This window comes from Gorilla gorilla, chromosome 9 (genome assembly GCF_029281585.2).
Source record: "Gorilla gorilla gorilla isolate KB3781 chromosome 9, NHGRI_mGorGor1-v2.1_pri, whole genome shotgun sequence".
Classification (NCBI taxonomy): Eukaryota; Metazoa; Chordata; class Mammalia; order Primates; family Hominidae; genus Gorilla; species Gorilla gorilla.
Window position 1 is genome coordinate 144,151,762 of NC_073233.2, and position 72,089 is coordinate 144,223,850.

The 72,089-nt window shown below is 38.3% G+C and overlaps 1 protein-coding gene and 1 non-coding gene across 2 annotated transcripts; one reads left to right on the plus strand and one right to left on the minus strand.

Moving 5' to 3' along the window:
* The first annotated feature begins 1,459 nt into the window (after positions 1–1,459).
* Positions 1,460–24,868, plus strand: LOC129525579 (solute carrier family 35 member F5-like). Its single transcript, XM_063693716.1, has 10 exons — positions 1,460–1,498; positions 2,898–2,979; positions 4,083–4,170; positions 7,103–7,167; positions 9,245–9,349; positions 13,244–13,400; positions 15,570–15,684; positions 19,490–19,644; positions 20,793–20,890; positions 23,448–24,868. The coding sequence occupies exons 1-9, from the start codon at positions 1,460–1,462 to the stop codon at positions 20,866–20,868; spliced, it is 882 nt and encodes a 293-aa protein (XP_063549786.1). The 3' UTR covers positions 20,869–20,890; positions 23,448–24,868.
* Positions 24,869–54,898: 30,030 nt separating this feature from the next.
* On the minus strand, positions 54,899–55,005 carry LOC129525626 (U6 spliceosomal RNA). Its single transcript, XR_008670035.1, has one exon. It is a non-coding gene; the product is annotated as a U6 spliceosomal RNA (small nuclear RNA).
* Positions 55,006–72,089: the final 17,084 nt, after the last annotated feature.

Consider the following 72,089-nt stretch of genomic DNA (forward strand, 5'->3'; position numbering starts at 1 on the left):
TACAGGTGTGTGCCACCACACCCGGCTAATTTTTGTATTTTTAGTAGAGATGGGGCTTTGTCATGTTGGACAGGCTGGTCTTGAACTCCTGACCTCTTAATCTGCCTGCCTCGGCCTCCCAAAGTGTTGTGATTACAGGCTTGAGCCACCACACCCAGCCTTATTTTCTCTTTTTTATTCTTTTTTTCTTTGTCCTCTGACTGGATAATTTCAGAAGATCTATATTGAAGTTTACAGATTCTCTCTCCAGTTGAAGTTTACTATTGTGTTATATCACCCAGTCTGGTCTTGAACTCCTGGGCTCAAGAGATCCTCCCACCTTGGCCTCCCAAAGTGCTGAGTTTACAAGCATGAGCCACTGCATCCAGTCAGTCCCAGCACTTTGGGAAGCTGAGGTGGGAGGATCACTTGAGCTTAGGAGTTTGAGACCAGCCTGGGCAATGTACTGAGAACTTGTCTCTATATTAAAAAAAAAAAAAAAGTCTTTGGGAGGCCAAAGCGGGAGGATCACCTGAGGTCAGGAGTTCGAGACCAGCCTGGCCAACATGGCAAAACCGCATCTCTACTAAAAATACAAAAATTAGCCAGGTGTGGTGGCACACGCCTGTAGTGGTGGTGCATGCCTGTAGTCCCAGCTACTCAAGAGGCTGAGGCAGGAGAATCACTTGAACTGGGAGATGGAGGTTGCAGTGAGCTGAGATCGCACCAGTGCACTCCAGCCTGGGCAACAGAGTGAGACTCCATCTTATAAAAGGAAAAAAGAAGAAAAGAAAAATTCCATATCTGAGTGTTTACTCCTGGGTTTTTGAGATTGTTATTAAGATCGTGCTCTACTGTGATGATTTGGGTTTGTTTGATAATCAGAAAAAAGCATATTCTTTTGGGTGTTCAGCCACACTGCTTTGGTGTCACAACTGCACATTGGTTTCACAGCTGCAGGACAAATTCGAGCATCTTAAAATGATTCAACAGGAGGAGATAAGGAAGCTCGAGGAAGAGAAAAACAACTGGAAGGAGAAATCATAGATTTTTATAAAATGAAAGCTGCCTCTGAAGCACTGCAGACTCAGCTGAGCACTGATACAAAGAAAGACAAACATCGTAAGAAGCAATAGTTTCTCCTACTATTCTGAGAGCCTTATCATTCTACATCCCATCTTCCTGTGAGATTGTCGTTGTAGCATTTAACTCTAATTGCAGTTCTCTTTTTAAAAATTGGCTTGCTTATTGTATATTTTCCCCAACTAAAGCGTGAACTCCTAGCAGGTCGTGGTGGCTCATGCCTGTAATCTCAGCACTGTGGGAGGCTGAGGTGGGTCGACTACCTGAGGTCAGGAGTTCGAGACCTATCTAGATAGGCATGTGAAATTATCTAGGAAATCAAAGGATTGCAGATGGAATCAGAACCATGTTGCCACAGTTTCATTCTGGCTTCAGCCTTGAGTACAGTATGGACTGAATGGAGACTACTAGGCTCTCAGCCATCTGCTGCGTTCTGGTAGTGCTCTACAATCATGTGTCTCTACTACTTCTTTTCAATGTAAATACTAGTGTAAAACTACTCAGCCACAAGCTCTGAGAGAGATCGAGAGATGTCCTTCTCTTAATAGAGATAAGTCATTTGGTGGAATAACTCTTCGAGTCAACCAGTGTAAGTAACAGAGACACCAAAAACCAGCCATTAGTTTAGTTTGCTTGACCCAGCAATCTACCTCTTAGTATATGCTTTGGTGACACTCATGTACTTATGCACCAGGTGGCAGGTGTGTACTAGAATTAAGATATTCATAGTAGCATTGTTTCAGATAGTAAAAAAGTGTTATCCACAAAAAAATGGATGAATTATCAGTGAAAATTACTGAACTTTGGACACACACACATCCTGCCAACCGTCATCAAAAAAAGTATTATTTCTTATTCTCCATCCTAACCTAGATAAGTGGAAGAGAAGAAAGAATTTTTTAAAAAAAGTCCTGATAGCTGGAAAACTTCCTTCACTGTATCCAAAGTTATGAGAACTCTTTGGGTTGTGTCTCCAAACTGAGATTCAGAAAAGCAATCACAATTAATCAATAAATTATCATTTTCATAGGACATTTCTAAATTTCCAAAGTGAATATAGCCTTTTATTTTTCAATCCAGCTAGCTAGCTAGGTCCATCCATATCCATGCACATCATCTGGTTTAATAGATTTCTCATTATGCTGTATTCATCTGTATATATTCTAATGTTGGAGAATTTTCTCAAATTTAAATATGATTTAGATAAACTTAACAGAGTGTCAGCAGTACTTAGATAAAGCAATTTTTTTTTTTTTTGAGAAATGGTCTCTCTGTCACCTAGGCTGAAGTGCAGTGAGGGAGTTATGCCTCACTGCAGCCTCAACCTCCCAGGCTCAAGTAATCCTCCCACCTCAGCCTCCTGAGTAGCTGGGATTACAGGTGTGCACTACCATGCCTGGCTAATTTTTGTATTTTTTTTTGTAGAAATGGGGTTTCACTGTGTTGCCCAGGCTGGTCTTTCTGGGCTCAAGCAATCCACCCACCTCAGCCTCCCAAAGTACTGGGATTACAGGCATGAGCCACTACATGCAGCCTAGATAAAGCAAATTTTTAAATTGATTTGATACTTGATTTTACTCATAAAAAAAAACCTGAATGCTAATTGTTAACCAACTATTGTTAAATTTTAAGGGCAATTGGGTAGCATGGTCTTAGGTCTGATTATAAATGTTTGTCTTTTTTGGGAGCCTGTGATTTTTTCAATACAAAGCAGCTTTTAAAACATCTTGTGAGAACGGTATTTAAGAGGAGAACAAAAAAGGGAATTCTGAATTGTAATGACAGATGTAAACATGTCTTTCATTAGGGTTCACTTTGGTTTTCTTTTTCTTTAGTGGTTTTTGGCAAATTTGTCATATCAAGAAGCACTTTCAGACACACAAGTTGCTATAGTTAATATTTTATCTTCAACTTCCAGTAAGAAATTTGTCTTTAAAAATCTGCATTATAAATCAGTGTATGTATTTCTGGTATATATATATGTACATGTACAACATTTTAATCTTGTTATAGCTTCTTACATTAGTTCTAATATACATTAGTCTATTATAACTGCCTTTTAATCTGTATACAGTCAGGTGCTGCATATGATGTTTCAGTCTACAACAGACTGCATATACGATGGTGGTCCCATAAGATTATAATACTGTATTTTTACTGTACCTTTTCTATGTTTAAATATGTTTGGATACACAAATACTTACCATTGTGCTACAGTTGCCTACAGTATTCAATACAGTAGCATGCCATACAAGTTGGTAGCCTACAAGCAATAGGCTTATAGCATATAGCCTATCTGTGTAGTAGGCTATACCATTTAGGTTTGTGTGAGTATGCTCTATGATGGTGGCACAAGGATGACATTGCCTAACGACACACATTTTCTCTATATTTATCCCTGTTGTTAAGCATGACTGTAGTTTCATGCCTTAGCCTGTGCTATTTATGTTCCTTCAAATACTTTACAATATTTTTTATATAACAACATATTACAGTTTTATAGGCTGGCCTTTTGTATTGTAGTTGCCTTTCCCTTCACACATCCTTTCCAGAGATCTTTTTCTAGACCCTTTGGCTAAAATTTAATTGCTTATTTCAGAACTATAATTTGCCCTATGATAGGTGTTTTATTTTTAAGATTGAATCACCTTTCAAATCTGGAAGACAAAAGTATTTTTAAAGCTATAAAAGTAACTTTAGGGACACAGGCTTGATTATGATGAAGTCAGCTTGTTACTCTGAATAAGATTTAAGTTTCCTATTAGTTTAAAATAAATAGGACTGTACTTGATCTGTACTGTTGAAATAAACATGGTTTAGTTTGGAGGCTATTTTATGCATGAACTTTAAACATTTCAGTCTAGTCATTACTTAACTGCAGTCATTTTCTTAGTTAAGAGTGACAAAAATAATTTGAAAGGTAGGTATATAATTTGCTTATTTAAACAATGAAGTTGGTAGTAAAAATGTTGACAGTATTTAAACTCATGTACCATTTTTAAATTCTTTTCTCCTCATAGGACTTTTTACCTTAATCCTTGCTGCAGTATTTCCAAGTAAGAGTGGAGATAGATTTACCCTTTCTAAACTATTAGCTGTAATTTTAAGGTAAGCATATAGTGTGATAGCTAGTTTACTCTGCTTAAAAATACAATATTACAATTTCTGATAGTGGCACCAGGGTAGTTTGTATTGTAAGAGCAAAGAAAGATGTGGATAAAAGAAGGCTTTAAGTGGACATGATGCTACTTAGCCCTGTCACATCCTGCACTAGGTTTCTAAACCTTCCTGGGTAGGGCAACCAGAGGGAAAACCCCAAGGCTGCTTTGGTTCCCATTCATGTGTCTGCAGACTCATCAAGTATTGGACTGACGTTCACACTTAATGTGGCAGCTTAATCCTCATAATCTCCCAAGTTTCTATTTCTTTTTCTTAAGGCAATTTCCCCTCTTTGTTTTGATTTTTATTTCTCCTTTTTCTACTTCTCTTAGAAAGCTAACATTCAGTTTTCTCTAATTGTCTAAGCCTCAGGTGATGTTTCAGTTATTTTCTGTATAATTCATTTGGCAGTTTTGCACTACTGCATAATATGAGTGTTGCTGATAACTATACTTAAATATTTTAATTTAACTTTGTGTATGTTTGTCTTGTCTTCCCTACTGGTTTGTAAACCCTTGAAGGCCATAGCCTTGTTTTATATTTGTGTCATCAAAGACCTAGCATAGGGCTTTGCCCATAGACAGTATTGAAAAAAGATGTGTTGGTTTAATAAAACTTATTTTATGAAACAAAATCAGAGAAGGTAGCAGGATGATTTGATGGAGAGTAGTGTTTCTTGGTTATCAAAGCTGAGATTGAATAAGAGCTCTGCTGTTTGCCCTGGGGCAGTTTCCTTAAACTCTGAAAGGGTTTCCTAGTTGAGAAAATGATATTATCTATTTTACCTTGCAGCCTTGTTTTAAAGTTTAGTGGTAATAGCTATGAAGTGTCTGGTATTGGGCAATCATAGAAGACTGGTAGCTCTTAATATTAAATGTTTTTCTTTTTTAGTTATAAGGGTAAATTAACCACGGTTGCTCCAATGGGCAGCTGGTTGATCCAACTAATTTATCATTTAGACTTTATGGCCACTAGGGATTTATTCTTTTACATGGTTTACTAATGTTTTAAGCCAAGCAAATTTTTGCATTAGGGAAATATGTTTGTATTGGAGAAGTAAATGAGGTTTTATTTAACTTTATTTAAAATATGTGCTAATTTATAACTTTTCTTCGTGGTATCTTAATAAAGACTTGATAAAGAAGGAAATGGATATAAAATATTGAACTTGTAAGTATTTTGACAGAGTACATTACTTCTTCTCATTAAAGTAGGTAGACGAACAGAGGTTGGCAAACTATGTTGGGTCAGCTGCTGGTTTTGTAAATCAGATTGTATTAGAACACAGCCACTCTCATCTATTTGCAAATTGTCTATGGCCATTTTAGCACTACAGAGGCAGAGCTGAATTGCAATACCATGTGGCCCAGAAGCCTAAAATATTTACTATCTGTACCTTTAAAAAAAAGTGTTACTTAGAAATTTTTTGAGTAAGTATATGTTCTTAAGAATTATGTATTAAACATTGTTTAATATTTTGTTTTGAATTGGCATTTTACTAAGAGATTCAATTTCTGAGGCTATAAAAAGAATTTTACATAGCAACAATCTTGAAGGGAATCTAAGCAAAGAAATCTCATTTCATCAATTGAGAGACAAGAGTGTGGCCTCAAGCCAAACAACTTGGAATCCAATCCCATCTCCATCATTACTAGTTTTGAGATCTTGAACAAGTTCCTTACATTTCTGTGCCAATTTTCTCATCTGTATATTGGGGATAATAATAGGATTTCTCTCATAGGATTATTATGAGGATTAAATGAGTAGAAGTTCTAAAGTGCTTGGAACAATGTCTGATACACAACAGGAGGTGCTCACTATATTTAGCCATTATCATAATCATCATCATTTAAATGGAAACAAAATCCCTGGTTTCTAATATATTGTGGATACTCAATAAATAATAGCTGAATCTGAATATGAACAGTGATTATTACAGAAAATTGTGATGATTTAATTGAAGGGTTTGCATATTTAATGTAAGGACTACACTTGAGTTCTGATGACATCTTTCCGTAAGGGAATACATATTTTCTTTCATCTTCCTCTCCCACTGCCACACTGGTCTTTCTCATCAGGGTGAGAGAATTAGGCTAATTTTTTTTTAATTAGCAATATCTCATCTACTTGAAAACGTGTTACAATTTATAAGATTCATAGAAATAGACAATGTAAAGAGTTCCCTGAGGACAGGAACCACATCTGTATTGTTCACTTCTGTAACCCAGTGCTTTGCCCATATTAGATACCCAGAAAATAACAGTTGAGTTTATGAATGACCTCTGATATCTCTACATCCTTAATTCAGTCTTATTTTTATCCGCTAAAATCATGAGATTAGTGAAATTGTTTAAGCACTTAAGGATAGTTTTACTGTTAATTTAGATTTTACCAATAAGCAAGAGTAGTACCATTGGTGGATTTATATGGGTTTGATATATTTGTATAATCCAAAAGAAAGATTGGAAAGGGATGACAAGTTGGTTAATTCATTCTTAACTGAAAGACAGTGGATAGCATAGCACATAAAAGCACTGGACTCTGGAGTAAAACTGCCTGTATTTCAGTCTCGGCTATGTGATCTTGGTCAAGTTACCTTACCTCTTTATGTATTAGCTTTCACATGTAAAATGGGAATGGCAGTAATAAGACTTCCTTATAAGGTATAATATTGTACATTTTGTGAGGATTAAATGAGTTAATACAAATATAACACTATATTATATTGATATTGTTAGATATTATTATTGAAATTGCTAAATTATTTGATAGTTTTACCCAAAGTTGAGATTAGTCTTGATCACTTATAAATAATTTTTATCTTTATGATTAGCCTTTTCAGAATTCTTTAGCTCATCATTAATGACTGTTATTCTCATAGCATTGGAGGTGTTGTACTGGTAAACCTGTCAGGGTCTGAAAAATCTGCTGGAAGAGGTACAATAGGTAAGTACTTGACTCTGGATTCTCTCTGTTAGAGTAAACAAGAAAGTTACATGTGCGTGCTCATGTGCACAGATGAACGTACGAAGGGTAGGCACTAGCAGGGTGTTTTTTTTTTGAACTTTTCCTTTGGAAATAACATAAAAAAATGCGTAAATAGTTTAGTGAATTCTCATAGCCTTCACCCAGATTTTTCAAATGTTAACAACTTACATAAATATTATACAGTTATAAAAATCAGAAATTAACGTTGATTATGATACTGTTATCTATAAAGCCTTTTCAAATTTTGCCATTTTTTCCACTAATGTTCTTTTTCTGATCCAGGATCATTTATTGCATTTAATTGTTGTGTTTCCTTAGTTTCCTTTAAATGCAGAAGTGTTCCTCAGTCTTCTTGTCTTTTATGACCTTGACACTTTTGTAGGGTACCACCTAGTTGGTTTGTAGAATGTTCCTCAATTTGCATTTGTCTGACATTTTCTTTGGTTAAATTGAGGTTGTGCATTTTTGGTAAGAATATAATGGAAGTGATATTGTTTCCTGATCAGTGCATTCTACCAAAAGGCACATGATATTGATTTGTCCTGTTGCTGGTAATGTTAATTTTAAGGTGGTTAAAATTAACCACCCTACTCCAGTGTAAAGTTACTAATATTTCCCACTGTAAGTAATAAGCATCTTGTGGGGGATACTTTGAGGCTATACAAATTTCCTGTTGCTGTCATATCTTCACCCACGAATATTGTCATTTACTCTTGATTCTTGATTCATAGTTACTGCTATGGTGAACACTTAGATTTTGATCCATTGCTTAGACTTAACAAAAACAAAAGTAATCAGAACCTAGCTGGGCTGAGCATGGTGACTCATGCCTGTTATCCCAGTGCTTTGGGAGGCCAAGGTGGGAGGATCGCTTGAGGCCAGGAGTTCAATACCAGCCTGGGCAGCATAGTGAGACCTCATAATAAAAAATAAACCTAGATTAATTATTTCTCTTTGAATACTTCTTTAGATATTTGAGGTTTATTGAATAGAACAATGCTTTCTGAATTATTCCTAGCTACTACCCAGTGAGCTGTGCTTTGAACCTCCTCACCTCTTTCTCACCCAGAGCAGCTTTGTGTATATAAAACAATGTATGTATTTGGTATGTGCATGTGTATGCAAGATTTTGTTGACAGGCTTTTCCTTAGCTTTAAAAAAGTTTGAAAATAATAAAAAAAAGTAATAAAACATTCGTCTTTTGAATAATTGATTAAAGTATTGAATATGACCACTTGGCAGAACATTATTTAGCTGTTTAGAAAAGTTTAAATGTTTTTGAGAGTTAATAAAGAGAATCAGTATTTATTATTCATGTACTGTGAGATCTGTATTATGTTAGCTATTTCGGAACATTAAAAAGTATAAATTATGTGTTTGCAGTTTTCAAGGAGTTCTTGATTTGGAACAATATGAGATTTATAAAATGAAGCTACTAGGGATTAAACTAATACCATACTTGACAATAGTAAGTATTGTCTAAAACAGAAGACAGGACAGAAATACAGCCGATTAGAAAGAGGATGCTTTGTGGAAGAAATGGAACTTTAACAGAGCCTTTAAGATGGGAGTGGTAGTGTAATACATATTAAGAATGGTATATGGGGGTAAGGAAGACAATACAAGCAACAGCTTAGTGATGGAAAAAAACATTTGTTAAGTTGGAAAATGCCAGGTGTCAAGATTGTTTATGTAGGGTAAAATAAGAAACATGCATTTCTAAATTAAAAACAAAGTGTTACTTTGGAGTTGTATTATTATAATATGTATAGGTTTTGGTCGGATCATTGAGGTGAATGCTTTTGCATTTATTTGTTAACACATTAAACTCCTTCCTGTACTCCTAGAAGACTTGGATGGGGTAGGCTATACCTTTTCATTATATATCTTTATATCAATATAAAGGTGATTTATATCATTATATATCTTTTCACTTTTGTATATTCTTGCAATATTATCTGACTCATTATTGGATTTTAAGCGTATATTGAATGAGCTAATGAGTGATTGCTTTAAATCACGTCCATTTTTACAGGTTCCATTTGGTCTCTTGCTGGAGCCATGCTCTATGCTGTCTATATTGTTATGATTAAGAGAAAAGTAGATAGAGAAGACAAGTTGGATATTCCAATGTTCTTTGGTAAGAATATATGTAACTTGGGAGGCTATTTACTCTAAATGATTAACACAGGGTTTTGCTTTTGTTTTTTGGAGGGAATAGGGAAGCCTTTTTTTTTCTTCCGTATGATTCTTTAAAACCATTTAAAGATTATGAAGGACAGTCCCAATGTTTTCCTTACTTTATCCTGCATAGTTGTGCACCTATGAGGGAGTGCCCGTCTCCTCAGTGTGAGACAGAAAGAAACTCCTAACACTTTTTTCAAATTGATGTCTTCAGACTGCAAGTCAGATATTTATCTCACTGATAGGACAGATTTATGGTCTTATAAGCATGTGAGAGTTTACCTGCTGTATTTTACATTTTGCCATTTTTGAATAGTTAGCAAAGGACTGGGGAGACTGCCCCCGAATTATATGTTTAATGCTGTCGCAGTCTATGTACTTATGTACATTAAAAATTGTGGGCCATTTAAATGCTTTTCATTTGCATTTTATCTTTAAGACACAGACACTTTTATAACATAGATTCATTCTCAAATTACCCAATTATAGTTTCTGGATATGGTTTATAAATTTTCCTTTGCCTGACATCAGTTCAGGAAAGAACTTGCGATATCTGTAGGACTACAGATGAAGAACACATTGACAAGATAATCTTTCAAAAGATATCTGAATATAAATAGATAAAGAAGCTCCGTGATAAGAGTTCAAAGTGCAGCTTACAAGGAGTCAGGAGACCTGGAATCCAGCTGTTGTAACTTTATTTATCTCACAGGCATCTGAAATATGAGGAAATTGGACTAGATGAATGGCCTCTAAACTGTGGTTTAGGGAATAGGTAGGCTTCTGGGATGGTTGGAAGGAAATACAGTTGCATGCAGGGGTCTAGTTCTTGGACTCCTTTGCTGCTTCACCTGTGGAACAGCTCTACTTTGTTGAGCATTTTGCATTAGAATTTAATTTATAGTAAAGATTTATCTTATGGCTGGGCATTGTGGCTCACGCCTGTGATCCCAGCACTTTGAGAGGCTGAGGCAGGAGGACTGCTTGAAGCCAGGGATTCAAGATCAGCCTGGGCAACATAGGGAGACTGCATTTCTATTTAATTTTTTTTTTAAAAAAGACTATTTTAAAACTATTTTAAAACTAAAAATAGATTAAATACTTGTACCTAAAGACTAACAAAAATAAAATGTTTGAAAAGCCATGAGGCTGAATGATTGCTTAAATTCTTTTTAAATATAGAATTCAAGAAATATAGCATAATAGCCAGGTTTGGTTACATGTGTTTGTAATCCCAGCTGCATGAGAGGCTGAGGCAGGAGAATCACTTGAGTCCAGGAGTTCGAGTCTGCAGTGAGCTATGATTGTGTCTCTGCACTCTAGCCTGGGTAACAGAGTAAGATGCTGTCTCTTAAAAACGAAAAGATAATTTTAATGATATTTTATTTGAGAGTCATAGAAAATTTTATTTGGAATGGAATAAAATGCTAGTTTTTTTTAGTGTTATAGGTAGGTGGTTGGGTCAGTGGTACTTTTTAAAAATTTATACATTGACAACTTGCAAGAAAAATTGCTTAATTTACTCATATTAGGGAGAGTGCATATAGACATGTGGCTTGTGTTGGTCCTGTTCATATGTGATGTGATATGTAAAGCAATATTGATCTGCCCTGGGCTTTAGAATAGACAGGATTTGGAGAAGTTAGGATTGGGATGTTGGGGGCTCTTCAGGCAAGGGAGTGTGAGCAGAGGCTTAACAGGGAGCAGTGAGTAGATCTGAATGATTGTGCTGGAACTTCGCTTTGCGGAAGAAGAACAGAAAGGCATGTGGCGCCAGATTCTGGGCAGTTGAGGGAATAGGTGGGGTCATTGGGACTTTTGTCTCTAGGTCAAAGGATGTTAATTTATGTGGGATTTCATAGACTCAGCACTTCAGGGACTAGAAAATAGATTTAGATCTTGGTAATGCCACATTTTGGTGTTTCATTAAAACAACTTTGTAATGTTATTTAAGCATTTTAGGTCATGTGTCCTTGCTGTATATGTGTTCTTTTGTTGTTGTTTTTTTAATCAATAGATGTAAGTTGGTGTATTAGTCTGTTTTCACACTGCTATAAAGAACTACCTGAGACTGGGTAATTTTTAAACAAAAGAGGTTTAATTGACTCACAGTTCTGCATGGCTGGGGAGGCCTCAGGAAACTTACAATCATGACGTAAGGTGAAGGGGAAGCAAGGCATGTTTTACACACTGGCAAGAGAGAGAGAACTTGAGAAGGGGGAACTGCCAAACACTTTAAAACCATCAAATCTTGTAAGAACTCACTATGATGGGAACAGCATGGGGGAAACCACCCCCATGATCCAGTCTCTTCCCACCAGGTCCCTCCCTGACACGTGGGGATTACAAGTCAAGATGAGATTTGGGTGGGGACACAGAGCCAAACCATAATAGTTGGGCTCCCTAAAACAGGATATGAGATGGGGAATTTGTGTGGGTGATTTTTTGTGGGGAGTTCACTGAAGGAAAAACTTGCAGTGAAGGAAGCAAGATAGAGAAGGGGAAAGAACCGTGTGGCGCACAAGTATAACTGAGGTTTGGCCCAATTCATTGCAGGTACTGAGGCAGGGAGCAGAGGGAGAGCAGCTAATATGTCTGGGCCTTGAGTCGTGATGGCTGGCCTCGTAAAGCCTCCATCAGTTAGTCATGAGCTGCAGAAGATGGGGTGGAGTGGAGGGTGGGAACTTGCTGGGAAAGGCAGACTTATTTGCCCCCCTTCACAGAAGTGGGGTGGCTGTGAGTCTTTAGCATCAGACAGAGAGTGGGTGCTCCTGCCCTGTTAAGATTTAACTAGGCATCCTAATGACTGGTTTATTATTTAGGTGACATAGTAAGTATCAATTATATATCTACTGTAATTTAATTTTCTTTTAAGAAAGCTGTATAGTTACATAAATCATATAGCAAATTTGTGACATAAACTGTATAGGAAGTACAACAAAATTTATTATAGAATTGTAATCTTTTTTCTTTATATTCTTTACTTTTACTTGTATATAGTCATATATAAACTTAATTTCTATAATAATATTAGCTAACTTTTATTAAGTGCTTACCATGTGCCAGATACTATGCTATATTTTATGTGTTTTGTCTAATCTTCCCAGAAACCTAATTAAATATTATTAAATGTTATTTTATGCTTATAGATTGGAAAACTGAGGCTTAAAGAGGTATAAGGCTTGCACTACTATTGAGTGATATATAGAGCTGGGATTGGACCCAGGCAGTCAGACTGCCGAGTACACACTCAACCACTATGTGGGATGGCTTTCCTTAATAACTAGTCAGTGGCACTTTGCTCATACGTTGAATAGCTCTTTGTGTGTACATACTTTCTCACTAACTAGTTAGAGGTCTGGGAATGCAGGAACCAAGGGTTTTATCTCCTTTGGAAACTTCTTCCATTATTGCTCACAAAGCACAAGTGTTTTGGACATAAATAATTGAATCAGAGAGCAAACCATCTAATTCCTCAAAATTAATTTAGGCTGAGTACACAAACACATACATACCAGTTATTTCTTTTAAGTTCTAGGGCACTATATTATCAGTAGCTAAGGTTAACAACCCTTCTTGTTGAGTTGTCCTAAGTGGTTTATTCCATAGTAGTTGCTCCCATACAATGTGGATAGTTGAACTGAGTGATCACCAGTTGCTTCAGACAGTTTTTTTTTTAATGGTGTTGAGCTATTCACAGGACTGACTTAAAAACAAACCAACAGAAGTTTTAGCTAAGGAAACCTCCCAGAGTGCTTTTGTGCAAAATCTAATTTTGATTTTAGAGTTAATAAGCTTGGAAAATAGAAATAAATCAATTTTAACTCTTGTCTCTTTTATACATGTTCAGGTTTTGTAGGTTTGTTTAATCTGCTGCTCTTATGGCCAGGTTTCTTTTTACTTCATTATACTGGATTTGAGGACTTCGAGTTTCCCAATAAAGTAGTATTAATGTGCATTATCATTAATGGCCTTATTGGAACAGTACTCTCAGAGTTCCTGTGGTTGTGGTATGTACTGTTTATTCTCCAATTATTATCAGTTGATTAATTTTTGGATATTTTAAGCGTTTATATTTGTCTGTTTGCTGGTGGCCCTTCCTGTGCACCCCATTCTGCAACACACATACAACTGAATACTTTAACTCCACTAGAGCAGGGACTTTGTTTTTTAACTTCTGTGTGCCCATTCTAGAGTAGTACCTTGTCCACAGAAGGAGCTCAATAAATACTTGTTGAATGAAAGAATGAATATGGATGGTGTAAATCTGTAAAAATGTTTTAGAAAGTGGAGTATTATGCAAATGAAAGTGGTCATTATCTAATGGATATCCAAACATATGAGGTATGTATGCCAAGTATGAGTGCATGAGTTCTAGTTGAGAATCCAGGAGATGGTGCTTATTTAAGAGGCTTTGGAATATCTGTTTGCTTGTTCATAGGTGTTTTTGTTTTATTTATTTTCAGGACCTTTCATATGGGTGAGCCAGATATGTAAACCTTAAACTGTGATTGATTTGAGATGTTAACATACTTTGATATGCTGTATATCCAATATACTGATATGCGATAATAAACTTAAAATAGTTTGAAGACAGTATCATGTATGGAGTTTGAGAGACCTTTCAAATAACAGAGCTTTATACTTAGTCCTATTTTTATTTAATAGAAATTTGAAATGAATAGAATGAATAAAACATAAGTGAATAAAATGAATTTTATTACATACCCATTGAAACTGTTAACTAGTTTTCCCTTGCAAAAGACTGCAACAGAAATAGACTTTTTTGTGGAGTCTTCCTTAATGCTCTGCCTATAGTGCTGTGTCTCCCTGCCCAGTTAAGAAATACCTATTTTCTTGGTATCCCCCATATCACTCTCTTTTGTGTAATACTTAAAGATTTACTTTGTATTGTAGTAATTTATGTTCTTATCTAAACTCCTTTGCTGATCTAAAATTCTTTAAAATCATAATCCATTTGCTCATTAATTTTTTCATCTTTAGTTATGTACATTTTAGATACTCGATTTTTTTAACCTTGACTATTAACAGATGACAAAAGGCTTTAGCCTTTAGCTAAATTGGATCCACCTTAACAGCTGGATTAAGTCAAACAGGCTTTATAATTCTACCTCCCAGGTTTTTTATTATAGTACTCTGCATGATAAACATCCAAGAACATATGCTGTATTTGACCCCGAATGCTCTTTTCACAGAGCAGCTAAGTAGTGGGAACCACAAGTACTTGTTTCCTTTACCTCATCAATAAGGACTCGTTGTTCAGCCTCTGTTCATTACTTCTAGTGACACTTTATTGAGAGATAGCCCCTTTTATTGCAGGACAGCATTATTAATTCTGACATATACTGAGCTAGATTTTACTTGCCTATAACTTCCATGGATCTGTAGTCCTAACGATATACATTATGGTTTTATCTTGGCTTATAATTCATTTTCTCCTTATATGCCCAAATTATCAGTCTTTATAAATGGCTCATCTGTCTCCATTGGGTGTAATATTTTCTTTCAATTCAACAAAATTGTATGCAGATAGATATTTCAAAATTTCATACCCACATTGATAATTCAAGGTGAAAATAAAGAGCTTACTTAGCTTTTGGTTAGGACAATTGTTAGAAAAATGGAAAACAACAAGAAAATATTTTTTAAGAATATTCAAGTCTTTCTTTTTTTATGCCAAGCCAAATCAAAAGAGTAACACATGATTTTAGTGTTCATGAAGGTGAGATATTTTTGCTTGGTGACAGAATCACATGTTGGCTTATCACTTCCTTAAAGTCTATGTGTGAAGTATTGTCCTGCAATGTTAATAATGCTGTTTTCTTTGTTATCTACAAATCATCACAAAACTGTAATAACTGTTCAACAGTTTTTTAAAAAAATTAATGAAATATAAGCTATACACCCAAAGTTGAATAATATCTGCAAACAGATCTTGAAAATAGCATAAAATATTTTGAGCTTTTTATACTTATATATTTGTATTTTTAATATTTGAAGAAAAACTTTGAGAATCATCTTAATAACTTTATTATATTTTATGTTTCAATCCATCCTAGCCCCTTATCTTTGCTCCTGATCTCACAGGCCTATATTATAGGATAGAAAGTCTTTGTTCAGTGTTTTTCTTTGGTTGTTTAATTTTTTAAATATAGAAATGTATATTTTCTTTTTTTTTGGGGCTGCTTTCTTACCTCATCATTGATAGGCACACTTGCACTAAGCCTTACAATACCTCTGTCCATAATAGCTGACATGTGTATGCAAAAGGTAAGGAAACTATTTATTATTCATAGATATTTTAGGTGTGTTATTAAAACAAACCTAATGAAAGTTAAGATGTGATTAAATTATGAGGATACAAACATAAATAATACTTGATGCTTTCTCTCCCAAGGTGCTTTACTACATAGAAATATAGAAAGTACCGAAGAAATGGATAATTTCCATTTTTAGCTTTTCCATTTTTTCCCTAAATTTCTAAGTTAAGGGTATAATCTTCATATGTAGTTCTCCAGTTTTTGAGCTGATTCTGTTCCAGATGTTCTTTGGTAAGTCACATTTTATCATACAAGCATTTTAGTTTCTGCGATAAACCCTGTCACAGGCTCCTTCACACTGTGCTGAATGAGCAGCACAGGAATCATGCTGTTTGCAGTAAAAGTTAGCCATCTCTCTCTGGACTCAGCAGAGTGGGTATCCCATCCCTTTTCTCTGAAGGCCTAGTATGGATGTGGGGATTCTCGTGATAAATATTGGCAATGCTAACACCACAGAAAAGAGAATCTGGGATGTTGCTGCCAGCAGCCTAGAAGGGAAGAGTTTATTCAGTGCTCCTGAGTGTAGCAGGAAGAACAGAGGTATGCTGTTGCCCAGCACTGAAAGATGGAGCATAGCCATTTATCACACAGTTCAGTATATGTAGGCATTTAACTTTTAACTGCAACTACTAAGTCACAGAAGTGTATGTGTGTGTGTGTGTGTGTGTGTGTGTGTGTATGTGTGTTTTAGTCTAATATAATTTGAAGAGGGAAATACTTCAAGGCCCAAAGGCTTATAATGTGTACAAGCAATAATCAAAATTTTAAACCTATTTTTCTCTAGGTCTTAGCCAGGCACAGTGGCTCACGCCTGTAATCCCAGCACTTGGGAGGCCGAGGCAGGCAGATCACTTGAGGTTAGGAGTTCGAGACCAGCCTGGCCAGCATGGTGAAACCCCGTCTCTACTAACAATACAAAAATTAGCTGGGTGTGATGGCAGGCACCTGTAATCCCAGCTACTTGGGAGGCTGAGGCAGGAGAATCACTTGAACCCGGGAGGCGGAGGTTGCAGTGAGCCAAGATCATGCCACTGCGCTCCAGCCTGGGCAACAGAACAAGACTCCATCTCAAAAAAAAAGAAAAAAAAAGATAAAAGCAAAATATGCTTAGTGCTGTATATCCTCTTTATTTATAAAATAATTCTTTACTGATATTTAACTTTGTTTTATGGTCAGTAAATTCTTATTTGTCATGGTTAAAGAACTGAGATTCTTTCCTTAATTGAGAATTAATTATCTTACATAACTTGCATTTTCAAAGAATGTGGATATTCTATATAACACTAACATTGCACATTATTACACATCATTCTTTTATAGATTTAAGTAATATCTAGGCCCTTCTTCATCTTCAGGTCATAATCCTGAATATGAACCAAACTGGTTGTGAAACTGGGAAGGTGCTACTTGTTAGAGGATTTTGGTAGACTACTGTGTAAATCATCTTTATTGTACTGATATTTTAAAAACAAAAGCTTTTGTAGATTGAAAAAAATTGCAGCTTAATGTTCAGGAATTTTTAAGAAAATAGTCACAGGGGACCTAATTGTATTAAATGATTAGTCATTTCATAATTATCATTACAAACAATAATGGTTATAATTTGTTTAATAAAGTATTTTAGGGTAAAGACAAAACGGGGAAATGTATGCACATGCAATTAATTATAAAAACATAACCAAACTTTAACTGATTGCCCAGTTCTGGATATGAAGACAATCAAGAAAAGATTTGGTGTTCTTGATTGTCTTCATATCTAGAACTGGGCAGTCAGTTAAAGGAGCAGGCTGTGTGTTGGTGTCAGGATTGAGGTTAGGGAGATTCCATCTGGAAAAAGCAGCAGTGTGTGTCCAGAACTGTAACACAAACATGATAAGAGAAATCTACTTTTCTAGGGTTTTTAGGTTTAATTAGCTAACTGTATTTATATATAGCTTCTGAAATGTTAGCATTTATTAACATTGTGCTTGAAACAAATTGGTTATTTAAATCTATTTATAATCATTTTATATAATAGAAAGCATCCTTGATCATATTCTATTTGATATTCAGATATATTTAGGAATTAGAAAAAAAATTTTTGTTTACATAGGTAATTTTCTTTGTTGTAATAAATGGCTTCATTTCTTTTGTCTTAGCTTGTTGGAAATCAAATTAGAAGTTTTTTATTATGAGACAACATATAAACAGCTACATTGTGGAAAGTGAACTTGCCTTCTAAAGTCTTCTAGGGCTTTATCTATCTTTATTAAGTTTGCTTTGATTCAGTTATGAAATAAGGTTTTTAGTTGAATATTCATGAAATAATTCTATCAACTATATCTACGTTTTTAATCGCATTATTTATAGCTTCTTAATACCTTTTCTGATCTTGGATAATTTAAATGCAGCATGGTTTTTCCTGATTATTAGTCATTCTGGCAAATATTCCAGGAATATGTTAAAATATATTGGTAATTTCATAACTAAATGAAGGCTTTTCAGTTTAATGACTATTCTTTCCGGGGTGTTCTTAGGCTGAGTCAGTCATTGTATATGAATACCGTAGAAATAGGGTATGCATGTTAAAAATTGTCAGTTATTATTTTTGTGTTATGCATTGTGAGTTCCCTCATAAAAGACATTATGCTCACAAAACTCGTTTACTCTGACTAATGGTGCTATGAAATGGAATAGTATATGTTTTCCACCAGAGGGAGTCTTACCTATGATTCCATGCCTTTTTTTTTTTTTTTTTTTTAATTCTCAAAGAGGGCAAACACAGTTTTCCTTCCCTATTTTATAGATAGAAGTTACTATTTTCATCATTATTTTTAAAGCAAACCTCCTGTGTGTTACACTTAAGTCTCAGTGGTTGATCAGTGTAGGCTTCTTTGACAATCGTTTCTGATCTTTAGCTGAGTCTAGATGGTAAAAGTGAACTAGTGAAAGGGAAGAATGAGTTTTGTTTTGGATGGCATCTCATTATTTTTTATTTTCTTTTTATTTATATATTTGTTTTTCTTATTTTTTTCTTTTTGATTTTAATACCTCCACCCTACTTACAGATATTTTTTATTTTCTTGACAACCCTGATAAATGATGGATTGGAGGATCAGACTTGTTGACATCACTGATGAGGCTTGTCTTGTTGCTTGTCTTCTCTGGCTAACATTCCTTAGTAAAAATATTTCTATTTTTTTTCTTTATTTTATTTGGTCATTATTTCATTTTGAGCTTTTTTCATTTATTACTAGATAAGCGAGTTTTGAGTGTCAAATTTGCACTTAATTTGTTTTTGGTACTGTCATAAGGACTGTAGCATACACAGCATACTACAACTGTAACTTTTTACGAAAATATACATTTTTTGAAGATGACTTCAGAAACTGAGGGAGAGAGACCCACTTGAGACTAGGCAGCAAACAGTGAAGAAGAAATGAGCAACATGGTGTGCAGGAGCAAAGTTTCATACTGTATATCTCTACTCTAAGTGTACAATGCCTATAAATGGAAAGTATGCTTTCTTGGCTTTCCTTTAGCCTATTTTCCAAGCAAGAACTATTGTTGTTGGTAATTTAGGTACATGGAATAGTAAGTTGAAGTCTTGAATTCTTATTTAATAATAATACACTTAATACATTGTCAGTGTTTAATTTTGTCTTCCCATTGTTCTTATTCCTGCTAGTTTTCACAAATAGAAAACTTACTCTGAAGGGGAAAATTGCCTTAATGATAATTGTGGGTGTGTTTTTTCCTCTATCTTTTATTTTTAGGTGCAGTTTTCTTGGTTATTTTTTGCAGGAGCTATCCCTGTATTTTTTTCATTTTTTATTGTAACTCTCCTATGCCATTATAATAATTGGGATCCTGTGATGTTGGGAATCAGAAGAATATTTGCTTTTATATGCAGAAAACATCGAATTCAGAGGTACGTTTAGTCCCAATACACATTTTTAAAAATAGTGTTTGCTAGATAACTGAGAATTGCATCATGCTGGCCTAGCTTTTAGAGATTTTTGTGAGGAATTATTGAAAGATGATAACTTATATGTTACGGCAGATGAAAATAATTTGTTTAGATCTTTTGGGTAATAAGATTCTTTCTCTTTCTTTCTTTCTTTCTTTTTCTTTCTCTCTCTTTTTCTTTCCTTTTCTTTCCCTCTTTCTTTCTTCTCTTTCTTCTTTTTTTCTCTTTCTTGACAGAGTCTTGCTCTGTAGCCCAGCCTGGAGTGCAATGGCACGATCTCAGCTCACTGCAACCTCTGCCTCCTGGGTTCAAGTGATTCTCCTGCCTCAGCCTCCTGAGTAGCTGGGATTACAGGCGTGCACCACCATGCCCAGCTAATTTTTGTATTTTTAATAGAGGCAGGTTTCACCGTGTTGGCCAGGCTGGCCTTGAATTCCCGACCACAAGTGATTTGCCTGCCTAGTATCTACATGTTTTAAAAAAAAATATGATTCACAGGTAATACCAAAAGGTTTACTGTTTTGCCGTAACAAACTTAAATATAGAAAACTTTTATTGGTTTGAACATAATTCATGATAGAATAGTATTTCCTCAGTTTTTCTTTCCAATTTCTTTCTTTTTAAGAATGAAAGCTTTTTACATTTTGCTATAAAAAGAACTTGGTTCCAGTGACTCTGGAGCTCAAGACCAGCCTGGGCAACATATCAAGACCCTGTCTCTAAGAAAATTTAAAAAAAAATTACCCAGACACAATGGCATATACCTGTAGTCCCAAGCTACTTGGGAGGCTGAGGTAGGAGGATCACTTGAGCCCAGGAATTCAAAGCTGCAGTGAACTATAATAGCACCACTACACTTTAGCCTGGGTGACAAAGTGATACCCTGTCTCTTATTTAAAAAACAAAAAGTGAGACCCTATCTCTTATTTAAAAAACAAAAACAAAAAATGCTAACTTGGGACAAGTTCTTGGGAAATTTTATCCTAGTGTTGGTTCTGCCACTGACTTGCATCCTGTCCACATAGCTTCAGCCAATGGAATAAATAAGGTTTGAGGTTCCTTTTCAGCTCTAAAGCTTTCCTTAATTATTGTTTTTTTTTTTTCTTAAGAGTTCCAGAAGACAGCGAACAGTGTGAGAGTCTCATCTCTATGCACAGTGTTTCTCAGGAGGATGGAGCTAGTTAGCTGTTTGTTGTCTGTAGCCCAGGTTTGTATGTGAGCTGGGTTTAGTATTGAATAAGGTTCTTATCTGTGTCATATTCAAAGGGTTGATTTTCTATAATTAGTTGTTTGAGAGGCAATACAGCCTTAGAGGCTAAAGGGGCTAAAGCCTGGACTCCAGTTCCGTCTTCTCCACATACTAGCTGTGTGGCCCTATGCAAGGTTCTTAATCTCTTGATGCTCCGGCTCTCTTATTTGTGAAATGGGATTACAGTAGAACCTCCCTTATGAGGGTGTTAAAATAGTAAATACTTGGTAAATATTAAGTATGTATAATAGTGCCTGACTCAAATGATCAGAAAGTTTTAACTCATTTTTATTCATGCTAAGGGTCATTTTATTTAATAATATGCTTTAGAAAAATATTTTTTCTCTGATGATAAAAGAAAAATGTAATATCCTGGGGTACAATATACTGGTTGGAAAATACTAATCTTTATGTGTGTGTTTTACATAACTGGCACAGTGTTTATCCTCATTCTCTGACATTGCTTTGTCATTTAACAATGCTTCTGGAATATTTTTCCATTTTTTACATTTTAAGAAATAGTGTCTTTTATATGTCTTCGATGATAGAGTACATGACATTTAATATTTTGCTGAATGAAAGCTTGAATTAAATGTAACATACAGATTTTGCAGGTACAAAAGTGATTATTTAGAATGAAAGATCACAATAAACTACTAGAATTTTTCTAGTTTTTCTAAGACATCTTTAGGCAATTTATATTGAAATGTTTCTTGATTGCTACTGAGTTTTCCCTCCCTATCTAGAACATTGTACAACTCCTGTCAGTTGTTAACACTTATATTAGGCTTGAAGATTAAGTTTCGTTATCCTCATGGTAAACTTGCTTCTAACCTACAGCTAATGGTCCTGGTTTTCTGTTTTTCTTTAGTGTGCTGTTTTTAAATCTAGTTTATACCTGCACATGGTTTGAGCTCTAGTTCTCCAAGCCTTTTTGTACAAGGCAGTTACCCCTGCCCTTCCCTGCCCTGCTCATCCTGCTTTCATTTTCTTCCCACTCTGAGGAAATTAAACTCTTTGCTGATTCTTTTGGTATTTTCCTTCTTGTCTCCCTAAGTATCACGCTTATGACTTGTGTTTCATGAGTTCTCGGTTTTAGGCATCTTCAGCTGACTTTCCCACTAAGATCAATGAGGACAGATTATTTTCAAGTTTACTCCTCCTCTGCTCCCACCTCATATGCCTCCTGTCTCCATATCATTTCGGCCTCCTCATCATCCCTGTATAGTTATTGCATAATTTTGGATAGATCTGTAGTCAGTGTTTATATTGTTGTCACTAAAAAATTGTTACTTATAACTGAGCTATGTAGGATTCGTCCTGGTATTTCCCTTATCCAGAGATTCTCTGTTACTACCCTTTTTGGAGAGTAAACCTTAAAGTCTTCTCCTGGGATAGAGAAAAGGCACTTGGCCAACTGTGAAAAGTAAGAGAGGGCATCTGGGTGTCTGTCTGCTTTTTCTATAGACATTATACCAGTCTTCTTGTTTTTAGATGTTTCTTCACCCCTCCTTACAGAGATATCTAGTCCTGTTTTTCCATTGCTAACCAAGAGTTGGCTGTTATTTTCTCATCTCTCTACTTTTCTTTTTGTCCATGTGGTTTATTCCTTTTAAGAAAAAAATTCCAGGCTGGGCATAGTAACTCATGCCTGTAATCCTAGCATTTTGGGAGGCCAAGGAGGGAGGATCACTTGAGCTCAGGAGTTTGAGACTAGCCTGGGCAACATAGTGAGACCTTATTTCTGTTAAAAAATATATTTTTTTAACCCTTTGTTTCCTTTTTAGTGAGGTTTTGGAGAACAAGTGGAACTAAATATATGTTTATGTGCCATCTTTAAATTTAAAAAAACGTAAACACAATTACAGTAAGTCCTCACTTAACATCATCAGTAGGTTCTTATAAACTGTGACTTTACGCAAAATTACAGCAAACCTTTTTTTTTTTGCATCAACATTATAACATAACAATACTGAACGAAAAAATGTTATTCGGGGACCTAAAGTCAGTTTCCTAGAACCTATGACATTAAGTGAGGACTTTGTATTCTTGAAAGCTTTTTAATGCTGTAATTTATGTATTATTTTTCTTGGGTATGCTGTGCATTGTTCTCATACTCACACTTAAACCTACCCATATCCAGCAAGGTTTCAGTATTTTTAGAAGTGAGAGCTGTGTAAAGAAGAGAGTGAAGACTAGAGAGGATGGATTGCAATAGAGTAGAATAGACTGGGCAGGTGTCTTTGTCTTTGCAGGAGTAATGGTGGAATATACCAGGAGTACAACTAACTGCTAATACACAGTCTTTAGTGTTGATGTCAGCTTTTGACATTGCTATAGAAGTCACATTCATAAGTTCTTAGTACTCCAAATTTGAGTATCCAGTTATTAAGTATGTATACAGTGAAAATAGGTATTTCAATCTTAAGATAATTTGCTTTTTAAAATGTAAACTATAGAAAACTAAAACTGTGAAATTATAATCTAATCACATTTCTGTGGTTTCTGTTTTTAGCTTGATAATGGAACTATACAGCGAAGAGACAATCTCTGGCAAGTTTTTGTAGAAAAAATGTTTCAGTGCCTAGTCTGAAAAATAACAGTTTCAGTTCTTTGAAACTCTAAACTATATTTTTCTCATACCTGTTTTCTTCATTTTCATAATGAAGCACTTTGCTATGTAGCTGTGTACATATCACTACAGTTATAGGAAGTTTCAGTCTACAGTCCATCCAAAGGACCAACCTGCCTTACACATCTCAAGGAATTCAGCTGTTGAAATCATTTGAACTAATCAAGGAGTAAATCCTAATGTTCTGGGACTTTATTTTCACATGTTAAATGCTGGAATATATTATGAAAATGTTTTCAAGAAATCACTTAAGTGTTCATAGACCAGTATTTCTGACAGGTAAAATGCTAAAATAAGCTACCTGTAATAAGTGTGGATTATATTTTTGGGTTTTGTAGAATATTGCAAATTAACTACACAAAAAATGTTTAATTTATGCAACAAGCATGTTTGTGCAAATTTCATGGGACTTTAAAAAGAATAAGTATTTGAGAAAATATCTGGTTCACTTACACTACATTTACTGTATTATTCTTTTATAGCATTAGGTGCCTTGTATTTTAAATCTGTGACAAACCGTGGCAAATTTTTAAAGGGGAAGTATTATTATAAAATGAAGAAATATGTATTTCTAAAGGCTATATTGCTGTAAACTTAATTGATAAAGCTCTGCTTAATTTAGAGTTTTGAAGAAATAGTCTCCCTTCAATTAAGAAATTTTCATAATGGAATGATTTAAATTGAAGTGACAAAGAGTATTATTAAAATACAATGTTTATACGTGTATTTGTGTATTGTAGATGTATCAAGTGATTTCTAATTTTTTTTCACATATGAATGTGCCAGATTACTCTAGAACTAGATGTCTCTTCTTTAAATAATTTTAGTTTTCCTGAATAAATTTGTAATGGTTAAAGTACCAAGTAAGTAAGGCGAGAAGGGATTCTGTTTTTAAAATCACATCAGAACTTTTCCTCTACTAAGATTATAAATTAAATGTAAAATACTCCTAATTGCAATTCTTAAACTTAGGCCTTACATGTACTTATTATGCAACTGCTCCTGGACTCTATTCACCATAGATATCAGTAAACGTATGTCCCAGGATTCACAAGCTTTTGATTAATCAATATTCTTTTCAAGTTTTCTGTGTGAAGAGTTTAGTTCTTTCAAAATTTCTTAACTAATCTGATTTTTAAGAATTCTCTTTGCAGTGTTTAGCTTCCTATTCACATTCTTAAAATTGCTTTGGTGTTACCATGAGTCTAAAATGAAGTTTAGCCTTCCTTTTGTTTCGTTCTGAGAACTTCTATATTATATTACCTTTAAAAATTGTTTATGATATTAAATTTAAAATACAAACAGCTCTCTCTCTCTCTTTTTTTTTTTAATCATCCAGCCCAAAGTGGCAAAAACAGCTCTTTTCTCATTTGGCACCACCAATAATGCAAGTTAAAAATAATGTTGAGTTTATTATACTTTTGACCTGTTTAGCTCAACAGGGTGAAGGCATGTAAAGAATGTGGACTTCTGAGGAATTTTCTTTTAAAAAGAACATAATGAAGTAACATTTTAATTACTCAAGGACTACTTTTGGTTGAAGTTTATAATCTAGATACCTCTACTTTTTGTTTTTGCTGTTCGACAGTTCACAAAGACCTTCAGCAATTTACAGGGTAAAATCGTTGAAGTAGTGGAGGTGAAACTGAAATTTAAAATTATTCTGTAAATACTATAGGGAAAGAGGCTGAGCTTAGAATCTTTTGGTTGTTCATGTGTTCTGTGCTCTTATCATGACACAGGTGATGTGTTGTTCCTCAGGATTCTGGAAGTACTAAGCCGTAGTTAACAGGCTGCATAGACCTTCAGCCAATCTTCTTTCATTATACTGCTGCTTTTCTGTTTCTTAAAAAACAAAAATCAATGAACAACTTCTTTAGAAGGAAGCACCACTGTTCAATTGGTTAACTGAAAGTATGAATCACTGCCGCTTTGCTTGCCCACCTGTTGGCTTTTTCTCACAGGTTTTATTTATCTGAATGATTGTTGCATTTGAATACTGTAGCCATGGTGAGTGAGCAGTTGAAGACTTCCTTTCTGCACCTTCATAGTTAAGGGTTCATCTTCTCAAGAAATAAAGTTGTGCTGGGTTGTTTCAATTCTGTAGATCACCTAGAAACTAGGTAACAAGGCCCTTGGATCACAATGAGCACATTGCAGGTCTTTGGAAATGCTGGGAAGGGGTTACATTCAAGTAACTGCGACGTCCTTCCTCTCTGTCAGACCCATGTTGGCCTGTAATTATATTTTTCTGAATCTAAAAACAAATAGAAATTTCTGATATCTTTTCAGTCTCCTACTTTTCTTTCCATTCATCACTTAAATCTCATTATTGTATAACGTTTCAAATTATGACCTGGATTGAAGGAAGTCTGTTTTGTCAGGGACTTTGTTAGGTGAACATCAGAATCTCAACTACAACAAAGCTGAAAAATGAGGCAGCCTTAACAGTAAATGCTTTTGGGCCGGGCGCGGTGGCTCACGCCTGTAGTCCCAGCACTTTGGGAGGCCGAGGCGGGCGGATCACGAGGTCAGGAGATCGAGACCATCCTGTTTAACACAGTGAAACCCCGTCTCTACTAAAAATACAAAGAATTAGCTGGGCGATGTGGCGGGCGCCTGTAGTCCCAGCTGCTCGGGAGGCTGAGGCGAGAGAATGGTGTGAACCGAGGAGATGGAGCTGGCAGTGAGCCGAGATCAGGCCACCGCACTCCAGCCTGGGCGACAGCGAGACTCCGTCTCAAGAAAAAAAAAAGTGAATACTTTTGAAATGAGTGCTTTTTGAAGCTTAGAAGAACCATTAGGTTTATGTAATGCACCCATACTTATTCCTTTAAATAAATTTTAATTTAAAAACATTGAGATATTGGCTTCTGTCAACCTGATTTAATTAATTCTTTACATTAAGCTGATTTTCCCCCTGGCAGCTGACAAATAAGTTCATTGTTCTGGTAGAAGTGAGCTCACAAGGTTAAATGTGAATGTTCTCAAAGGTACACAGCCTTGTTTCAGAAGAATTTTAGTGCCCACTGTAAAATCAATCATGCAGAGCCAATTTGGGGTATGACTCCAAGGTATGCAAGGTATGACTCCTCTGGAAGCCAAGTTTTTTCATAGGGCACTGTGGTAATACCCATAGCACTAATCCTCAGTGTGCTGGTTGAAGAAATAAAATGTTTTTAAAGAAGGATAAAGGAGGAATTAATTAGAAAATGTTTTTTTCACATATTAGCAAATAAATGAAATGTCGTTTTCATATTAAGTAATTATAGTTATGATCTTGCTTCATTTCTATGTACTCTCCTTTTGAAATATTCTTTATTACTAAATAATATTTTAGGAGGAGTTAACAGAAATAATTACCTGTAACATCTGCAGATAAACTTACATAGCTAACATTGTGTGCTGACTTTTTTAAATGGTGAAGTGGCATTAATGAGAAGTTCACTTTACAGAATTTGAAGTTTGAGTTCTATTTTAGTAGTCTGCCGTGTCCCCCAAATCCCATTTAGATAAATTGAGGTTCATTTTTCACATAGACTTGCAATTTTTAGACACCACATTTTTTATAGTAACAGCCTCATTTGCCTGTACAGTAACTAATAATACAGTATTTCATAGGTACATTGTATGTGCACAGGAAATTTTTCTTTAAATCTTAAGAGCCTTTAATAAACGAGATATTTTAATATTTTAATGTTACTACATTTAAAAAATAGTGTTTTCCTACAAAATTTTCTGTATTCAGTATACGTTAACTATGAAAATGTCAAACAATGAAATCATTGAAATATATTTAAGGAAAAATTACCAACCAAAAGTAATGAGTACCCTCTATATGCATATTTGCTGGAATGTTCATGTGAAATGGTAACATTTCCAATAACAGCATTTTGAATCTGGGGTGACACAAACATGATTTTTATTTTTGAGCTAGGGATTTTGATGGAGAAGCACCTAGATGAAGACACCATTTCATTCATGATATTTTAAAATTAGAAAAGTAAAGCTTCTAAATTGAAACTCTTAACAGGTCACTTCATGAAATTTTTAGTTTTAAATTTAATTTTACATGAGATGTCTTTCTGAAGAGCTACTTTTATTAACTTTCACTTAGATCGTTGTATGCTAGGCATTCAGTATTTCTCTACTTGATTTTCCTATGCCTAGTTGTGATTACAGCAAGTATTTAATAATAAAGTCAGTCATGTGAGAGTATCCATCAATTTCAGTGGGTCCTTGGAAGGCAGGCAGAAGATTTCTGTCCAAGAGTCTTATTTTTGACATGAGATGAAATTCTTTTTTTTTTTGAGATGGGGTCTCACTGTGTCACCCAGGCTGGAGTGCAGTGGCAGGATCTTGGCTCACTGCAACCTCCCAAGCTCAAGCCATCCTCCCACCTCAGTCTCCTGAGTAGCTGGGACTACTGGCATGTGCCCCCATTCCTGATTACTTTTTTTGTATCTTTGGTAGAGATGGGATCTTGCTATATTGCCTAATTTTTGTGTTTTTAGTAGAGATGGGGTTTCACCATGTTGGCCAGGCTGCTCTTGAACTCCTGAGCTCAAGTAATCTGCCCACCCTGGCCTCCCAAAGTGCTGGGATTACAGGCATGAGCCACCATGCCTGGCTAAAACCAATTCTTTAGATTGTTTTTGCCACCATTTGCTTACTTGGAATAGCTTTCACATTTATTTTTCTTATGAAGAAATCCAGTGTCACTCAGACCATGTAACATCAAAGCAAAATTTCATTGAAGCCTATCCTTGTCTTAATTATTCTAAAATAAAGTACAATAAAGTGAATTATTTTGCCCTTTGTAGTAGCATAGTGTTAAGTTATATATATATTTTAATATGCATACTCCTAAGTAAAGTTTCAGAGACCACATGCTGGAGAGCAGTGGCTTTCAGACAGCACCAGCATCACCTGAAGGCCTTGTTGAATACACATTATTGGAAGAGAGGGGAGAACACAGGCTCATGCCTGTAATTCCAGTGCTTTGGGAGACTGAGGCAGGAGGATCACGTGAGCCCAGGAGTTCAAGATCAGGCTGGGCAATACAGCAAGACCCCTGTCTCTACAAAAACAAAAACAAAAAACAAACAGGCATGGTAGTGCATACCTGTAGTCTGAGCTGCTTGGGAGTCTGAGGCAGGAGGATCACTTGAACCCAGGAGTTCGAGGCTGCAGTGAGTTATTATTGGGCCACTGCAGTCCAGCCTGGGCAGCAAAGTGAGACCCTGTCTATTAAAAAAACAAAACCAAAAACTTGATTGCTGGGTGCCAACCTAGAGTTTCTGATTCAGTAGGTCTGGCGGTGGGGATGGTGGGCCTGGTAATTTGCCTTTCTAACAAGCGTCCAGGTAATGCCCCAGCTGCTGGTCCCAGGACCACACTTTGCAGATTATTACTCTGAGAAGAGCACTAACTCTGACGTTGGATTCCTTCTGTTCCTCATTAGTGAATTTATTTGGGGGAGATTATTCAATCTGGTAGATCCGCATTTACTTAGCTGTGAAGTGGAGGTTAATGCAACCTGCCTGAGACTGTGAGAATGAGAAACTCTAATTGAAATACCAGGCCCAGCGTGCCTGGATGCTTGAAAAATGCTGACTCCCTTGGTCAGTCCTTCCCTCACTCTTCTCAGCTATAAAGTGAGGAGCGAAATTCAATATCTTTTAAGATTCCTCTCAGGTGTAAAATGCTGTGATTCTAAAAGTTTAATTTTGTAGTTCCAGAGACAATGCCAAACACCTGTGTATACTTAGTGCTTTGTAAAGAGTGGTGATAACAGTGACGCCACATAGGCCGTAGTTTTGTAGTTCCAGAGACAATGCCAAACACCTGTGTGTACTTAGTGCTTTGTAAAGAGTGGTGATAACAGTGACGCCACATAGGCCGTAATTTTGTTTTTGCTTTTGTTAGGGTGTTCAGCATCTTGACTCCTTAAAAGTTTTCAGTCAGATTTATAAAGCAGCATTGAAGAAGTTGTATTATGTTTGAGTACAGTTGGAATCCATGGCAGTTTTATGGAGGCCGAATATGTCAGATGAATAGGCTAATTTTCCTGAGTTGCTGGCCTTATTAGTCCCTACTATGTTGCCCCCTGGTTACCTAATGCATGTTCAAAAGGTATAGTTTTCATCACCTGCTTGATCTTGATTTTCAGACAGCATCAAATCAGTTGCAAAACAAATCCAAGCTAAAATTGTGAGCGTATGATTAATTTACTATAGCATGTAATTATGCAGTATTTTATTTTTTATTTTTTATTTTTTTTGAGACAGAGTCTCGCTCCATTGCCCAGGCTGAAGTGCAGTGGCATGATCTCGGCTCACTCTAACCTCTGCCTCCTGTGTTCAAGTGATTCTTCTGCCTCAGCCTCCCGAATAGCTGGGATTACAGACATGCACCACCACGCCCAGCTAATTTTTTGTATTTATAGTAGAGACGAGGTTTTACCGTGTTGGCCAGGTTGGTCTTGAACTCTTGACCTCAAGTGATCTGCACGCCTCGGCCTCCCAAAGTGCTGGGATTACGGGTGTGAGCCACTGCGCCCAGCTATCCAGTATTTTATTTAAAAGTTGTCACTAGGGTGTTCACTATTGTGAATTTATAATCTTAAAAGTTGGGGATGCTAAAAGTACCAGACTAAAATACTGCGAGGTTTTCTCATCTTTTAATTCCATTTTGTTAGAAAAAAATAATCACAACCAGGGTTCTTTTACCTTTCCCCAGCCATCTAGACTGCTTTACTGCAATGTTGGGAAGATTGCATACAATAAAAACTGTAGCTAGTTGATTGGGATTTGGGAAAATTGAATCAAGCATTTGCATTCATCCAGAATGGTCTTAAACTGCTGACTGTGGGGTGCCCACAGGATGAGCACTGGTGGCATGGGTGGGAGGAATTTCCTTGGATACTGCAATTGCATTTGAAAGATCTATTTTCCAAAACCCGAGCAGAGAGAGGCTAGGAGGAATGCAGACAGGACATTGAAAATGCGAATTCCCTTTACTAGTAGAACATGAAATATCTGATAATGGTTTAAAAAAAATAAGTGTCAGGATACATTGTAGTATAAAGGTTCAACTAGTATAATTTAAAATGAGTCTTTATATTCAGGCCAGGTGCGGTGGCTTACACCTGTAATCCCAGCACTTTGGGAGTCCGAGGCAGGTGGATCACCTGAGATTAGGAGTTCAAAACCAGTGTGACCAACATGGAGAAACCCCTTCTCTACTAAAAATACAAAAAATTAGCCAGGCATGGTGGTGCACGCCTGTAGTCCCAGCTACTTGTGAGGCTGAGGTAGGAGAATCGCTTGAACCCAAGAGGCAGAGGTTGCAGTGAGCTGAGATCACACCACTGCACTCCAGCCTGGGTGACAGAGCGAGACCCTGTTTCAAAAAAATAAGAAATAAAAATTGAGTCTTCATATTCAAATTAGTATATGAAGTTAGGCAACAATTCTTGTATGGGACCAGGTATATTTAATTTGCCTTTCTTTGCAGTCATCCTAGTAAATCCTTGTAAAGGGTTATTTTATATACAATTTTGTAGTATATTCTAAATCCCCTTTGGCAAATAAAGCTGAAGTTATCTAGTGTCAGCATACTGTGATTTGTGTATTTATATAAGACAAGAATGCATCATTCTGATTAAGTTGCAGCATTTTAGTTTTATCTGATAGGCCTGTATTGAGTAATCAGTAGCTATGTGCAAATATTAAGTCAACTTAATTACCAGACCCAGAAGTCCAGAGGTAATCAAAGAGTACTTTCGGAAGATGAAATATTTATAATGAGTTATGGAAACAATGTTTTAGAAATGTTTTTCTTGGTGTAATTTAATGCAGATTTTTACCTCAATTTTGTTAAAAAAACTTGATAATTTGATCCCTCCATCTATTTAATATTTAATATTTTCAGATTCTAGAGTATTTAAAATTTAAACACAATTATAAAATTAATTATAATTCCTACTTATGTTAGCTATGATTTAGGGCCAAAACTACCCTGGTTTTGTCTGCAACTTGAAACATTGTGTATTTTAAAGTATATAATTTGGGAACATTATTTTATAGACTGTGGATAACCAAATATAAGATTTGTGATTTTTAATGCTTCATTTGTGTAAAATCATTTGTATATTCTATTTATAGTATGCATTTTCTAGCTCATTAAAAGTACAGAAAAACCTCAAATCTGTCCTTATACAAATATTTGATTTCTAGTTTCCTTTTATTAAAACATTTTCACTCATTCATTCTTTCACACCTTAGTCTCTAAGATGTGTCTCGGGTATTTGATAAAGTAGGTCTTCTTGTGGAGCACATCACTCAGCTTTGGAGACCAAACATTAAACACACTGAGTTGCATCTTATGCATGTTAAGGTCTAAAGCCAAAAGGTGAAATTTTTGAATAATCAAATTGCCCTTGGGAGAGTCCTGAATAAGAGATCTACATTCCATCTCATGATAAGTCCCTTCCATTGAACTTTTCCTCCAAAATTGGAATAGAAATGAGCAACAGCAGAAAGCCAATGCTATCCCTAGGATGGTGGGGTGGAGGGAGGAAGCCGTCATAAAGCTCAAGGCCAGGGTCACCCAGAGGAAGCACAACCCCCGCAGCAGAGCACAGGGGCCTTCAGGGTGCTGCAGCTGGAGGCAAAGAAGGAGGGAAAGAAATACTCTCGCTTTGCTTTGCTTTTTGCCATTGACTCCCAGTGGCAGGAGCTGACTGGAAGCCAGCTGGCACAGGAGCTTGGAGCTTGGTGGTATCCCTCTGGTGTCGACTCCCCTGACTTAGAGCAGAGCCGCAGACCTCAGGTCAAGCAGGCTCAGAATTGGCACATTTGCACTGGGGACCATATTGTATGGACAACACTTACTTTCAACAGTAGAATCACAGCCTGCGAAGATGTCACAGTACAAGAAATATTCTGGAACCAAGATCACCTTTATCCATGTCAAGTCCACTCCAGAAAGTGGAATTAGGGGAAAGTACCTGCCCTGGACTAGTATTTCGAATCCCTTCCCTCCTCTACTTACTCCCCTTTCCCTTTTTCTTCTCCCAAGCTGAGCTAAAGGGAAATGTGAAGAACATTATTGCCTCTTTAAAACCAAACATATATAAAATATGAAAAATATTTTTCAGTGACAAAAGATAAGAATGAAAGCATTCAGGATAGTGTATTCATAGAAGCTTTGGGAAAGAGTAAAAATAATTTCTTAAATTTTTTTCTTGAAAGACTGAAAATAGAATCTTAAGGAGATAGTGTTCTTAAAGCCTTGATCTGACTACTTGACTACTTATAACTTCTTTCTTCATCTACTAATTATTTTGAAAAGTCACTTAGTCATTTGTCAATCCTAACCTTTAGAGATAAACATTTAAAATCAGTTCACTAATCACAGCATTTTTTTTTTTAGATGGAGTCTTGCTCTGTCGCCCAAGCTGGAGTGCAGTGGCGAGATCTCGGCTCACTGCAACCTCTACCTCCTGGGCTCAAGCGATTCTCCTGCCTCAGCCTCCCGAGTAGCTGGGACTACAGGCGCACGCCACCACACCCAGTTAAATTTTGTATTTTTAGTAGAGACGGGGTTTCACCATGTTGGTCAGGATGGTCTCGATCTCTTGAACTCGTGATCCGCCCTCCTTGGCTTCCCAAAGTGCTGGGATTATAGGCGTGAGCCATCGCGCCCGGCCCACAGCATCATTTTTCAAGGGTCTCTAGGGTGACGAGGTGTGTGGGTTTGCCAAGGACAGTCCTAGTTTCTACCTGCTGTCCTAGGACAATCATGAATAGTGCCCCTTTCAGTTTCAAAAGTGTCATAGTTTAGACATTAAATTACCTGACCACCCTTATATGCCCCATGTTTCTTAACATCTAGGCTGCTGACAAAATTCACATTTTCTGACTGTCAGTCTAGTGTTCTCTATACTAGACTGATATGGATCCACAAAGGAAGCAATATTGGCCAACAATTAATCTTCAGTCTTTGGATTAGTGAGAGGTGACAACGTGCTGGCAGCCGTCACAACCCTCGCTCACTCTCCCCGCCTCGTCTGCCTGGGTTCCCAGTTTGACGGCACTTGAGGAGCCCTTCAGCCTGCCGCTGCACTGTGGGAGCCCCTTCCTGGGCTGGCCGAGGCCGGAGGTGGCTCCCCCAGCTTGCGGGGAGGTGTGGAGGGAGAGGCGAGGGCGGGAACAGGGGCTGCGCGTGGTGCTTGCGGGCCAGCGCGAGTTCTGGGTGGGTGTGGGCTCGGCGGGCCCTGCCGGCCCCGGGCAATGAGGGGCTTAGCACCCGGGCCAGCAGCTGCGGAGGGTGTGCTGGGTCCCCCAGCAGTGCCGGCCCACCGGCGCTGCGCTCGATTTCTCACCGGGCCTTAGCTGCCTCCCCACGGGGCAGGGCTTGGAACCTGCAGCCCGCCATGCCTGAGCCTTCCCAGCTCCGTGGGCTCCTGTGTGGCCAGAGCGCCCCCTGCTCCACTGTGCCCAGTCCCATCAACTACCCAAGGGCTGAGGAGTGCGGGCGCAGGGCGCGGGACTGGCGGGCAGCTCCACCTGTGGCCCCTGTGCGGGATCCGCTGGGTGAAGCCAGCTGGGCTCCTGACTCTGGTGGGGACTTGGAGAGCTTTTATGTCTAGCTAAAGGATTGTAAATACAGTAATTGGCACTCTGTATCTAGCTCAAGGTTCGTAAACACACCAATCAGCACCCTGTGTCTAGCTCAGGGTTTGTGAATGCACGAATCCACACTCTGTATCTGGCCAATCTAGTGGGGACATGGAGAACCTTTGTGTCTAGCTCAGGGATTGTAAACGTACCAATCAGTGCCCTGTCAAAACAGACCACTGGCTCTCTGTAAAATGGACCAATCAGCAGGATGTAGGTGGGGCCAGATAAGAGAATAAAAGCAGGCTGCCGGAGCCAGCAGTGGCAACCCGCCGGGGTTCCCTTACCAAGTTGTGGAAGCTTTGTTCTTTCGCTTTTTGCAATAAATCTTGCTGCTGCTCACTCTTTGGGTCCACACTGCCTTTATGAGCTCTAACACTCACGGTGAAGGTCGGTAGCTTCATTCCTAAAGCCAGCGGGAGCACGAACCCACCAGGAGGAATGAACAACTCCAGACGCGCCGCCTTAAGAGCTGCAACACTCACCGCGAAGGTCCGCAGCTTCACTCCTGAGCCGGCGAGACCACGAACCCCACCAGAAGGAAGAAACTCCGGACATGCCGCCTTTAAGAACTGTAACACTCACCGCGAGGGGCCACGGCTTCATTCTGGAAGTCAGTGAGACCAAGAACACACTGAGTCCGGACACATTAGGATGTTAGAATCCTACCTTCAAAGCATTTTTCTCCTGGAGTGGACTTTGCACAAATGGTAGGCCGATTGTGGAGTCAGTGAAGAACCAGGCTAATCCAGCTTGTTTTATTGGCCCCAATTTTTCTTCTCAGGGCCGTAAACCAGTTATTACCAGGAAACAAAAGCAAAGTAAGTATTAAGTTTTGAATTGGCATTGAGGAGAAACATCTAAAATCAAATCTCGCCAATCTAATTAAATTAGATTCCCAAACCAGAAGAAGCTTTGCAATTACTGCCAAAATGTCTCAGACGGCATTAGGTTAATTGAAGCTGGAGAGGAGTGAGAAAAGAGGCAGCTGATAGTCACTGAGAATAAGGACTATTTGCTGTGAGGTTTGTAGGGGCAGCACTTTGCTGTTAGGGTTTGGTAAGGGGATTTGTTTTAAAATTGGAATTATATTTTGTTGGCTTTTAATCAAAAGCAGGGAAATACATTTTTCCTACGCCTAAGAATTTACATAAGCTAATTTGTTCCATAATTAGAAAAATCCTTGCTTTTAGCATATGGACTGTAACAATAGGGGTCGTAACTCATGAGTCGTGTGACACTTTGGTGTTTCCCTTTGGTGAAGTTTTACTTTAAGATCTGTTGAGTATATCCAGGGAGAGAGATGAAGGTCAAGACATGCTTATTTTTACAGAGAGAGAGAGAAAGAGATTCATTAAACTTTGAGTTATACTTTATTTATTTATTTTTTTGAGATGGGGTCTTGCTCTGTCACCCAGGCTGGAGTACAGTGGCATGATCTTGGCTCATTGCAACCTCCACTACTAGGGCTCAAGTGATTCTCCCACCTCAGCCTCTCAAGTTGCTGGGACTACAGGTGCACACCAACAAGCCTGGCTAAGTTTTTTGATTTTTAGTAGCGATGAGGTCTTGCTATTTTGCCTAGGCTGGTCTCGAACTCCTGGCCTCAAGCAATCTGCCTGCCTTGGCTTCCCAAAGTGCTAGGATTACAGATGTGAGCCACCGTGCCTGGCCCATATTTTACTCAGTAGGAATCTTTGCTATTTGCTATGATTTTTAATTCTTCTTGCATGTTAATTTTGCTTCCCCAATGAGTATGTTAAATGTTCTTTAAAATCTTCCTGTAAAAAAATCATAAACATATTAAACAGCAGTTCTCTAATTGAATGTGCTAATTTGATAAATATTCGAGTGGATACCTACTATTTGCAAAGTTTCAAGGAATACAGTGGTGAGTAAGATAGTCTTTTTTTTTTTGCTCTGTCTCCCAGGCTGGAGTGCAGTGGTGTGATCTCAGCTCACTGCAACCTCCGCTTCCTGGGTTTCAAGTGATTCTCCTGCTTCAGCCTCCCAAGTAGCTTAGATTACAGAAGCACATTACCATTCTTGGCTAATTTTTGTATTTTTAGTAGACATAGTTTCACCATGTTGGCCAGGCTGGTCTCGAACTCCTGAGTTCAAGTGATCCCGCCTGTCTCGGCCTCCCAAAGTGCTGGGATTACAGGTGTGAGAGACTGCACTTGGCCAATAAGATAGTCTTTAATGTCAAGGAGTTTATGATTTTTTTCTTGGCGGAGGTGATAAGAAAATATGTCAAAACAATAAACATAGTTTACAGTAGTTGGCATCAAAGGAATGGGGAAGGGCTTTTTACCAAGCTTGTCTAGCTTGTGTACCGCAGGCTGCATGTGGGCCAACACAAATTCATAAACTCTCTGTAGACATTATGAGATTTTTTGTTTTTTTTTTTTTTTTAGCTCACCAGTCATCATTAGTGTTAATGTATCTTATGTGTGGCCCAGAAAGCCAAAAGATCAGACACCCCTGCACAGAGAAAGTAGCGCTTGAGATGAACTTGAAGGTTGAAATTAAACTTTGAGAGGTATTGTTGGCAGGCAGGAGATAGGAAGCAAATAACTGCATCGAGTTGGAGAAATTTGTTGATCTTTGGGGAAAAGCAAGTAGTTCAGTCTGGCAGGAGTTGGAATAAGTGTTAGGGAATAATGGGAAATAGAGTTAGAAAAGCAAATTGTGAAATACTGTGTATCAGTTGGCTTAGGCAGTTAAACTGCAGTAACAAAGGACTCTTCAAATCACAGCAATACTACAAGGTTACTTCTCTCTTACATTACATTTCCCTTGTGGGTATCTGTAGCTCTGCTCCATGGCTCCTTTGTTCTGGGGTCAGGCTGCAGAAGCAGCTTCGGTCTGGGTTATCATCAATTCTGGCCAAGGGAAAGAAAATATGGGAGAACTGTTCAATGGTTTTCGTAGTGTCCGCTTGACTGTGGCATATGTTACAGCTGTTCACGTTTCATTGGCCAAAGAAAGTCACTTGGCCATGCCTGCCATCCCTGGGAAAGGGGAAATATAATCCTCTTACAGGAAAGGACAAAAAATATATAAAACAATTTACCAAAAGCCTTGAAAGCCAATCTGAGTCTTTTGCATTTAAATCTTTAGATGGCTTGGAGCCATGGCAAGTTTCTGGACAAGATAATATGGCTTAGTAAAACAAACAAACAAAAACATCAGGATGTTTGTTGTTGTTGTTGTTGTTGTTGTTGTTGTTGTTTGAGACAGAGTCTCGCTCTGTCACCCAGGCTGGAATGCAGTGGCGCTATCTCGGCTCACTTCAAGCTCCGCCTCCCGGGTTCACGCCATTCTCCTGCCTCAGCCTCCCGAGTAGCTGGGACCACAGGTGCCCGCCACCACGCCCGGCTAATTTTTTGTATTTTAGTAGAGACGGGGTTTCACCGTGTTAGCCAGGATGTTCTCGATCCCCTGACCTCATGATCCACCCGCCTTGGCCTCCCAAAGTGCTGGGATTACAGGCGTGAGCCACTGTGCCCAGCCCAGGGTGGTTTTTATGTTGTGTGTGTGTTTGTGTGTATGTGTGTGCATGTACATAAAAATTATTTAGGGTATTTATTATAAATGCGGGTTCCAGGATTCCAGAAGGTCTGATTCAGGGAGCTCAGGAATCTGCCCGGTAGCAAGCAGCCAGGTGGAGAGAATGTAGATTGTCCACAGACCTCATTTTATAAAACCCGGATCAAGGAATCAACGGAGAGTGCTCAGGCAAGTGTAGGTGAGATGGGGCAGTGAGTGAGGGAACGACAGGTAGGTCGTGAGTGCAGAGGCCCAGATGCAATGTTGGCACATGGTAAATGGCCAGTACGGAGGCAGACAGATAAGAGAGAACAGATGGAACTAGACTTACTCAAGGTGGGAGGCTATGGTGCAAACAGCCAGGAAACAGGGTAATGGAAGGGGCAAATCTTGGGAGCTGAGATTAGGAATGTCAGGGGATCTTGATCTTCCCTGAGGAGGAGGAGGCAAGCCTAGCTGATGCAAGAAAAAGCTGAGAACTTGAGGAGAGCAGAGGCAATAAACAGGAAGTCGCAGGAAACTCAGTGCCTGTAAGCAGCTATGGAAAACTTGACTAAAAGCGGCCACATAAATTTGATTTTGTATTCGGCCAGAAGAGGGCACTACAGTAGCACGTATGCTGATGTCTGGGCTCGGCCGCCCAAACTGAGTCATGCCAGCTCCTGTCCAGTAGGATTATTAACCCGACCCACAGTGCAGTATTTTGGGCGATTCATTTATTACTTTTATAGCTGTTAATCTTTTTAGAAGGAACTTTAAGGTTTCTATTTATTAAGGAATCTGGGGTTATTTTGTTTTGAACTGTGAATTCCTGTAGTCAAAAAGAAATTAATTCCACGGAGTTTAAGGGAATTATTACCCATTTATTGGCATCACTAGAGGCATGGAGAGGAGATTAGGACAGAGAGGAGAAAAGACCTAGAAGACAGAAAAGTGCATTTGAGGCATGACTTCTGGGAGTGTAATTGCTGAGCCCAAAAGGTTGGAATCTTACGGGTTTTGTTTGTTTGTTTTGTTTTTGAGATAGAGTCTCGCTCTGTCGCCCAGGCTGGGGTGCAGTGGCTTGATCTCGGCTCACTGCAACCTCCACCTCCCAGGTTCAAGCGATTCTTCTGCCTCAGCCTCCTGAGTAGCTGAGATTACAGGCATGCGCCACCACGCCCAGCTAATTTTTGTATTTTTAGTAGAGACGGGGTTTCCCCATTTGGCCAGGCTGGTCTTGAACTGCTGACCTCAAGTGATCCACCCGCCTCAGCCTCCCAAAGTGCTGGGATTACAGGCATGAGCCACCGCGCCTGGCCTATTTTTATGACCAAATAATACTCCATTGTGTGGACAAACTACATTTTGTTGATCTATTCATTAGTTGTTGGGTGTTCGGGTTGTTTCCACCTTTTGGCTATTATGAATAGTGCTGCTGCGAATGTTCGTGTTCAGGTTTTTGTGTGGACACGTTTTTATTTCTCCTGGATATATACCTGGGAGTAGAATTGCTGGATCGAATGGTAACTCAGTATTTAATGTCTTGAGGAACTGCCCAGCTGTTCTACAGTGGCTGCACCATTTTTCCTTTCCACCAGCAATGTATGAGTGTCTCAGTTTCTCCACATCCTCAACAACATTTGTTATGCTCTGTTTTTTAGGGGCTTTCTTGTTTTCACACAGCCTTACTCGTAAGTCGAAGTGGTGTATCACTGTGATGTTTTGGTTTCGTTTTTATGGTCTATGCTTGATATAGTTACTCTTATGTGTCAACTTGACTGGGTGATGGGATACCCAGCTGGTCGGTTAAACCTTATTTCTGGTGTGTTTGTGAGGGTGTTCCCAGAAAAGATTAGCATTTGAATGGTTGGACTGAGTAAAGAAGATGGTCAACATGGGTGGGCATTATCAATCTACCGAGGGCCTGAATAAAACAAGAAGACAGAGGAAGGTTGAATTAACTCTGCTTGACTACTGAGGTGGGACATCAATCTTCTCCAGCCCTCACCACTCCTGGTTCTCAGGCCTTAAGACCTGGACTAGAATCTACACTATTGATTCTCCACCTCTTGGACTTTGGGACACCACAGGCTTTCCTGGGGGTCCAGTTCACAGGTGGTTCGCAGCGGGACTTAGCCTCCAGAATGATGTGATCCAATCAATATCTCTTTAATTTAATTTAATTTAATTTAATTTTACTTAAATTCTGGGATATATGCATAGAACATGCAGGTTTGCTACGTAGGTATACATGTGCCACGGTGGTTTGCTGCACCTATCAACCTGTCATCTAGGTTTTAAGCCCCACATGCATTAGGTATTTCTCCTAATGCTCTCCCTCCCCTTTCCCCCCACCCCCAATAGGCCCTGGTGTGTGATGTTCCCCTCCCTGTGTCCATGTGTTCTTATTGTTCAACTCCCACTCATGAGTGAGACATGTGGTGTTTAGTTTTTTGTTCCTATGTTAGTTTGCTGAGAATGATGGTTTCCAGCTTTATCCATGACCCTCCAAAGACATGAACTCATTCTTTTTCATGGCTGCATAGTATTCCATGATATATATGTCTCACATTTTCTTTATCCAGTCTGTCATTGATGGGCATTTGGGTTGATTCCGAGTCTTTACTATTGTAAATAGGGCTGCAGTAAACACACGTGTGCATGTGTCTTTATAGTAAAATGATTTATAGTATACCCAGTAATGGGATTGCTGGGTCAAATGGTATTTCTGGTTCTAGATGAGCCAATCAATAGTTTATAAACAAGCAAACAAATTCTACTGGTTCTATTTCTCTGGAGAACCCTGACTAACACAATGCTTTAATTATTTTTTTCTTACTGTGGTAAAATATGCAGCACATAAAAGTTATAATTTTAGCCTGTTGTTGTTGTTGTTGTGAGACAAAGTCTCACTCTTGCCCAGGCTGGAGTGCAGTGGTGCAGTCACAGCTCACTGCAGCCTCAACCTCCCAGGCTCAAGTGATCCTCCCACCTCAGCCTTCCGAATAGCTGGGACTACTGGCGTGTACCACTACACCCAGCTAATTTTTTATTTTTTGTAGAGCTGAGTTCTCCCCATGTTGCCCAGGCTGGTCTTGAACTCCTGGGCTCAAGGAATCCTTTCACTTTGGCCTCCAAAAGAGCGGGGATTACAGGTGTGAACCACTCTACCTGGCCTATTTGAGGCATTTTTAATTGTACAGCTCAGCGGCCTTCATGACATTCATATTGTTCGCATCATGGTGGTTTTGGTTTGCATTTCCCTGATGATTAATGATGTTGGGCATCTTTTTCCTGGGCTGGCTGGCCATTTGTATATCCTCCTTGGAGAACTGTCTGTTCAAGATCTTTGCTCATGTTTGATTTGGGTTGTGTTTTTATTGTTGAGTTGTGACTATTCTTTATATATTATGGATACTTGTCTCAATTGTAACGGCAGGATTTTAGTTTATGGAGGTGACTGAATGATGATGTGGAGAGGCCAATGTTACTGAAAGAAGAGTTTTCTTACAGTTCCTGAGAGGAGGGGACATGCCACAACACGCAGGGCCACAGCGAAAGAGTTAGGATGGTCAAGAGGCAAAAGATGAGTGAGAAGGCATGGGCCATAGCCCTTACTGGAGTTTCTGCAGGAAAGGCAAGGCAGGGCCGGGCCATCAGTTTAGGACTGGCTACTTTGAATAACATGGGTGAGCCTGGGCTATAGGGGGTGGTCTCTAGTTGCCTGGAACCTGGCCTTGGGATGATTTAGGATAAGGGAAGTATTGGTTTGGTGTGTGAGAGTTATATAGAAGGTAGGTGGAGGAACAGACTTGGATCAGCCTGTCTGCACACGAAAGGAGAATTCCAGGCAACTTGATGTATATTTGTACAATTGTTTGATAATGCATTTCCATGTTTTTGGAAACAGTGAATCAAACGTGGACGGGAACAAGTCTCCCTCACTTGCCTCCTGCACCCAGCCTTGCCTCAGTGTGGGAATGCCCCATCCTTGGAGGGGAATGCCCCTTCTTGAAGGAGAGAGGCAAACACTTGTCTGCTGGCCTTGCAGTTACTAGATGCCAAATAGACATAAAGAATTTAAGGCCAGGCACAGTGGCTCACGCATGTAATCCCAGCACTTTGGGAGGCCAAGGCGGGCAGATCACTTGAGATCAAATCACTTGAGGTCAGGAGTTTGAGACCAGCCTGGTCAAAATGGTGAAACCCCATCTCTACTAAACATACAGAAATTAGCCAGGTGTGGTGGCGTGTGCCTGTAATCCCAGCTAATTGGGGGGCTGAGGTGGGAGAATGGCTTGAACATGGGAGGTGGAGGTTTCAGTGAGCTGAGATCGTGCCACTGCACTCCCACCTGGGCAACAGAGCGAGACTCCATCTCAAAAAAAAAAAAAAAAATCTGGGAAATCACAGGACAATATTAGACAGACCCTGAACAGATATATACAGTTGGCAAACTCATTCTCTCATTCTGTGGGTTGTCATTTCACTTTTTTGATAGAGTTCTTCAATGCACAAAAGTTTAAAATTTTGTTGAAATTCATTTCATCTATGTTTTTCTCTTGTTGCTTGAGCTTCTGACACACACTGTGAGGGAGTCAGGATTCTCAGAACAAAGAACCCATTGCCAAATCTGAGATCATCAGGATTTATCCCTGTGTATTCTCTTACATGTAGGCTTTTGTTTCATTTTGAGTTAATTTTTTATACGGTATGAGGTAAGGATATATCTTATAAAAATTTTTATGTTATAAAGTGATAAGCCAAAGCCTACAAAGGACAGTCTGGTGATATTTATTGCAAATGTATATCTCTCCCAATTCTATTTCTAGGAATTTATTCCATAGATACAACGCAAAAGATATATGTGTAAGGTAATTCACTGCAGCATTCTTTTTTTTTTAATAATAGTAAAGCATTGTAAACAGTCCACGTGTCCCTCAATAGAGGCTTTGAAATAAATTGTGCAAAGATAAAATACTATAGGGCTACAAAAAATGAATTTCTGTATGTGCTGCTTTGGAAAGCTCTCCAAAAATTATTGTTCAATGAAAAGAAAAACAAGGTTTAGAACAGAATGGTTTTTTGGTGTGTGAAACATTTGGGACAATAAGATACACATTTATTTTTGAAGTTTTTAGGTTTTTTTTTTTTTTTGAGACAGAGCCTGCGCTCTGTCGCTCAAGCTGGAGTACAGTGGTGTGATCTCGGCTCACTGAAACCTCTGCCTCCTGGGTTCAAGTGATTCTCCTGCCTCAGCCTCCTGAGTAGCTAGGATTACAGGCACATGCCACCACACCTGGCTGATTTTTGTATTTTTAGTACAGAGGGGGTTTCCCTGTGTTGGTCAGGCTGGTTTCAAACTCCTGACCTCAAATGATCCCCCCTCCTCAGCCTCCCAAAGTGCTGGGATTACAGGCATGAGCTACCAAGCCTGGCCTAAGTTTTTAAAAAAAATTAATTAAAAAATAATTGCATGTATTTATGGGATACAGTGTGATGCTTTGATACACATATACACTGGGGAATGATACAACCAGGCTAATTAGCATATCCATCACCTCCGATAGTTACCATTTCTTTGTGGTGAGAGCATTGAAAATCCTCTCCTTCAGGTCTTTTCAAATACACAATACATTAGTATTAACTATAGTCATCACGCGGTGCAATAGAGCACCAGAACTTAATCCTTCTAACTGATGATAACTTTGTACCCATTGACCAACCTCTCCCCTTTCCCTGCCCGCCCCTCCCTCCAGCCTCTGGTAACCATCATTCTACTCTCCACTTCTGTGAGTGTGACATTTTTAGAGTCCACACGTAAGTGAGGTCATGTAGAATTTTTGCTCTGTATATGTACATGTCTCATGTACAAGTAAAGACGCTCTGCAAATTTTAAGACACCAAGGATGGGGCATTCCCACAGCGAGGCAGGCTCTGGGTGCAGGAGGTAAGTGAGGGAGTGTTGTCCCAGTCCAGATTTGATTCACTATTTCTGAAAACATGGAAATGCATTACCAAACAATTGGACAAATATACGTTAAAATTTAAAAAGAACCTTCTGCAGAAAAGAAAGGAGCAATGGGGATAAAACAGCCACACGGTCATGGGTGTTGCACGTATAACATTTTGTTCCAGTTGAAGCTCCGTGTTTTCTTAGCCAGTTTTCTCGTGACTACTGATGTACTAAGTACAATCGCACCGGAGCTGGCCGACTCCGGGCTGTGGCCACGGATGTCAAATGACAGCCCTGGCCTCGTCCACACAGTAAAGAGCAGACCTCACACGGGATGGTTTACCATCGAGGGGTCCAGACAGAAAGGCTGTTCTAGAACCCCTCTCACTTAAAGAGCACAAATCCGAAAGAATACATTGTTTTATTGTTTTACCAGTAAGGTTCTTGACACTGATGACTTACCTTCCTATCCCCAGGAAACAGACGGTAAGTGTCCTTGAGAAGAATATCCCTTCACAGCAAATTCACATCTGTCCTTCAGCCTAGAGAGATCAGACAGAGATGAAGACCTCACCACTAAAGACCCACTCTCCTAGCTGTTTTGGAGAGGTCGCTCTTGTCTTTATAAACTTCTGAAGTTGTCTCTTGGCATATTTCCCTCCCCTCAAATCCTTATAAAAACAGGTGTGGCTAAAGCCTGTCTTTGCTGAAAGAACACTCTCTTCCTTAATAGAAAATTCTCTATTGAAAACTTATTTTCCCTGGCTGGGCGCAGTGGCTCACGCCTGTAATCTCATCACTTTGACTGGCCAAGGCGGGTGGATCACACAGTCAGGAGATCAAGACCAGCCTGGCCAACATGGTGAAATCCTGTCTCTACTAAAAATACACAAATTAGCTGGGTGTGGTGGTGCATGCCTGTAATCCCAGCTACTTGGGAGGCTGAGGCAGGAGAATAGCTTGAACCAGGGAGTTGGAGGTTACGGTGAGCCGAGATCGTGCCACTGCACTCCAGCCTGGCGACAAAGTGAGACTTCATCTCAAAAAAAAAAAAAAAAAAAGAAGAAGAAAAAGAAAGAAAGTAGTTTCCCTTTCTGGCTTCTGTGGTTAGCGGTGCAACAGTAGCAAAACTGGTCTCAGACATGTGAGTGGGAGGCAGGAAATCTGCAAAGTGACAATGGTCACCATGTGTACTTTTTACCCTTTCTGTGTGCTAGACCAGAGGCCCATGCTGGCGTGCCATTCTGACATGCACTGTGAGGGAGGTGACATTCTCAGAACAAATGCCGCATGTGTGGAAGATGGAGGAGCCCCGTGCCAAATTCCTTCTGTTTTTATCCTCCTTCCAGTAGGAGCCCCAGATATCAACTCCACAAATTTGAAACTGTGCCAGACCAGAGTGTGTAGAGAAGTGATTGGGGAACTGTGGGAGGGGAGAAGATAATATTGGTATAATAAAATCAAATTCGGGGCTAGGCATAGTAGCTCACGCCTGTAATCCCAGCATTTTGGAAGGCCAAGGTGGGTGGATCACTTGAGGTCAGGGGTTCGAGACCAGCCTGACCAACATGGTGAAACCCTGTCTCTACAAAAAAATACAAAAATTAGCCAGGCGTAGTGGTACCTACCTTTAGTCCCAGCTACTCTGGAGGCTAAGGTAGGAGAATGGCTTGAACCCAGGAGGTGGAGGTTGCAGTGAGCTGAGGTCGTGCCACTGCACTCCAGCCTAGGTGACAGAGTGAAACCCTGTCTCAACAAACAAACACACACACAAAAAAAAAAGAAAAGAAAAAAGAAAAAATCAAACTTGAAAAAGAACTCCATTAAAAAGAAAAAAAACTGATTTTATAACTATAATAAAACTATGCTATAAATATAATAAAATGCCATGGAACATAACATATTTCTCCATTTATTTAGATCTTCACAAAACATTGTTTCGAAATTCTCAGTGTATGAGTCTTACACTTCTTTTGTTGATATTTTCCCAAGTGTTTTATTATTTTTTATTGTATTGTGAGTGCAATTTTTTTCCTTAATATCATTTTAGATTGTTCATTGCTAGCATATAAAATACAATTGATTTTTTATATTGGTTTTATATCCTGCAACCTTCCTAAACTTACTCATTAGTTCTAGCAGGTTTTTAAAAATAGATTCCATCAGATTTTCTGCACACATCTTCTGTGATTAAGGACAGTTTTATTTCTTTTTTCCCAGTCTGGATGCCTTTTATTATTTTTTTCCAGTCTATCCCTGGCTATAACTTTCAGTAAAATTTTCAATAGAAGTGTTAAGAATGGACATGCTTGTCTTGTTTCTGATCTCAGTCTTTCACCATCAAATATCACATAGATACAGGTTTCTTGAGAAAAGCTCTTTATAAGGTTGAAGAAGTTCTGCTTTTTTCTACTTTGTGGAAAGTTCTTTTTATTTTATCATGGATTTTGTCAAATGATTTTCCTATATCTATTGAGATAATCATGCGATTTTTATTCTTTATTCTATTAATATGGTATGTAATATTAATATATTTTAAGATGTTAATCTAACCTTACTTTCCTGGGGTAATTCCCACTTTGTCATGGTGGGTACTTAAAAATATATGTTTATGTATTCAGTTTGCTAGTATTATTTTTAAAGAGCTTTTGCATCTATTTTTATGAGAGATTTTAGTTGATAGTTTTTCCTACTTCTGATATCTTTGTATTGTGTTGGTATCTGGGTAATGATACTGGCCTCATCGAATGAGTTAGGAAATATTTCCTCCTCACCTATTGGTATCGGTTGAACTGTGCCCTCCTGCCCAAATGTATACGTTAAAATGCTAAGTGCCAGTGCCTCAGAATGTGCTCTTATTTGGAGATGAGGTTTCTATAGAGGTAATCAAGTTAAAATGAGGTCTTTAGGGTGGGTCCCAATCCAATACGACTGGTGTCCTTGTAAGAAGCGGAAATTTGGACACAGACACAGACAGAGGGGAGAGAATGTGAAGACAGGCGGAAGATGACTCTGCAAGCCAGTGAAAGAGGCCTGGGACAGACCCTTCCCTCACAGTCCTTGGAGGGAACCAACCTACCAACACCTTGGTCTTGGACTTGTAGCCTCTAGAACTGTGAGACAGTAAATTTCCATAGTTTAAGCCACATAGTGCAGTACTTTGTGATGGCAGCCCTCATAAACAAATACACAGATTTTCTGAAGAGTTTGTATAGGATTGGCAAGATTGCTTCCTTAAATATTGGATACAATTGACCAGTAAAGTCATCTGGGCCTAGAGTTTTTTTTTTGTGGGAAGATTTTAAGTTACTAATTCAATTTCTTATTTGTTATCAGTCTCCTCAGATTTTAAATTTCTGATTGAGTCAGTTTTGGTAATTTTTGTCTTTCTAGGAATTTATACATTTCATCTATGTTGTGTAATTTGCTGGCATAAAGCTGTTCATAGTATTCTCTTAAAATCCTTTCTGTAGGGTCAGTAGCTACATTCCCTTTTCATTCCTGATTTTCATAATTTATGTCTTATTTCTCTTTTTCTTTGTCAGTCTAGAGAAAATTTTATCAACTGTATTTCTCTTTTCAAATAATCAGCTTTTGACTTTCTTCCTTACTGTTTTTATTTTATTGATTTGTATTTTGATTGCTATTGTTTCCTTCACTTTACTTTGGGTTTAATTTGCCCTTCTTTTTCTACCTTTTGAAGTGAAAGATTAGATTATGGATTATAGATCTTTCTTCCTTCTAATTTAAGCATTTAAAGCTATAAACTTTCTTTTAGGCCTTGCATTAGCTACGCTCAGAGATTTCAGTGGTTTTGTTTTCATTCAGTTTGAAATGTTTTCTAATTAACCTTATGATTTTTTTCTTTGATCCATGGTTATTAAATTACTTATTTATTTATTATTTTATTTTGGGGGGGTGGTGTTTTGCTCTTATTGGCCAGACAGGAGTGCAATGGCACGACCTCGGCTCACTGCAGCATCCACTTCCCAGGTTCAAGTGATTCTCCTGCCTCAGCCTCCTGAGTAGCTGTGACTACAGGCGTGTGCCACCATGCCAGATAATTTTTGTATTTTTAGTAGATACGGGGTTTCACAGACGGAGTCTCATGCTGTCTTCCAGACTGGAGTGCAGTGGCTCAGTCTCAGCTCACTGCAACCTCTGCCTCCCAGTTCAAGTAATTCTCCTGCCTCAGGTTCCTGAGTAGCTGCGACTACAGGTGCGTGCCACCATGCTGGCTAATTTTTGTATTTTTAGTAGATATGGGGTTTCGCCATGTTGGCCAGGCTGGTCTCGAACTCCTCACCTCAGGTAATCTACCCTCCTCAGCCTCCCAAATTGTTGGAATTACAGGCATGAGCCACCGCTCCTGGCCTCCATGGTTATTTAGAAGTATGTTTTTCAAATGTTTGAGGGTTTACCAAATTTCTTTCTGTCGTTAATTTTCAATTTAGTTCCATCAGGGTTGGAGGACATACTTCAGATGACTTCAATCCTTTTAAGTTTATTGAGACTAGTTTCGTGATCCAGCAAAGGATCTATCCTGGAAAATGTTCCATGTGGATGTGAAAGGACTGTATACCCTGCTGTTGGGTGGGAGCATTCTATATGTTAGCTGGGTAAAGTTGGTTGACAGTTGTGCAAGATTTATATATCCTTATTCATTTTATGCCTAGCCATTCTATCAGTTACTTAGAGAAGGGACTTAAAATTTCTAATTACAATTGCTAAATTGTCCATTTCTCCTTTCCATTCTGTCAGTGTTTGCTGCATGTATGTGTTATTCAATGCCTATGTCTTTATAATTGTTTTATGTTTCTGATGTTTTGATACTTTTATCATTATGAAATATTGTTGCTATTTATCCCTACCAATATTTCTTGATTTAAATTCTATTTTTTTTCTGATATTAACATAAGTACTTCAACTCCCTTATGGTAACATTTTGTATGATTTACATATATTTTCTCCATTCTTTTTTTTTTTTTTTTTTTGAGACAGAGTCTCTCTCTGTCACCCAGGCTGGAGTGCACTGGTGCAATCTCAGCTCACTGCAACCTCCGCCTCCCACGTTCAAGCGATTCTCTTGCCTCAGCCTCCTGCCTCTTGAGTAGCTGAGATTACAAGTGTGCACCACCAGGCCCAACTAATTTTTGTATTTTTAGTAGAGATGGGGTTTCACCATGTTGGCCAGGCTGGTCTCGAACTCCTGACTTCAAGCGATTCGCCCACCTGGTCCTCCCAAAGTGCTGGGATTACAGGCATGAGCCAGCTATATTTTCCCCATTCTTTTACTTTGTAACTACTTTTGTCTGAATTAAAAGTGCTTTTCTTGAAGACAGCTTATGTAGTCATGTGTCAGTTAACGACAGGGATGTTTTGAGAAATGTACCTTTCCAGAAACCTAGATGGTATAGCCTGCTACACACCTAGACTATAGGGTATAACCTAGTGATCCTAGGCTACAAACCTGTACGGCATGTTACTGTACTCAACACTGTAGGAAATTGTAACATAATCATGACTATTTGTGTATATAAACATTTCTAAAGATAGAAGAGATAGAGTAAAAATATGATATAAAAGATAAAAAATGTAACACCTGTATAGAGCACTTCCCATGAATGGAGCTTGTAGGACTAAAGTTGCTTTGGGTGAGTCAGTGAGTGAATGGTAATTGAATGTGAATGCCTAGGACATTACTGTACCCTACTGCAGACTTTATACACACTGTACACTTAGGCTACACTTAATTTATTAAAAATGGTTTTCTTTCTTCGATAATAAAATAACATTACATACTACAACTTTTTAAATTTATACCCTTTTATTTTTTTGAGGCAGAGTCTAGCTCTGTTGCCAAGCTGGAGTGCAGTGGTGTGATCTTGGCTCACTGCAGCCTCTGCCTCCTGGGTTCAAGCGATTCTCCTGCCTCAGCCTCCTGAGTAGCTGGAATAACAGGCAGGTGGCGCCACTCCCAGCTAATTTTTGTATTTTTAGTAGAGATGGGGTTTCACCATGTTGGCCAGGATAATCTCAATCTCCTGACCTTGTGATCTGCCCACCTCGGCCTCCCAAAGTGCAGGGATTACAGGCATGAGCCACCAAGCTTGGCTTTTATCCTTTTTAATATTTTAACTTTTTGACTTTTTTGCAATAACACTTAGCTTAAAGCATATATTGTACAGCTGTACAAAAGTATTTTCTTTCTTTATAGCCTTATTCAATTTTTATTTTTAAAATTTGTAATTTTTTTTCCTACTTTTCAAACTTCTTTGTTAAAAACGAAGAGACAAACACACACATTAGTCTAGGGCTCTACAGGGAGGGTCGGGATCATCAATATCACTGTTTCCCACCTCCACATCTTGTCCCACTGGAAGGTCTTCAGGGTCAGTAACATGGACGGAGCTGTCACTTCCTATGACAGCAATAATTTCTTTGGGAATATCTCCTGAAGGACCTGCCTGAGGCTGCTCTACAGTTAAAAAAAATAAGTAGGTGTACACTCTAAAATAGGAACAAAAAAGGGTATAGTACGGTGTATACATAAACCAGTAGCGTAGTCATTTATTATCTTTATCAAGCATTAGAGACTGCAACTATAATTATGTGGGCTATACTTTTATATGACTGGTAGTAGATTTGTTTACACCAGCTTCACCAGAGACTCATAAGTAATGCTTTGTGCTGCAGCGTTACCACAGATATGACATCACGAGGCAACAGAAATTTTTCAGCTTCTTTATAATCCTATGGGACCACCCTCCTGTATGCGGCCTGTCATTGACTGAAATGTCATGGTGTAGCACACGACTGTATTGGACCGTGCTTTTTCGTACATGTTGATAATGACTGCCTTTTGATTGGAGTGTTTAATCCATTACATTTAATTTAATTGTTGATATCTTTGGATTTACATCTGCCATTTTACTATTTGTTTTTGTATGTCCCATGTCTTTCTTCCCCCCATCCTATTTTGCTGCCTTCTCTTGTGTTAAACACATCATTTTTTTTTTTAAGTGTGAGACATTTTAAGTCCTAGGTTATTTTATTAACTATTTTGAAATTTAATTTTCTTTGTGGTTACTCTAGGGATTATAATATATATCTTATCACAATCTACTTTAGCTTAATGCTGGGAATTTTGAAAAATATAACAACTTTGTTCTAATATAGCTCAATTTCCCCATTCTTTGAGCCATTAATGCTATATTTATTATACTTATATATGCCATAAATCCGACAGAACAGTGATAGAGTGATTGCCTTATGCAGTCATATAATATTTAAACAAACATTTTAAACTATTTTATATTAATAAATGTATATATATATATCATATGAACTTACATAATCTATAAATATATATTTAAACAGAACATTTAAAACAAACATATAAAAAAAGAGAAAAAAACCTGTTCATACAGCCCTTTATGCTAACCCACATATTTATCATTTCCATTGCTCTTCATTTCTTTCTGCGGATTCATTTTCTGGTACCATTTTCTTTCAACCTGAAAGTCTTCCTTTAGTATTTCTCATGGGACAGTTCTGCTAGCTACAGATTCTGTTTTTGTTCATCTTTCTTTTGAGCAGAATCTCGCTCTGTCACCCAGGCTGGAGTGCAGTGGCACGATCTTGGCTCACTGCAACCTCCACCTCCGGAGTTGAAGTGATTCTTGTGCCTCAGTCTGCAGAGTAGCTGGGACTATAGGTGACTGCCACCACGCCCAGCTAATTTTTGTATTTTTTGTAGAGATGGGGTTTCACCATGTTGGCCAGGCTGATCTCAAACTCCTGAGCTGAAGTGACCCATCCGCCTCGGCCTCCCAAAATGCTGGGATAACAGGCGTGAGCTGCTGTGCCCGGCCTGTTTTTGTATATCTTTGAATGAATTTATTTTAGCTTCTTTATATATATATATATTTTTTATTATACTTTAAGTTATAGGGTACATGTGCACAACATGCAGGTTTGTTACATATGTATACATGTGCCATGTTGGTGTGCTGCACCCATTAACTCGTCATTTAACATTAGGTATACCTCCCAATGCTATCCCTCCCCCCCCACCCCACAACAGGCCCCAGTGTGTGATGTTCCCCTTCCTGTGTCCATGTGTTCTCATTGTTCAATTCCCACCTATGAGTGAGAACATGCGGTGTTTGGTTTTTTGTCCTTGCAATAATTTGCTGAGAATGATGGTTTCCAGCTTCATCCATATCCCTACAAAGGACATGAACTCATCATTTTTTATGGCTGCATAGTATTCCATGGTGTACATGTGCCACATTTTCTTCATCCAGTCTATCATTGTTGGACATTTGGGTTGGTTCTAAGTCTTTGCTATTATGAATAGTGCCATAATAAACATATGTGTGCATGTGTCTTTATAGCAGCATGATTTATAGTCCTTTGGGTATATACCCAGTAATGGGATGGCTGGGTCAAATGGTTTTTCTAGTTTTAGATCCCTGAGGAATCGCCACACCAACTTCCACAATGGTTGAACTAGTTTACATTCCCACCAACAGTGTAGAAGTGTTCCTATTTCTCCACATCCTCTCCAGCACCTGTTGTTTCCTGACTTTTTAATGATCGCCGTTCTAACTGGTGTGAGATGGTGTCTCATTGTGGTTTTGATTTGCATTTCTCTGATGGCCAGTGATGATGAGCATTTTTTCATGTGTCTGTTGGCTGCATAAATGTCTTCTTTTCAGAAGTGTCTGTTCATATCCTTTGCTGACTTGTTGATGGGGGTTTTTTTTCTTGTAAATTTGTTTGAGTTCTTTGTAGATTCTGGATATTAGCACTTTGTCAGATGGGTAGATTGTAAAAATTTTATCCCATTCTGTAGGTTGCCTGTTCACTCTGATGGTAGTTTCTTTTGCTGTGCAGAAGCTCTTTAGTTTAATTAGATCCTATTTGTCAATTGTGGCTTTTGTTGCCATTGCTTTTGGTGTTTTAGGCATGTAGTCCTTGCCTATGCCTATGTCCTGAATGGTACTGCCTAGGTTTTCTACTAGGGTTTTTATGGTTTTAGGTCTAACATTTAAGTCTTTAATCCATCTTGAATTAATTTTTGTATAAGGTGTAAGGAAGGGATCCAGTTTCAGCTTTCTACATAAGGCTAGCCAGTTTTCCCAGCACTATTTGTTGAATAGGGAATCCTTTTCCCATTTCTTGTTTTTGTCAGGTTTGTCAAAGATCAGATAGTTGTAGATGTGTGGTATTATTTCTGAGGGCTCTGTTCTGTTCCATTGGTTTATATCTCTGTTTTGGTACCGGTACCATGCTGTTTTGGTTACTGTAGCCTTGTAGTGTAGTTTGAAGTCAGGTAGTGGGATGCATCCAGCTTTGTTCTTCTGGCTTAGGATTGACTTGGCAATGCAGTCTCTTTTTTGGTTCCATATAAAATTTAAAGTAGTTTTTTCCAAGTCTGTGAAGAAAATCATTGGTAGCTTGGTGGGGATGGCATTGAATCTATAAATTACCTTGGGCAGTATGGCCATTTTCATAATGTTGATTCTTCCTATCCATGAGCATGGAATGTTCTTCCATTTGTTTGTATCCTCTTTTATTTCATTGAGCAGTGGTTTGTAGTTCTTCTTGAAGAGGCCTTTCACATCCCTTGTAAGTTGGATTCCTAGGTATTTTATTTTCTTTGAAGCAATTGTGAATGGGAGTTCACTCATGATTTGGCTCTCTGTTTGTCTGTTACTGGTGTATAAGAATGCTTGTGATTTTTGCACATTGATTTTGTATCCTGAGACTTTGCTGAAGTTGCTTATCAGCTTAAGGAGATTTTGGGTTGAGACGATGGGGTTTTCTAGATATACAATCATGTCATCTGCAAACAGGGACAATTTGACTTCCTCTTTTCCTAATTGAATACCTTTTATTTCTTTCTCCTGCCTGATTGCCCTGGCCAGAACTATGTTGACTAGGAGTGGTGAGAGAGGGCATCCCTGTCTTGTGCCAGTTTTCAAAGGGAATGCTTCCAGTTTTTACCCATTCAGTATGATATTGGCTGTGGGTTTGTCATAGATAGCTCTTATTATTTTGAGATACGTCCCATCAATACCTAATTTATTGAGCGTTTTTAGCATGAAGTGCTGTTGAATTTTGTCAAAGGCCTTTTCTGCATTTATTGAGATAATCATGTGGTTTTTGTCTTTGGTTCTGTTTATATGCTGGATTTTGCTGGACATATTGGTTGACACTGTTTTCTTTGAGTCTTTTGAATATGTTGTTCTACTGCCTTTTGGCCTTTATTGATTCTGATGGAAACTCAGCTGTTAAATATGTTGTTGTTCTTCTGTACATGGGAGTTATTTTTCTCTTACTGCATTCAAGATTTTTAAATTGTCTTTGGCTTTTAGCAATTTAACTATGATGTGCAAATCTCTTTGAGTTTTTCTTACCTAGGTTTGTGGCGCTTCTTGAACCTGCTGATTAATGTTTTTCAGCATAGTTGGGAGGTTTTCAGGGCATTATTTCTTCAAAAAAATTTTTTTTAACCTTTTTTCTGCTCTCCTCCCCTTCAGGACTCTTATTATATGTATGTTTGTGTGCTTGATGTTGTCCCAGAGGTCCCTGAGGCTCTGATCATTTTTCTCCAGCCTTTTTTTTCTGTGTTCTTCAGAAAGGATAATTTTTCTTTCTTTCTTTCTTTTTTTTGAGGTAGAGTTTTGCTCTTGTCGCCCACAATGCAGTGGCACTATCTTGGCTCACTGCAACCTCTGCCTCTTGTGTTCAAGTGATTCTCCTGCCTCAGCCTCCCAAGTAGCTGGGATTACAGGCACCCGCCATCATGCCCGACTAATTTTTGTATTTTTAGTAGAGGTGGGGTTTCATCATTGTTGGCCAGGCTGGTCTCGAACTCCTGACCTCAGGTGATCCACCTGCCTCGGCCTCCCAAAGTGCAGGAATTACAGGTGTGAACCACCTCGCCTGGCTGCAGAAAGGATAATTTCTACTCATCTATCTATGTCTATAGATGTGAGATGATAGAAGGAAATAATCAGTAAGTTCAGACTCTTGCTGTTCTTATATGACATTTGGGTAGATTTCATGAATAGACCCTTTTTAGTTTATTATTTGCTTTTGGTTGATTTCCAGTCCTAAAACGCTTGTTTAAACAATTTTATACTTTTTTAAAAATGAAATGCTTCATGAATTTGCGTGTCATCCTTGTGCAGGGGCCATGTTAATCTTCTCTGTATCATTCCAATTTTAGTTCACGTGCTGCTGAAGTGAGCAAAACAACTTTATACTTTTATATTTGTTTTGGCGGGGAGAGGATTTGTCCACCTTTTTAGGCTGCTCTAACTTGAAGTATCATCTCTGGTATGTTTATAGTTTTTTTTAATGTTTACATTTTGGAGTTTTAATTTTGTTCATTCAGTAGCTTGAGATAGGGATCTAACTTTGTTTTTCTTCCAAATGAATAGATAATTTACCAAACAACTTCTGGCTGACTGACTGCATCCCCAGCTTCAGTCTGTTTGTGTATATAATTTTTGGTTGAGACTAATGTTTGAGCATGTGTGTGTATGTTGGTGCAGCTGTGGAAGAAAATGAATGGCACGTAGGTCCTCAAAATAAAATGAATCACCTCGAAATGTTAAGATAAAATGGAAGCATCTGTATGCAATGGGTGAGATTAATCTGTGGAAGACATCTCAGAGATGACCAGTGTTTAGACTGTTATTTGTGATGCTGTTGTGTCTGACTTTGAGCCATTCATGACTCTACATACTTGTTTTTTTTACATCCTGTCTACATCTTTTCCTGCATCTAATCTTAGTCCAACATTTTGATTTTAGCTTTTCTGCTATTTTTGTACACTTGGCAACAACGTGGGACCCTTATTTAAAAGAGCAAGTGGCCTTATAAAAGAGACCCCAGATAGATTCCTCACCCCTTTTACCATGTGAAAACACAGAAAAAGACAGCCATCTATGATCCAGGAAGCAGACCCTCACCAGACTCCAAATCTGCCAGTGTCTTGACTTTGCACTTCCAGCCTCTAGGGCCATGAGTAATTAATTTCTGCCCATGGCATTTTGTTATAGCAGCTTGAACAGACTACAACAACGACTTATGCATAAGGAAAATTAACTTTTGGCAAGTTATTTTTATGGCAATGACCTCTCACTCAAGGATATTCAGCAGGTAATTGCAGAAGGAGATAGGAACTCACCTCTGTCTGCAACAGTTCTGAAAAAAAATCTCTTAAACACCACAATTCAACAGGTGGATGTGTCCTGAAAGAGAAATGGGCTTCATTTTAGGTGGGTAAGTCAATCTCCATAGTAATTAGAGACAAAGTACATAAAGCACATCATGTGACATAGGACTCAATAAATGGTAGTTATCAGCATCATCATCGTTATAATCATTATATGATAGTTGTTTTGTGATACAGCTAAAATTAAACAAAATTTAAGGATACCGGCCACCCCTAAATGAAATGTTAGGGCGAAATTCCAGGCTCTGACAAGCCAAGGCCCAGATAGAACCATAATGCAAGGTCCCCTTACATGGCACTACTATGCTGAGAGCTCGGCCCTGCCTGGAAGTGTCACCTACCTTATCAGTTGCACCATCACTCTAGTTAGCTACCTCATGCTGGGGAGTGTTTCTATGGTGTACAATAGGCCCGCTGAGAGAAAGAGTCTTTGATGCTATTTATTTGGGCTGAGATAGGTTTATGGCTGCGTACATGGGCAGAATTTCAGGGGTAGCACACAGGCTTTGAGATCTGGATGCAGCCCTACTCATGTCCTAGCTGCGTGAGCTTCGCAAGTTGCTTTATCCCTCCAAGACCCAGGTCTTGTATCTATAAAACAAGGTTGATGATACTTTGCAGGGTTTTTGTGAAAATTGGAGATAATATGTAGGAAGTATTCAGTACACCCTAAGTGCTATATAATGGTATTATTTAAACACTTAAACAGCATCCATTAGTGACCCCTATCTTGGAGGTTTTACTTGAGGCTTAAAAGAAAAAAATATGTAAAGTACCTAGTACATAATAGACCCTTAATAATTGGTAGACTATTATGTAAATTTCAAGGAATACAGTTATCGAATGGACTTCTTTAAGTGTAATTCTCAATTTGTAGTTAAGAGGCTTGGGTCTTGGATCTAGAGCTACTTAGCTGTGTGCTCTGGGTCTCAGTTTCCTCACTCGAAAATGACATATTTGCACAAATGAGAAGCCAAGATGTCTCTTTTTATAAATTGAAAAGGAAACTTTTTTACAATTAGCAAGGAAGGAGCTTTGGAATACTAGGGAACATTCTAGAAGCCTGGCTTAACACTACTAAGTTAGGGTCATTAAATTTTCAAAATGAATGAATTCATTAGGAATAAGAGAGGAAGAAAAATATGCATAGCCGAGTTAATTCATTCAGATATATTAGCTGTGCACCTGAGTCTTGGAGAAATGTCTTGCTCCTCTGAGCTCCTCCAAACGGGATTTTTGATGGAGTCTTACATGTTTTGCTTTCTTCTCACATCAAAACATTCCACGTACTTTGAGTTTAGATTCATCCCTTCCTCCTGGTATTAAGGAAGCAGTGAATACATCACCATCAACCTTCTTTCTATCAATATGAGAGACCTACCTGCTGTTTTTTTATTTTTATAAGAAGAACACCTTTTTGCAGCCAAAAGATTCAGCTTACCTTGAAAGAAACTTTCCTCTTAATTAAAAAGCTATTAACGACATGCTCTTTGAGTTAAATATTGGTGTTTGTAGGGGGAGGGGTGCGGGGAGAGGTTGGTGAATGAGAAAGTTCTGCTTTGGGGATTCTGATACAAAAACTATTAAGGGATTACATAGTTGCCTTAGCCCTGCATACATTCTTCATGATTCATTTATTTGTTCTCGTACGCTCAGTGCCTGGCACATAGTACAGGTATCTGCTAAAATGTTTGTCGAATTAGTAAATGAATAAGAGAAATGTCTTTTCATAGTCTCCAGGAAGGAAAATAGCATAAATAATCTTGAATGTGTTTCTGGTGGATTCTGTTTGAATAGAATTTAACTGGGCAGGGTACGTGGATTTTGGGAAACTGGGTTTAGGAGCAGTCAGGGAAGGGGAGATGCTAGCTTAGTACCTGCTGGGACCTCTTCCTTCAGACAGAAAAAGGGATGGCATAGTGTGAGGAGGTTAACAACCCACTGCTGTGGGCTTAGCATTCAGTCTCCAGCCCGAATAAGGCCTGTTGGCCTCCTCCAACCATAGTTGGGAAATGGGTATGCATGTGTGGGGAGGATAGGTAGGAATGGCTGAGCCTTGCCTGAGTTATTGGAAAGAAGCAAAGGTTGCAAAAACAAAAATAAAAACAAAAATGTTGAAACTAAAAATGTGTTTATATGTGGTATGAAGCAAGTGAATGACCCTTACACTTGCATTTGGTACTTGATGCCACTCTTTAAGGATGATGACTTTTCATACTGAAGATGCCCCTTCCTTTCTAGAGGACCAAGAACTTCGCTTTATTCCTGGCAGTGTGCATTGCTCATGGCAGCATGAAAAAAACTGAGTCCTGAGTATGAAGTAGAAAAAAGAATAGACTAGAAGTCATGGATCACTCGGTAAGCTGTGGGGCTTCTGGCAAATTAACCTCTCTGGGGCTCTATTAGAACATCTGCAAAGTGAGGCGTTTGGACTAGCTGATCTTTTTTATTCAGCAACATAAACTGGGCTGGGTGCTAGGCAGTAGGAGCTTGAGTTGAGTCACACACAGTCCTGGTTCACATTCTGGCTGATAAGAGCTGGAAGAGGAGTTAATTAAAAATACCAGCAGACACAGAGGAGGGGATAATTCATTCTGTTTGCTAGGGCTTGGGTGTTGATATTTGAAAGGTAGGAATTCTCCAGAAATGTATTAATTTTGTCATCATTCATTCATTTATTCAACAAATGTTGACACTATGGCAACTGTATACAAGGATGCCTACTTTCTATAAAGAATAGGGAAATAGTTATGAAGAAAGCAGACAAAATCTACTTTCAGTTTAATCTAAGCTGAAGCTGCTAGGGGAGGTTGGGAAAAGGTACTATTAGTTTTAGCTTTGAATGAATATTTAATATTGTTTCATTTCACTCTCCCAGTATACCCACAAAGAAGGCAGTATTCTCACTTTACAGTGAGAAACCTGAGGCCTAGAGGAGTGAAATCATTCACTGAGCTCATACTAATAAGTCATAAGGACTCAAGCCCACCCCTGCCTGTGTTCAGAGCGCCAGCATTTACCCGTATTGCAATTTTATGGCAGAAGTGGCTTCCTAGGCCACTGGGTGAGTGAACACTTGTTTCACCTTCCCAACACTCCTTCTTTGAGGAACAGTGCACCTGTTTTCTTCTGGAGAGCTAAGCCCTCCCACTCTCAATTCAGTCCTATAAAGAGGAGCTCTCATCCCTCCTACAGGTGTCAGAGGCAAGGTCATGATGTGAGCTTAATGTATCAGACCACATGTCCTTCTAGGCACACTAATTGGCCCAACCAGTGATGGGCACAGGACCAAGCTGTACCAATTGGTATCAATGCCTGGACTTTTGCTGGAAATATTGAAAAAGGGTCTTGTTTTTTCCCTGGGATTGTTAAACTGTAGACTGTAAGCCTAGAGTAGCTGATGTTCTCCAGAAGGGGTGAGGGAGCCTGCCTGAAAATGAAGCTTAATAGAGAAGTCTATTAGTTCATTCTCACATTGCTATAAATAAATACCTAAGACTGGATAATTTATAAGAAAAGAGGTTTAATTGGCTCATGGTTCTTCAGGCTGCACAATCATGGGGGAAGGTGAAAGGAGAGCAGGCTTCTCTCATAGTTGGAGCAGGAGGAAGAGAGATAGAGAGTGGGGAGGGAGGTTTTGTTGTAGGACTTTTCCCTTAGTTCAGCTAAGAGCTGGGTTCTTGTCACATGGCCATGAGAGATCAGGCTTGCAGACACTTTGAAGGGTGAGAATAAATGGAAATTATTGGGCAAAAGGGAAAAAAACCCCAACAGGGACCTTCTACAAAGCCAGAACCCTGCTAGTGTGCTTCCCACCTCGCAGACTGAATCCCACGTTCCGCCCAGGAAGAGGAGGGGCCAGGCTCCTTCCGGCTGCAAACAGCACCAACTTCCCGAGGCTCCACCCCAGTGTGCACCCCTCCCAGTGCGCAGGCCATTTGGAGTTTCTCTGGGGACCCCTTTACACTTGGCTGTCTCGGTTTCATTCACTTTTAAATGGCCAGATCTCTCGAGAACTTGCTCACTATTTTGAGGACAGCACCAAGGGGACTGTGCCGAACAATTCATGAGAAATTTGCCCCCATGATTTAAATCACTTCCCACCAGGCCCTACTGCTAACATTGGAGATTATAATTCAAAATGAGATTTGGGCAGTGACACACATCCAAATCACATCAAGAGGAAAGCAGAATCAGAGCAACAATTTCCAGAAAACATTGTTGGAGGCCTTGGATCTAATTTTGCCTGAAACAGGCACTTATTCCTGTGCTTTCAGTTCTATGAGCTAATACATTGTTCTTTTTCCTGTTAATGTAGTCTGGGTTATTATTACTTGCAATCTAAGCATCTGGAAGAATAAAGCCTCCAAGAGAGTGCAGAGAATGTTTATTTCTCTTTCTCCCTAGTGTGTTCTTCACAGTACCTGCAAAAGTCTCTTCCAACTTCACTTAAACTTTTCTTCTTGGAGGTAAAGACGACATGGTTTTTTGCTCTGCTGTGTCTCAGAACTCTGTCCCCAGGGTCATATTTCTATATATGAGGTGATACCAGGCTTCGCATGCTCAAGTATGGATTGGGCAGCCCTCCTTACTGAGTGTTAACCAACATCTCTCCCTCTGTCCTCTCCAGCGCCTCTCTATCCAGTTCTGGCTCCTTTTCTCACCATGCTGTGACCCCAGACAAGCTCTGTCTAACACTGAGGATGTCATGCTCAGAGTCTATATGACTGCTCTACAGTGGCAGCATGAATGAAGGCTGAGGATGACGAGAGGGGACAGCTTCTTCCCTGATCCTAGTTTCCAGTAATGTTTTTTCCAGACTCAGAGTCCCAGAATCTCCCCTCTGGAGAGCCTGCCAGATGTAGGCTAATCTTTATAAGCTGACATTCAAAGGAGCCCTTACTATCTTTTTATTAGGAATGAGAGAGGTTGTTGGGTGCTGCATTTGACTTTACCTGGCCTCACCATCTGTCTCACTGCTGACATCTGGCACCCAGTCTGACTGTTCCATTTTTTTCATTTAGAGCTCCATCCTCCAGGGTCATCAGAGCCCATTTATTCAAGGGAATGGGGTGACTCTTCTGCTTCCTGTTCATGATTCCTGACTGCTCCCAGACAAACTAGCATCTGAATTGCTAGGTATACCATTGCCATATGCTAACAGGAGATATCCTCTTTCCCATAACCAGAGCATAATAATAGGTGTTTTCACTTCATTGGGTCTTTAAGTTTTGCCCAAGAAATGATCCACTTGGGTTTGAGCAGTACCTTCTTTAAACTTACGGTCTATGGAGTCCCAATCAGATAATTATCTGAGGTGCAAGGAGTCCTGCCTGTATTGACTAGCACAGCTTATGCAGGGTCTCCACCTTGACCTTGGATGGTTCGGCATCCTCCTCCTCACCATCAGAAGGGATCTTCCTCTTCAAGCCAAGTCTGGGGTTGAATATTGCAGCAAGTGTTTTATTGTGGGACACCCACAATCATGTGTTGGAGGCTCTTAAGTGTACAGCTCTCAGTAACAGAACCACCAGCCTCAATATTTAAGCAGAGACTTTTAATCTACCGTCTGGAAAGTGTTGGGCATCTGAACTGCACATCCTGGAGACCTGAGGCATTCGGCCCCCAACAACAAAGCACTGTTCAACTTGAGGACATGAATGAGTTAAACATGGGTCTCTATGACATTCTCTCCAACAACCATCTCTTACCACCTTGATCCCTGCCTGTGTGGTCATTGAACCAGGGATGAATTTTTCTCTTCTTGCTGTTGTATTCTCTGAGACCAGTCTCAGCTTTTATTAAGAAAGAGCTTTGCAGGCTAGGCGCAGAGGCTCACACCTGTAATCCCAGCACTTTGGGAGGCCAAGCCGGGCGGATCACGAGGTAAGGAGATCGAGACCATCCTTGCTAACAAAGTGAAACCCCGTCTCTACTAAAAACACAAAAAATTAGCCAGGCAGGGTGGCGTGTGCTGTAGTCCCAGCTGAGGCAGGAAAATCACTTGAACCCAGGAGTTGGAGGTTACAGTGAGCCGAGATCGCACCACTGCACTCCAGTCTGGGCGACAGAGCAAGACTCTGTCTCAAAAAAACAAAAACAAAAACAAAAAAAAATCAGAGTTTGTAAAACGCCATTGAAAACAAACCAATTCCAATGCCTGCATGAGGACATGAGTCTGAGCTCTAGGGGGCTCCCTGGCAGAATTCGGTCTTGACAAACACCTCCAAAATAAATTCACTCTAGAAGTCTGACATCACTTTGTAAGAATGAAGCCATCATTTTCAGAAATACTGTCTAGAGAGTAGCTTGCAGATGAAACTCCACAATGCCAGGGAGGGAAGTCTGAATGGAAGATCAGATTAAAAGAGAGTCAGTGGGTCCTAGAAAGAAGGTGTAGATAGAAGGTGTAGAAAGAAGGTGTAGACAGCGGTGTAGATATTTCCATGTTTATACAGATAGCGGTGTAGATATTTCCATGTTTATACCGATAGCGGTGTAGATATTTCCATGTTTACACAGATAGCGGTGTGGATATTTCCATGTCTATACAGATAGCGGTGTGGATATTTCCATGTTTATAGAGATAGCGGTGTGGATATATGCATGTTTATAGAGATAGCGGTGAAGATATTTCCAGGTTTATACAGACAGCAGTGTAGATATTTCCATGTCTATACAGACAGAGTTGTAGAAGTTTCCAAGTTTCCACAGGTAGTGGTGTAGATATTTAGATGTTTATACAGATAGTGGTGTAGATATTTCCAGTTTATAGAGATATCGGAGTAGATATTTCCATGTTTATACAGATAGCGGTGTAGATACTTCCATGTTTATTGATAGCGGTGTAAATGTTTTAATGTTTATAGAGACAGCAGTGTAGATATTTCCATGTTTATAGAGATAGTGGTGTAGATATTTCCATGTTTATACAGACAACGGTGTAGATATTTCCATGTTTATAGAGATAGCGGTGTAGACATTTCCAGGTTTATACAGACAGCGGTGTAGATATTTCGATGTTTATACAGGTAGCGGTGTAGTTATTTCCATGTTTACAGATAGCGGTGTACATATTTCCATTTTATAGAGATAGCGGAGTAGATATTTCCATGTTTATACAGATAGCGGTGTAGATATTTCCATGTTTATACAGATAGCGGTGTAGATATTTCCATGTTTATACAGATAGCGGTGTAAATGTTTACATGTTTATAGAGAGAGCGTTGTAGATATTTTCATGTTTATACAGATAGTGGGTTAGGTAATTCCATGTTTACACAGATAGCGGTGTAAATGTTTAAATGCTTACAGAGATAGCAGTGTAGATATTTCCATGTTTATACAGATAGCAGTGTAGATATTTCCATGTTTATACAGATAGCGGTGTAGATATTTCCATGCTTATATAGATAGCGGTGTAGATATTTCCATGTTAATAGAGATAGCGGTGTAGATATTTCCATGTTTATAGAGATAGCGGTGTAGATATTCCCATGTTTATACAGGTAGCGGTGTAGATATTCCCATGTTTATACAGGTAGCGGTGTAGATATTTCCATATTTATACAGATAGCGGTGAAGATATTTCGATGTTTATACAGGTAGCGGTGTAGATATATCGATGTTTATACAGGTAGCGGTGTAGTTATATCCATGTTTATACAGACGGTGGTGTAGATATTTCCATGTTTATAGAGATAGCGGTGTAGATAATTCCATGCATATACAGATAGCGGTGTAGATATTTCCACGTTTATATAGATAGAGGTGTAGATGTTTCCACGTTTATACAGGTAGCGGAGTAGATGTTTCCATGTTTATACAGATAGCGGTGTAGATGTTTCCATGTTTATACAGATAGCGGAGTAGATGTTTCCATGTTCCTACCGATAGCGGTGTAGATATTTCCATGTTCATACAGATAGCGGTGTAGATATTTCCATGTTTATACAGATAGTGGTGTAGATATTAGCATGTTTATAGAGATAGCGGTGTAGATATTTCCATGTTTATACAGATAGCGGAGTAGATATTTCCATGTTTATACAGATAGCGGTGTAGATATTAGCATGTTTATAGAGATAGCGGTGTAGATATTTCCATGTTTATACAGATAGCGGAGTAGATATTTCCATGTTTATACAGATAGCGGTGTAGATATTTCCATGTATATGGAGATAGCGGTGTAAATATTTCCATGATTGTAGAGATAGCGGTGTAAATATTTCCATGTTTATAGAGATAGCGGTGTAAATATTTCCATGTTATAGAGAGAGCGGTGTAAATATTTCCATGTTTATACAGATAGTGGTGTAGATATTAGCATGTTTATAGAGATAGCGGTGTACATGTTTACATGTTTATACAGATAGCGGTGTAAATGTTTACACGTTTATAGAGATAGCGTTGGAGATATTTCCATGTTTATACAGATAGCGGTGTAAATATTTGCATGTTTATACAGATAGTGGTGTAAATATTACCATGTTTATAGAGATAGCGGTGTAAATATTTCCAAGTTTATAGAGATAATGGTGTACATATTTCCATGTTTATAGAGATAGCGGTGTAAATATTTCCATGTTTATAGAGGTAGCGGTGTAGATATTTCCATGTTTATGGAGATAGCGGTGTATATATTTCTATGTTTATACAGATAGTGGTGTAAATATTACCATGTTTATAGAGATAGCGGTGTAAATATTTCCAAGTTTATAGAGGTAATGGTGTACATATTTCCATGTTTATAGAGATAGCGGTGTAAATATTTCCATGTTTGTAGAGGTAGCGGTGTAGATATTTCCATGTTTATGGAGATAGCGGTGTATATATTTCTATGTTTATACAGATAGTGGTGTAAATATTACCATGTTTATAGAGATAGCGGTGTAAATATTTCCAAGTTTATAGAGATAATGGTGTACATATTTCCATGTTTATAGAGATAGCGGTGTAAATATTTCCATGTTTATAGAGGTAGCGGTGCAGATATTTCCATGTTCATACAGATAGTGGTGTAAATATTTCCATGTTTATAGAGATAGCGGTGTAAATATTTCCAAGTTTATAGAGATAATGGTGTGAATATTTCCATGTTTATAGAGATAGCGGTGTACATATTTCCATGTTTATAGAGGTAGCGGTGTAGATACTTCCATGTTTATAGAGATAGCTGTGTATATATTACCATGTTTATACAGACAGCGGTGTAACTGCTTACATGTTTATAGAGACAGCCGTGTAGATATTTCCATGTTAATACAGACAGTGGTGTAGATTTTTCCATGTTTATACAGACAGCGGTGTAGATATTTCCATGTTTATACAGACAGCGGTATAGATATTTCCATGTTTATAGAGACAGCGGTGTTGATAATTCCGTGTTTATACAGACAGCGGTGTAGATATTTCCATGTTTATAGAGGCAGTGGTGTAGATAATTCCATGTTGATACAGACAGCGGTGTAGATATTTCCATGTTTATAGAGACAGCGGTGTATTTACATGTTTATACAGATAGCGGTTTAGATGTTTCCATGTTTACAGAGACAGAGGTGTAGATATTTCCATGTTTATACAGTTAGCAGTGTAGATATTTCCATGTTTGTATAGAGAGCGGTGTAGATGTTTCCATGTTCATAGAGATAGCGGTATAAATATTTAAATATTTATACAGATAACAGTGTAGATATTTCCATGTGTATACAGATAGCGGTGTAAATATTTCCCTGTTTATAGAGATAGCGTTGTAAATATTTCCACGTTCATAGAGATAGCGGTGTAAATATTTCCATGTTTTACAGAGAGCGGTGAAAATGTTTACATGTTTATATAAATAGCGGTGTAGATATTTCCATGTTTACACTGGTAGCGGTGTAGATATGTCCATGTTTATACAGATAGCGATGTACATGTTTCCATGTTTATAGAGATAGCGGTGTAGATATTACCATGTTTACACAGATAGTGCTGTAGATATTTCCATGTTTATACAGATAGCAGTGTAGATATTTCCATGTTTATATAGGTAGTGGTGTAGATATTTCCATGTTTATAGAGATAGCTGTGTAGATACTTCCATGTTTATACAGATAGTGCTGTAGATATTTCCATGTTTATACAGATAGCAGTGTAGATATTTCCATGTTTATATAGGTAGTGGTGTAGATATTTCCATGTTTATAGAGATAGCTGTGTAGATACTTCCATGTTTATACAGATAGCGGTGTGGATATTTCCATGTTTACAGAGATAGCGCTGTAGGTATTTCCATGTTTATGCACATAGCGGTGTAGATATTTCCATGTTTATAGAGACAGCGGTGCTGATATTTCCATGTTTATAGAGATAGCAGTGTAAATAATTCCATGCTTATAGAGATAGCGGTGTAGATATTTCCATGTTTATAGAGATAGCGGTGTAAATGTTTACATGTTTATAGAGATAGCGGTGTAGATATTTCCATGTTTATACAGATAGCGGTGTAGGTGTTTCCATGTTTATACAGATAGCAGTGTAGATATTTCCATGTTTATAAAGACAGCGGTGTAGATATTTCCATGTTTATACAGACAGCGGTGTTATTTCCATGTTTATACCGACAGCGGTGTGGATATTTCCATGTTTATAGAGATAGCAGTGGAATATTTCCATTTTTATACAGATAGCGGTGTAAAGGTTTACATGTTTATACAGATGGCGGTGTAGATATTTCCATATTTAAACAGATAACGGTGTAGATATTTCCATGTTTATACAGATTGCGGTGTAAATATTTTCATGTTTATAGAGATATTGGTGGAGATGTTTCCATGTTCATACAGATGGCGGTGTAGATATTCCCATGTTTATTCAGAGAGCGGTGTAGATATTTCTATGTTTATAGAGATAGCAGAGCAGATACTTCCATGTTTATAGAGATAGCGGTGTAGATATTTCCAGGTTTATACAGATAGCGGTCTAGATATTTCCATGTTTATACAGATAGCATTGTAGATATTTAACTGTGTATACACATAGCAGTGTAGGTAATTCCATGTTTACACAGATAGCAGTGTAGATATTTATATGTTTTTACAGATAGCGGTGTAGATCTTTCCATGTTTATAGAGGAAGCGGTGTAGATATTTCCATGTTTATACAGATAGCGGTGTAGATATTTCCGTGTTTATACAGATAGCGGTGTAGATATTTTCATGTTTATGCAGTTAGCAGTGTAGGTATTTCCATGTTTACAGAGATAGCTGTGTAGATATTTTGATGTTTTTGCAGATATCAGTGTAGATATTTCCATGTTTATAGAGATAGCAGTGTAGATATTTAAATGTTTATAGAGATAGCAGTGTAGATATTTCCATGTTTATTGAGACAGCAGTGGAGGTATTTCCATGTTTATAGAGATAATGGTGTAAATATTTCCATGTTTATAGAGATAGCGGTGTAAATATTTCCATGCTTATAGAGATAGCTGTGTAAATATTTCCGTGCTTATAGAGATAGCAGTGTAGATATTTCTACGTTCATAGAGAGAGCGGTGTAAATATTTGCATGTTTATATAGAGAGCGGTGTAAATGTTTACATGTTTATAGAGATAGCAGTGTAGATATTTCCATGTTTATACAGATAGCGGTGTAGATATTTCCATGTTTATATAGATAGCGGTGTACATGTTTACATGTTTATAGAGATTGCTTTGTAGATATTTCCATGTTTACACAGATAGCAGTGAAGATATTTCCATGTTTATACAGATGGCGGTGTAGATATTTCCATGTTTATTCAGATGGCAGTGTAGTTATTTCCATGTTTATAGAGATAGCAGTGTAGATATTTCCATTGATATACAGATAGCTCTGTAGATATTTCCATGTTCATACAGATAGTGGTGTTGATATTTCCATGTTCATACTAATAGCCATGTAGATATTTCCATGTTCATACAGATAGCGGTGTAGATAATTCCACCTTTATAGAGATGGCGGTGTAGATATTTCTATGTTCATACAGATGGCGGTGTAGATATTTCCATGTTTATACGGATGGCGGTGTAGATATTTACATGTTTATAAAGATGGCGGTGTAGATATTTCAATGTTTATACAGAAAGTGGTGTAGATATTTCCATGTTTAGACATATAGCGGTGAAGACCTTTCCATGTTTACACGGTGTTGTAGATATTTACATGTTTATAGAGATAGTGGTGTAGTTATTTCCATGTTTATACAGATAGTGCGGAAGTTATTTCCATGTTTACACAGATAGCGGTGTGTATATTTCCATGATTATACTGATAGCGGTGCAGATATTTCCATGTTGATACAGATAGCGTTGCAGATATTTCCATGTTTATACAGATAGCGGTGTATATATTTCCATATATATACAGATAGCGGTGTGGATATTTCCAAGTTTATACAGATAGCTGTGTAGATATTTCCATCTTTATACAGATAGCGGTGAAGATATTTCCATCTTAATACAGATGGCGGTGTAGATATTTCCATGTTCCTACAGATGGCGGTGTAGATATTTCCATGTTGACAGAGATGTCGGAGTAGATATTTCCAAGTTTATGGAGATAGCGGTGTTGTTATTTCCATGTTTATAGAGAAAGCTGTGTAGATATTTCCATGTATATGCAGATAGCTGCGTAGATATTTCCATGTTCATACAGATAGCGGTGTAGATATTTCCATGTATAGGCAGATAGCTGCGTAGATATTTCCATGTTCATAGAGATAGCGGTGTAGATATATCCATATTCATACAGATAGCGCTGTAGATAATTCCACCTTTATAGAGATGGCGGTGTAGATATTTCTAAGTTCATACAGATGGCGGTGTAGATATTTCCATGTTTATACAGATGGCGGAGTAGATATTTCCATGTTTATAGAGATGGTGGTGCAGATATTTCAATGTTTATACAGATAGCGGTGTAGCTATTTCCAAGTTTATACAGATGGCAGTGTAGATATTTCCATGTTCCTATAGATGGCGGTGTAGATATTTCCATGTTGACAGAGATGGCGGAGTAGATATTTCCAAGATTATGGAGATAGCGGTGTTGTTATTTCCATGTTTATAGAGAAAGCTGTGTAGATATTTCCATGTATATGCACATAGCTGTGTAGAGATTTCCATGTTCATACAGATAGCGGTGTAGATATTTCCATGTTCATACAGATAGCGGTGCAGATAATTCCACCTTTATAGAGATGGCGGTGTAGATATTTCTAAGTTCATACAGTTGGCGGTGTAGTTATTTCCATGTTTATACAGATAGCGGTGAAGATATTTCCATGTTTATAAACATAGCGGTGTAGATATTTACATGCATATAGAGATGGTGGTCTGGATATTTACTTGTTTATATAGATAGCGGTGTAGATATTTCCATGTTTATAGAGATGGCGGTGTAGATATTTCCATGTTTATACAGATGGTGGAGTAGGTATTTCCATGTTTATACAGATGGCGGTGTAGATATTTCCATGTTTATACAGATGGCGGTCTAGATATTTCCATGTTTGTAGAGATAGTGGTGTAGTTATTTCCAAGTTTATAGAGATAGCGGTTTAGATATTTCCATGTTTGTACAGATAGCGGTGTAGATATTTCCATGTTTATACAGAAAGCAGTGTAGATATTTCCATCTTTACACATATAGTGGTGTAGACCTTTCCATGTTTACACAGCGTTGTAGATATATACATGTATATAGAGATCGCGGTGTATTTATTTCCATGTTTATACAGATAGCGCTGTAGATATTTCCATGTTTACACAGATAGCGGTGTGGATATTTCCATGATTATACAGAGAGCGGTGCAGATATTTCCATGTTTATACAGATAGCGTTGCAGATATTTCCATGTTTATACAGATGGCGGTGTAGATATTTCCATGTTTATTCAGATAGCAGTGTAGTTATTTCCATGTTTATAGAGATAGCAGTGTAGATATTTCCATTGATATACAGATAGCTCTGTAGATATTTCCATGTTCATACAGATAGCGGTGTTGATATTTCCATGTTCATACTAATAGCCATGTAGATATTTCCATGTTCATACAGATAGCGTTGTAGATAATTCCACCTTTATAGAGATGGCGGTGTAGATATTTCTATGTTCATACAGATGGCGGTGTAGATATTTCCATGTTTATACAGATGGCGGTGTAGATATTTACATGTTTATAAAGATGGCGGTGTAGATATTTCAATGTTTATACAGAAAGTGGTGTAGATATTTCCATGTTTAGACATATAGCGGTGAAGACCTTTCCATGTTTACACGGTGTTGTAGATATTTACATGTTTATAGAGATAGTGGTGTAGTTATTTCCATGTTTATACAGATAGTGCGGAAGTTATTTCCATGTTTACACAGATAGCGGTGTGTATATTTCCATGATTATACTGATAGCGGTGCAGATATTTCCATGTTGATACAGATAGCGTTGCAGATATTTCCATGTTTATACAGATAGCGGTGTATATATTTCCATATATATACAGATAGCGGTGTGGATATTTCCAAGTTTATACAGATAGCTGTGTAGATATTTCCATCTTTATACAGATAGCGGTGAAGATATTTCCATCTTAATACAGATGGCGGTGTAGATATTTCCATGTTCCTACAGATGGCGGTGTAGATATTTCCATGTTGACAGAGATGGCGGAGTAGATATTTCCAAGTTTATGGAGATAGCGGTGTATTTACTTCCAAGTTAATAGAGATAGCGGTGTAGATATTTCCACGTTTATACAGATAGCGGTGTAGATATTTCCATGTTCATACAGATAGCGTTGTAGGTATTTCCATGTTCATACAGAAAGCTGTTTAGATATTTCCATGTTCATACAGATAGCGGTGTAGATAACTCAACCTTTATAGAGATGGCGGTGTAGATATTTCTATGTTCATACAGATGGCGGTGTAGATATTTCCATGTTTATACAGATGGCGTTGTAGGTACTTCCATGTTTATAGAGATGGCGGTGTAGATAGTACCAAATTTATACAGATAGCGGTGTAGATATTTCCATGTTTATACAGATGGCGGTGTAGGTATTTCCATGTTCGTAGAGATGGCGGTGTAGATATTTCCATGTTCATACAAATGGTGGTGTAGATATTTCCATGTTCATAGAGATGGCGGTGTAGATATTGCCATGTTTATACAGATGGCGGTGTAGTTATTTCCATGTTCATAGAGATGACGGTGTAGATATTTCCATGTTTTTACAGATAGCGTTGTAGTTATTTCCATGTTTATAGAGATAGCAGTGTAGATATTTCCATTGATATACAGACAGCTGTGTAGATATTTCCATCTTCATACAGATAGCGGTGTAGATATACCCATGTTCATGCTGATAGCGGTGTAGATTTTTCCATGTTCATACAGATAGCGGTGTAGATATTCCCATGTTCATACAGATAGCGGTGTAGATATTTCCATGTTCATGCAGTTAGCGGTGTTGATATTTCCATGTTAGCACATATAGCAGTGTAGACATTTCCATGTTTACACAGCATTGTAGATATTTGCATGTTTATAGAGATTGCGGTGTAGTTATTTCCATGTTTATACAGATAGCGCTGAAGATATTTCCATGTTTACACAGATAGCGGAGTGGATATTTCCATGATTATACAGATGGCGGTGCAGATATTTCCATGTTTATACAGATAGCGTTGCAGAGATTTCCAAGTTTATACAGACAGCGGTGTAGATATTTCCATCCTTATACAGAGAGCGGTCTAGATATTTCCATCATAATATAGATGGCGGTGTAGATATTTCCATGTATATGCAGATATCTGTGTAGATATTTCCAAGTTCAAACAGATAGCGGTGTAGATATTTCCATGTTCATACAGATAGCGGTGTAGATATTTCCATGTTCATACAGTTAGCGGTGTTGATATTTCCATGTTCATACAGATGGCGGTGTAGATATTTCCATGTTTATGGAGATGGCGGAGTAGATATTTTCAAGTTTGTAGAGATAGCGGTGTAGTTATTTCCATGTTTATAGAGAAAACTGTGTAGATATTTCCATGTATATGCAGATAG

What these genes read in the sequence shown, in the direction of transcription:
- LOC129525579 (XM_063693716.1), top strand. Translation starts at nt 1,460, where the DNA reads ATGGAGACTACTAGGCTCTCAGCCATCTGCTGCGTTCTG. An exon ending in TATTTTATCTTCAACTTCCA is followed by an intron (nt 2,980 to 4,082) that starts GTAAGAAATTTG and finishes TTCTCCTCATAG; the next exon opens with GACTTTTTACCTTAATCCTT. An exon ending in GGATATTCCAATGTTCTTTG is followed by an intron (nt 9,350 to 13,243) that starts GTAAGAATATAT and finishes ATACATGTTCAG; the next exon opens with GTTTTGTAGGTTTGTTTAAT.